The sequence below is a fragment of the Ambystoma mexicanum genome, chromosome 3p (genome assembly GCF_040938575.1).
Source record: "Ambystoma mexicanum isolate Mex_15411 chromosome 3p, UKY_AmexF1_1, whole genome shotgun sequence".
NCBI lineage: Eukaryota > Metazoa > Chordata > Amphibia > Caudata > Ambystomatidae > Ambystoma > Ambystoma mexicanum.
Window position 1 is genome coordinate 14,051,622 of NC_090925.1, and position 72,089 is coordinate 14,123,710.

Sequence of the window (72,089 nt, forward strand, 5' to 3'; positions counted from 1 at the left end):
GCTGGCCAAGGCCGGGTATTTTGAATATCAAACTGGCATCAAAAGAGTAAAGTGTCAGAACCAAACATTTTTTGAATACCTAACTGATGTAAAGCAGAATTGTAATTTTGAACACCCAACTGATGGAGGTCAGAATACTGGCCAACAAAAGCAAGCTAAAGAGAACCAATATTGCCAAAGCCAAGAGAGGGCAATTAAGCTGATTGTTTATAGAGCCTATTGTCAGAGGGAGAAAGAATCAATAGGGGGAACTGAACTAAGCAAAGAAGAGCAGCAGTGGGAGAAAGCCATTATCAGCACTTGGTTAATGCAGGAGTGGGAAAAAAGGAGTGTCAGGAAAGCTGCCCTTTTGACAGAGATGTTCAGCAGGAGAGGAGCACAACCTGCATTGCATGTGGCAATCACAAGTGTGGAACAAACAGCACCAATGTGTCTTATGTTTTCCTACAAGTTGTCAAAACTGATGTTGTGGAAAGTCAAATGACTTTTTTCTCCTTATCACAAATTGGGCGGAGTGGTAAAAATGTGGTGGTAACACTATTACCGCCGCATTACTGCTCCGCCCAACTATGAATTGGGCCGCAAGTTGGGGATCCACCTTCAGCTCTGAGCGGGGGGTAAATCTGTTGACTTTCCACCCATTTTCGGCACTATTAGCGCCGTGATTGCACCAAAAATGCCCCATTGGTTCCCTTGGACCCAATATAAATGGGGTCTTACCGCTGTACCACAACTTGGGATCCAGCGCTGATAGCGCTGAACCGAGTTGTGGTAATGCTCTTCACGTTGGGCGGCATTCCGATAGATTTACCGCCGGGATACCGCCCACTCGTGATGAGGCCCTTTATAAGTTGTGTGAAGTAGAACCGTGCCACAGAGGTACTTGTAGTAGTATTTGTAGTTTCATTAGTCCTGGCAGGCGAGTACACCAGGGCAAGGGACCTTGTAGTTGCAGGCCTGGTAGGTGAGTGGGCAGGTGAAAAGTATTAAATGCTGTTGTGTGGTTAAACCGTAGAAGAAGAAGTGACACTGTTTTTTAATTGTTTGTGTGCTGGGTATTAGAAACGACAAGATTTCTCACTCAACGTTGACTTTAAATTCAATGCACTGCACACTTTATTCTAGAATTGCTGGTGGGAAGCTCCCCCCATTTGCTCCGTGCATTAGAGCATCATGCCTAAAAGGATGGGATAAGGGTTTTAAGTGGGTGCAGAAGGTCGGGTGGTGGGAATTGGCTGGCTAAAGACCTTCTGGCTTATATAACTGATAGTTCTTAGTGAACTAAATTAGCACAAACATTTAACACCTCTACTGGGTTAAATGTTTTTCTGCCAAACACTATGTTCTGTGACAAAGTCCCCTGTTTGGTTCTATGAGGTGGATGCTCTGGTCACCACCTGGTGGGTGCTGCCATCAGCTGCGTGATGCAAGACCCAATGGCGGTGTCTGTAGTATTTCAAGATGATGACTTGACTTCTGCTCTGCAGGAATACATGGATGAGTGGAGGTGTGAGGAATCTGAGGGTGCCCTCACTTCTTTCCCCAACATATCCTCCTCCCAGGTGGCCAGGGAAAGGCTGTTGCTTTCGGATCTGGACCTTGGGGGTGGATTGCGAGGGAGGATCGCCTGGGTGGAAGAGACTTGGGGAGTGGGGATGAGGCACCCTTGGGTGAGACATGGTATCCCCCACTTCCCATTTCCAATGAGCCCAATATTCCACAGATCTTTGTAGGGTATTATCAATCCCTTCCCTATTGTCCCAGACAACCTTCTCTGAAGACACACCACTTAGGTACTGAGACGAGGAGGCCAAAATTAAAACAGAAGAAAGACTGGAGATAGAAACATGAGCGGTCTAGTTGTTGAGCCAGGAACTTTTAAACAGGCATACTTGAGAGGTATAAGGAGAGGCACAGCAAGCACGAAGGAGACTTCAAGGGCAGAAGCTGTGGTGGTGAAAAGGCACCTTCCAGAGACTCTGGGAAGTGTATGGAGCATGAACTAGTGCAGCGAGCGAGCGAGAGGTGCTTGTTGGCAGTCTGAGGAGGAGCAAAGGAAGCAGTGCAGCACCGAGCAAAGGTACTGGTGGCGTTGGAAAGGCTCCCGAACGCTCAAAGGTGCAGGACCGCTGACTGCATCTGACCAGAGTTCCACAGTAAGCAACAGGGAAGCAAGGAAGCAGTGGAGAACGCAGAACGCCAGAGGGAACCAACGCGAGCAGGCCTGGAACGGAGACAAGTCTCCGAAAAGCCACCGAAAGTGGAAATCCAACCGTACAAAAGCCGTTGAGTCCGCCTGGGTGGAAAGGGGGGCCCGGACTCAGTGGATGGGCTGTTTTGATGACAGCGATATTTGGTTTTGAATATCTGACTTGAGTATACGGAATAAGTTAATATAAGTTGTAAGCCGTGCACCTTCTTATTGCTGCTCCGTTACCCCTGGGTCTGGTGCGCATTAGAAATTCAATAAACAAACAAACAAATAAACAAACAATGGAAATCGAGAGGAAAAAAGTGATTAAAATGATGAGAAGCAAACAAGCAAGTATTGCTAAGAATTAAATAGGCTATCATTAACTAAGCAAGCAAGTAACGTCACACATTGAATAAACTATCATTGCCAAAAAATAAGAGGTGCAAAAGAACTGAAATAGTAACCAAGCCGGTATGCAAGAGAATACGTTTTCTAACAGGAGAGTGCGCTGTGAAGCTTATGATGAATTGTGCAATCTGAACTATAACAGCAATTAGGTTTCCTAGAAGGAGAATGTACTGGGAAGCTTATAATGAATTGTGCATACTCCTACGTCCCGTCCCCTTTCCTCCATACTTATAGGACATTCCTCCGTCCTGTGGGACGGGACCGGAGCACTTTGTAAAAGCATCAAAATTTTGCAAAAATGTTAGTCCTTCCTCTCTTTTAGGCGGGGTACGGCAAGCAGCCGTAACCCCACCCATCTCATCTCCGCCCCACGCTTCGCCCATCAGTCCTTTTCTCTGCTCGTTCGAGACAGGGCGCACTTAGCATCTGCGGAAGGTTTTTTCTTCCAGCTTCCTCCTCTCTGGCTCTCGCTTGCGATCGCGTGATAGTCTGTCTATCCCTTTTCAGCTAGACTTTCCGAATTGTTCTTCCTGTCAGCGACGCTTCGCTAGGGCGGATATCCATCCTCTTTGTTTAGAGTGTTTGGTTCAGACACCACCGGTGGGACTCGTGTTTTTATTGCGATTCCCTTTCGGTCCGGGCACTCCAAGGTCGGTTAGAGCAGTGGGAGGAGGTGTTTCAGTGCACTCCTCCTACGCATTTCCAATCCTTCATCGACGAGGAGAGGAAACGCCTGGTAAGTTCTTTGCTTTTTAGGGCACCCCGGCCGGGCGACTCCTTTCCGGGGTCTTCCCGGTCTGGGAGGAGCGTCAAAGGCTCTGTTACCGGGGCGAGCCCTGAGGTGCCGTCTAGGCCTAACAAGTGTATCAGAGTTTTCTCCGAGAGTCTCTGTAAGGGGCCTGTTGACACCGGATCACAATCCAAGGCTCCTCCTAGCTTTACTGAATCGTGGGGTACCGAAGCTCGGTCCGAGGCCTCCTTGATTGGAGCTTCACTCATTTGTTCATTTGTACCAGGGTGCGCCCTGAGGCGTCGGCTGGGCTGCTAGATACCGAACAGAAGTTCGAGGCCCGGCGTGAAGAGGCTTTTACCGGACGTGGGTCCGAGGTCCCTCGTTTAGAGGCTAAGGTGACCAACAGTTCTGAGAGGCCTGTTAAGGCCTTGTCGGTGAAAGGTATTCCTCATCGTTCACGCTCTTGCGGTGACCCCAGAGCTGTTGAGGGGGCAAGGAGTGAGGTCTCGAACCATAATTCCTCCTTTACCGGCAGTGCCAAGGTCCTTCCTGCGAAGGCTAGTTTGGCTATTAGCATGTCACAAAAACATCAGAGGCCACACAGTACCGGCTCGGCCGAGGTTCCTTGTGTTAAGGCTAAAATGAAGACCCCTGACCCACTTGTGGGGACCCCTGCCTCACTTCCACTCGTGTCGCAGTTCTCCTCAGGTGCCGACAAAATGGCGGCCGTTCCCGCCAAGACCACGGCGGGCATTTTGGATACAACCCTTACAACTACGCCATCGACTTTAGGTGTAGGGGGTGCTCTTTCAGGTGAACATCGGTTTACTTGTGCACATCCGTTTCGTCCAGTTTATGACTGGAACACTTGGATGCCTCTACCGCACAATGTCTCGCTGCCGGCGGCATCGGCGCCCTTGATTTATGTGTACAACAGCGGGGAAGTGCTCTCATGGTAACCCTCTCCCATGCTCCCTTGGAATTACCCTCCTCATGAGAGGCCTCCTCCTGTCATGCCTAAGGCATCGGCGGAGGACGGCAAGTTTCAAAAAACGTATGCGTTCCGACCCCATGAAGGAGTACTTTAAGGGCCTGTTTAGGGAGATATGCCCGTCTGCGCCAACGGTCCCGGCTGCGCTGCCTGTGCCTCCGCCGGTGCAGCCTTTACCGGCTGGGCCTCCCCCTACTCTTCCACCCCGCCTCCATTGTCCCCAGTGGACAAGGTGATTGTGGTGCCAGATGTGACTGAGCCTGATCCGGACTTATCGGATGATGTACAGGGCGATCAGGACAGCGAAGACCAGCCCCGCTCTACCAGAGCTTTTCACGATCAGCTGCTGGACATGATGTGTCTGTTGGATGTTCCAGTACCCGAGGTAGCCGCTCTGCAGGAGGGCGTGCTTTCAGGGGCGTTCACCTTGTCTCTTTCGGAGCGTACCGGCTTGTTCTTGCAGAAGGACGTTTTGGCCGAGGTCCGTAGAGTATGGGAGAAACCACACTCTGGACTGTTTGTCAATAAGAAAATTAACATGTGCTATAGGCTTCATTCTTCAGAAGAGGTGGCTTTAGCGTCATGTCCACCCCCCTCCTCCACGGTCGGGGCTGCGGCCACTTTGCAGTCCAGACCTGTGGCATCCTCCACTTCGACGGCTACACAGGTCCTGGGCAAAGAGGATAAACTTTTTGACTCCCTTGGGAGGAAGATTTTTGCTAACTCAGCCCTGCAATTGCAGCAGGCTAATGCAGAACTGGTGTTAGCGGGGGCGAATATGAAAATGTGGAAAGGTCTGTCGGAGTTTGAGGAATTTATCCCCGCTGAAAAGCTTGAGGACTTTAAGGTGGGTTTGTCGGATGCCAGGGTCCTGGCTCAGGATCTGCTGGAAGCGGCGACTCATCACGTCGACACTTCGGCCCGAAGCCTTATACTTGGTGTGGATACTTCTCATCAGGCTTGGCTGCACGCCACCAATTTCTCTAAGGAGGTGCAAGATAAGGTTTTGGATCTGCCGTTTGACGGCAAGGAGCTTTTTCATTCCACAACGTATGTGGAGCTGACCAAAACAAAGGATAGCACCCAGTCCGCCCAGTTCTTGTCTGTCCTGGTGAAACCACCTTTAAGGACACAGAGACCGTTGTCACAGTCCCGGCCCTCTTCTGGCTTTAGGGGGTTTCTGGACCGAAAATCCAGCAGAGTCGATACCCCTTTGGGGAATTCCCGCCGGAGGCAGCAATGGAGTCGATATTTCTCCCGCTCATCAGCCTCCTCCTCAGGTTCAGGTGGTGCTGCCACTGAGAAACCAGCAAAATGAGAGTTCTCTGTGCTCGCACGAGACCCCGGTGGGAGGACGCATTGCGTCTCATTGGGAGGCGTGGCAGACCATTACCGAAGACCGGTGGTTCTTGTTAGTCGCTCGGGCGGGCTTCCGCTTACCCTTTCCCCCTACCCCACCCATCAATGCTCCTTTCCAGCAGTCGGCATCGCCCTCCTTCAAGGCCGAGATCCAGAAGTTGCTGGATCTCAGAGCGGTGGAACCCGTTCCCCTAGGGGAGCGAGGGGAGGGCTTCTGCTCCCGACTGTTTACGGTGCCCAAACCCAACCAGGCTGGCCTGCGCACCATTCTAGACCTTTCCCAGTTCAATCTTTTCCTACCCCAAGAGAAATCCAAGATGATCACGCGTGGTCAGATAAGGTCCTCTTTACAGATGGGCGATTGGCTCAGCGTGGTGGACCTTCAGGATGCATACATGCATATTCTGATATGGAATCCACACTGGAGATACCTGTGTTTCTCTGTGGGAGAGGAGCATTTCCAGTTCCGAGTGCTTCCTTTTGGCCTCAGCTCGGCCCTGCGTGTCTTTACGAAGATGATGTCAGTAATTGCAGCTTATCTTCGTCTGCAGAGTATCCATGTGTATCCCTATTTGGACGATTGGCTGTTTCACAGCCCTTGCCCGCTGAAAGCCACGTGCAATCTTCAGTCTCTCCTCCAGCTTCTGTTCCATCTTGGGCTGTCGGTGAACTGGCGGAAATCTTCCATGACGGTCTCTCAGGACTTGATCTTCCTGGGTTTTTGCTGGAACACGTTAGACTGCACTGTCAGATATTTACGCTGTCAGAGAGCATGACGGCCTAGTGGCTACAGAGGCTTCTGGGCCTCACGGCCTCGTGTGTACTGGCTCTTCCTCTTGCTTGACTCAAGATGAGGCGGACTCAAATGGCTCTTCGGAGCTCTTGGCGTCAGACGGTGGATCCGGACTCTAAGATGGTTTTGATTCCGGCTTCCATGAGAACGGACCTGGTGTGGTGGTCGTCTCTCAGCAACCTGTCAGTAGGTACAGGGTTTCAAGACCCCGCCCGATGGTGATGGTCACGACGGATTCCTCCCTCCTAGGGTGTGGTGCAACGTTAGATCTTCTTCAGGTCTCAGACCTTTAGTCGCCCCAGGACAAGCTCCTTCACATAAATCATCTGGAGCTTCTGGCGATTTTCCTAGCGCTCAAGGCGTTCAGGCTGGTCATTGCCAACAAGGTGGTCCGTATCCGCACGGACAATGTCGTGTCAATGTATTACATCAACAAGCAGGGGGGCACCGAGTCTCCTCCTCTTGTGGATCTGACATCCAGATTTGGGAGTGGGCGGTTCGGCATGGTGTCTGGCTGGTAGCAGTACACATCCCGGGCCATCTGAATGTCACGGCGGATGCCCTCAGTCGGCGGACAATGGTCAGCTACGAGTGGGAATTGAAAGCGGAGATCCTCACACAGATATTCCAGTGTTGGGGCACTCCGGAAGTGGACCTCTTTGCAACATCGGCTACCGGTGAGTCCCGATCTGCTTCACCAGAACGATCGTCAGCTGTGGCACCCCTCCCCACAATCATTCAGCTTGGTGGCATGGTGCCTGAGTTCAGGTCTTTAGAGCATCTCAACCTGTCGGTTGATAACATGTGAATAATTCAGGCAGCCAGGAAGCCCTTGACGAGGTCTCAGTATAAGAGCAAGTCGCTTTGGTTCTGTCACTGGTGCTTAGCCTCACAGCTCGACCCCAGGGTGGCTACGATTGACACGGTGCTGTCCTTCGTGTCTCACCAAGCAGAATCGGGCGTTCATGTTCTGTCATGCAGAACTTATCTTTCGGCGGTAGGCGCATACCTGTCTACTGACCAGTGCTCCTATTCACTGTCAATTCCGGTGATTACGAGGCACTTCGTAGGCTAGATGCATCTTTATCCCCCAGTTCGCAAACCGCATCCGACGTGGGATCTGAATGTGGTCCTTACCGCGTTGTGCCATAAACCGTTCGAACCTATGCCTACGGTGGACCTTAAGCACCTTTCGTGGAAGGTGTCTTTTTTTGGTTGCTGTTACCTCAGCAAGGCGTGTGAGTGAGCTCCAGACTCTGTCGGTGAAGCATCCCTTCTTGGTTTTCCACAAGGATAAGGTGGTCCTACGGCCGAATCCCTCTTTCCTGCCAAAGGTGGTCTCTGATTTCCATCCGGTCTTCTTTCCAAACCCTGCTTCAGAAGCGGAAAGGGTTCTACATTGATTGGATGTTAGAAAGGCTCTTAAGTTCTATCTGGACGGAACATCTGAATTTAGGAGCTCTTCTCAACTTTTGGTGACCTTTGGTAACCCACAAGGTAAGCAGGCCTCTAAGGCGACTATTTTCAGATGGATCGCGGCCTGTATTACGGAGGCTTACACTTTTCAGGGTCTGCAGCCTCCTAAAGGTATTCATGCGCTCCTGGTGCGGGGCAAGGCAGCTGTGGTTGCCTTTCAGAAATATGTCCCCTGGGAGACCATCGTAAAGGAGGCTACATGGGCCTCCCAATCGGCTTTTTGTAAACATTATTGTCTAGACCTGAGCTCCAGATCTGATGCTCAGTTTGGCCAGGCTGTGCTGAAGAACCTTTTTCAATAAGGTTTTTTTTCCATCCACCCGGGGTTCCTGTGAGGAGTGCTTGGGAATCTCCCATAAGTATGGAGGAAAGGGGACGGGATGTAGGAGTATAACCAGGTTACTCACTGTAGCGACCACCTTAGTCCTAGTCCATAGTCCCCTTTCCTCCATACGACCACCCGCCGTCCCCTCTAATAAGGTTCCTCTGTTATTGCTTAAAGGTCTCTGACCTGGTGATAGAAAAGGACTGATGGGCGATGTGCGGGGCGGAGCTGAGGTGGGCGGGGTTACGGCCGCGTGCAGTACCCCGCGTAAAAGAGAGGAAGGACTAACATTTTTGCAAAATTTTGATGCTTTTACAAAGTGCTCCGGTCCCGTCCCACAGCACGGAGGAATGTCCCATAAGTATGAAGGAAAGGGAACTATGGACTAGGAGTAAGGTGGTCACTACGGGGAGTAACCTGGTTAATCTGAACTATAACCAACTATGTTTTCCTAGAAGGAAAGTGTTCTGGGCAGCTTATGTTGGTCTTGCAAGTAAAAGCTACTGAAAAAGTGAACGTTAACAAAACCAATGATAATAAAGCTTCAAGGGCAGTTAAAAGTATACTGAGTCAAGACTCATTATGAAGCTGAAACTGGCAAGAAGCTACTGGGAAAATACATTGAATTATATTACATTAAATTAGACTACATTAGAACGTTCTCAAAACCAGTGATAATAAAGCTTCAAGGGAAGGTGAAAGGATACTGAGTCAAGCCTTATTGTGAAGCTGAAACCGTGGTATGAAACCTGTGAAACAGAACCAAGTAAGGTATGTTGGTTGCGTAGCCTGTAATGGGTGGACCGTGTGGTCCGACAATTGCACTAAAACTGAATACGCCCACCTAAAGAAACGCCACATTGTGATTGAATAAAGGAAACCTGTGCGAAATGAGCTGAACTTTAGAAATTGGTAAACGCTGTGTTAATGCCCATGTTTTGGGCATGTTTGGAAATTGGGAAGTTCTGGGGAGAAGTAGCCCACTGACTAAATGAGAAAGGGATCAAGCTAAACGTTGAATCAGTGAGGGCATGCATGGTCCGGGGTTCCCTAGACCACGCCAATTGAAACATGTGAGCAAACTTAAGGACTTGGCTTACATACTCGCCAAACGCAGTATCGCCATGGGGTGGAAAGCATGAAACAGACCGAAAGTAGAGGTCTGGTGGAATGATCTCCAGAAATGGACCTAAGCCGAAACGGCAGTGTGGAATGAAGTTACCATTAGGGGAGGGGAGGAAGAAACAGAAACCTTAACAGCCTGGAAACACCTAGTGGCCACACTGATGGGGTCCGCCCAGGACAGCCCAAGCGATTATGAAACCTCTGAGAATACTGATGGGGAAGTACCCCCAGAAGGAGAATAAGCGGAGTGCGAAGTGGAGTAGGCTCGAGTTGGGGGGTGGGTAAAAGGGGAGTGATAGATACTTGACGTCTTACACATGACGCTGAAGTGATATGACAAGTACTGCTGGTTTTGTTGAATGTTGATTGCTTGTAAAAATCACTAAAAATCTTTTTTTTTTTAAACGTTATAAATTGGTAACAAATAACCAAACTGGGAGAGCTGGGGAAATATCCCAAGGAACTTAGTTATGTTGGAGCATTACCTATCCCAAGGAACTTAGTTATGTTGGAGCATTAACTATCCCGAGGAACTTACTTATGTTGGAGCATTAACTATCCCAAGGAACTTAGTTATGTTGGAACTTAGTTATGTTGGAGCATTGCCTATCCCGAGGAATTGTGTTGTTTTGAAACTTTGCAAGACTTGAAAGCTAAGGGAAGGGAACCCCTCTGGTGTAAAGTGAACATTTGAATCTTGGGGACTGTTTATTTTCTCTATATACGCTTCCCTCCATGAGATTAGTTTGTTTTACCCCTTTTCCATTTAAGAGCTGGAAGAAGCTCAGAACTATTATTTTGAACACTTCTCATTTTGATGCTGACATCCCTACACATTGTATACCGTTAGTTGTGAGGGCAAGTATAGATTGTAGACACAGACAGACATTTGCTATGGACTTCCTGACACAGACTATCATTAGTTTCCTTTAGGTAGGGAAATCCCACCTTAGCTTAGGGCAAGTTAGGCATTTTCCCAACCCTCCTTTTTAGTTAATAAAAGTTTGTACACCAACATTCTACCTTGTTGTCTGTGTCTCATTCATGATACCTTCACAGAGGCTAAAGTGCCGACTCAACCCTCACACTTCTACAAACCAAGAGTGAAGCGAGTTATAAAGGAGAAACAGGCGCATGCACTTTCTTCTCCTTTGGTGATAGCATGGGCAGAGGGAAGGCTGTACTCTCAAGAGAGGTGTACATGTGAAACAGTAGAACAGTCCAAAGTAGAGGAAAGTCCAATCAAGGTTTTAATTAAACACACCATATACAATAATAACTAAATAGAAATAACTACAAAAACAGACCCTCTGTCACAGGTTTCCCCCCTTCTCACCTGTCTGTATTGTTTGTTCGTGATCTTCGAAGATGTCTTCTTTCGCACCTTTTGGGCTTTGTACAACCCTGTGCGTGGATCCTCGGGTTCCAGCGTGCGGTTCTTGACTTGACTCCAGGAAACATTCAGATGTCCGGGAAAAAGTCCAGGAAATGGCAAGGAGCACGCTCGGATATACAAATGCGCTTGCAATCCAGGAAATGCAAGGTGAGGAAAAAGGGGAAGGATGAAAGAAGAGGAGATTCAGGGAACCAGGAATCAGCAGTAATCGCTGTACGAACTCCGGCCGCACACGTCTGACTACTGCAAGCGGTAGCGTTGAGACGCTTAGGGCCGCGGGGGTGTGTCTGCTTTGTAGAACGTAGAGCGTACAACGCAGAGACTGGCAAACAGCGTTCCACGTTCAGCGGCCATGTTGGGAGTACTGCTGAGTTCAGTCCCCCATGGGTCAGGGACCACGAAGTCCAAAAGGGACACGTACAGTGGTTCATGAGACCCTCGTAGAAAGAACACTGAGTACGCAATGTAGCAGGATGCAGTACTCTGGGTAATGAGGCAGGGGGAGAAAGGCAATATAAACCACAATATAAGTGCAAAAGGGATCAAGGTCACCTAGCCTAGTGACCTCCTAGACCCAACATGGACTGGGGGGGGGCAGTTATAAGGCAATAATAACTCTGCAGTGTGTTTTCAGTTTGATAATTCAATTTGATAATGGTGCACCAGGCTTCTCTGTGCTGTTAGGTGCTTCGATTCAGTTCGAAATGCGGCAGTCATGGTAATCGACTGGCAAGCAGATGTCGAGGTGGGACTGAACTGAAGAAGGCTGCGGTTTGAAGCAATGCAGATTGTGGAAACTACTAGGATCAATTCAATGTTCGAGTTCCGATGGAGGATGGGCTCATGAAGGGATGCACAGACGAGTCGATAACGTGCTTGAAGGATGCGGTTCGGAGAGAACATCAGGGTTGGTTTGACATTGATTCGATCATCTGCGGGATAAGCGATGAAGAGGCTTGTGGTTTGAAAGATGGTTCAAGCTTTGCAGGTGCAGCAATACTTCTCCAGCATTGGATCTTTCATGGATTCACATGCTTAGAATATTCCCCGTCGTCAGACGGGGTACCCTCGGTACATTTATAAAGCCGTTTTCCTTAGGAAAGATTTCGACACTTTTGTGTCCTATCTACGTCGTTTTGGGCTGCTTACGCATTCCCCAATAGGACGTCGCGGTATAAATGCCCCGCCCCCACGGCTCCCTTCAGATTTCAACCGTCTTCCAAAGTAGTGGGATCACCTCGCATCATCTACTATTTTTTGCTAGGTTGTTTTCGTCGTTTTTCCTAATGTCTGGAAAAGCTCTTTTTCGCCCGTGTGCTACATGCGGGTTTAAGAAGGTGTATGAAGGAGATGGCCATATGGACTGTATATATTGTCTCCACCCTCACCATTCGGCAGACAATTGTGACATCTGTAAGGGCTTCTCCTAGAAGACTCTAAAAGACCGGAGTCGGCGGTTGGTGGCTTGGTTGAGCAATGGAGCGGGTGCATACCACCCTTCGGAGGTAGGCTCCACGCGTAGCTTGGCCTCGACAACAAAATCCTTAGGGGCCCCCCGCCGTTCAGCATCGACTGAACCCCCGGTGATGAAAGCGCGTCCTGCGGAGAAAGGCTCTTCGAAAAAGCATTCCACGAAAGAAGCTTCGCTAAAAGCAGAAACCTTGTCGTCGTCCTCCTCGTCTAGGAAGGAGAGAAAGGAAAAGTCAAGATCCTCCTCAGGTGATCATCACAGATCATCCTCGAGTCGAGATACTGAGAAACACAGGTCAAGTTCAAAAAAGGCGGGAACGCCTCAAGGATCTGCGCAGATACCACCGTCGTCGACGGGAGGGCGATCGTCAACACCCTCGCTACCAGTGATGCAGTTGGCTTCTTCAGGTGTTACGCCGCAGGTGACGACGACGATGACGGCGGTGCAAAATTTTGCCTCGTCGACGGAAACTCCACAGGAGGCCTGGCGACCGGAAGTATACAACCCAGTTTTGCCGGAATCCTTGTTGCAGCAGGAGGCCTTATCCATATCCTCTGTGGACGACGAGTGTGAGCGGGTGGCTGGACCTGCAGACCTTGGGTTGCAAGGGGTTAGCAGACTGACTCTTTTGAGCGGGACAAATATCCCGATTAGAACCCCGCTGCTGAATCCTCAATCTGTTTTATCTCTGGAAGTTCTATCTACACTGCAAACCTCGTTAAAGAAGTTGGATGAGAAGTTACCTCAGGTGGCAGCTCCAATGGCACCGAACATCGACGAGCCAGGTCCTTCCCATCGACCACCTCTGACGGCGATGCCGGCCCGTGAAGCCTTCCATGTACACGCCCAGAGGAAGGAGAGCTGTTGGACTCCGAATCAGACAGAGGATTCATATCGGAGATATCGTTATCCCCCTCTAGGGACCCAACTTGGGAGTCGGAAACGGAGTTAGAAACTCCAAGAAGCCCAGCCCAACCGTCGCCTCCGGACAACATTTTTTTTTTTTTTTTTTTTAAACATCTTTATTGGGTTTTAACAATTAAAACAATTAAAACGAACAGTAGTCATAATCAATGAGGCATTTTCAATTATGCATCAAGTTTCTGTCCCTCCCCTCCCACCCTCCCCACACCCCCAAGACCACGGACATTCCATCCACTCTTAGTGCCAGCTTCTGGGCCAGGACTACACGTTTTGTCTGAGGCATTATCTGGCATCCTGGGATTAAGTAGCGGTACTGTTAGCGCTACCCAGCGCTGTAGTTCACCGCTAGAGTCCAGCCTCTGTTCATGGATTGCAGTTTCCCATGCTCCAGTCTCGGCAGTTATCCATCTCTTAAGATCCCCCCACCACTGTGCTTCGCTTAGGCCTCTGGGGCTCTTCCATCCCATGGCTATACGTCTCTTCGCTGTTATATATATCAGGTCTTTGAGTTTGTTTAGGGGCTTGTTTTTAGTGCTGCGCTTGTAACTGCCCAAAATACAGGCCGTTGGCCTATGAACTTCCAATTCGATGTCTGCGCCAGCCACTCTTTCCTTTATTTGTGCCCAGAAATCCTGTATCACAGAACAACCCCAGAACATGTGGGTCATTCCAACATTGGGTTCGTTGCATTTGGGGCACACCTGTGTTCCCGCGCCTCTGAATTTCGATATGACTTCTGGTGTGAGATAGGCTCTATTAAGGATGTACAGCTGGATAAGTTGTAAGCGGGCATTCCTGGAGATTTTCTTGTGATAGTGGGATATCTGCAACCATTCTTTATCTTCGAATTCGAGGCCTAGTTCGCCTTCCCACTTAGCTCTACTCTTGAGTTCACCTCTGGTCGCGCCTTGCATCAAGGCTTCGTAAAGTCTTGAAGTTTCATGGCCTCCCTCGGCTGTATCTAACATTGTTTCAATAGTCTCCTGTTCAATTGAGAGGTTGGTGGCCTCAGGCCATCTGTTCTTAATGGTTTGTACTACTGCTCTGTGGAGCAAAAACTGACCGGGGGGTAGCCCAGTGGCCTCGCTAAGTTCATTGAACGTTAAGATCTCTTGTTCTAGAACCATGTCCCCTAAGGTAGCCACGCTGTAGGGTTCCCACTGGGCACGCACTTCCACCTGTCCCCATGCGCGCTTGGCCATGATTGCTGCTATGGGGATTTGCGGGGAGTATGGGTCTGCCGCCCCCACTGTTTTGCAGGCCCGTTTCCAGAGCTGGATCCCAAGCTTGGCCAAGAAAGGGCAGTGCCGTGTTGCACCCTCTTCGACCCAAAGTAGGTCCCTGAGTAGTAGTCGAGGCAAGGCGGGTTGGAGGAGTCGGGTGTCTGTGGTAGCCTCATCAGCCATCCACCGCATCACATGTCTTAACTGGCTCGCAAGATAGTACCATTCAAAGTTGGGGACTTTCAGTCCTCCCCTCTCATAGGGTCTTTGAAGTGTTTCTAGCGCCACTCTATGCCTACCCCCCTGCCAGAGGAATCTCCTACAGAGTTTGTGTATGTGTCTAAAAAAGGAGGAGGGGATGTTGAAAGGGACATTGGTAAAATTGTGTAAGAGGCGGGGGAGTGCCACCATTTTGAGGAGGCCTGCACGTCCGGCCACGGAGAGTGGGAGTCTGCCCCAAAAATCCATAGATTTTTCCAAGGTGTCTTTAGCCCTAACCGTGTTGAGGATGTGTTCTGTGTATGGATTCCGATGTATAGTGATGCCAAGGTATCGGAAGGAGGACACTTGCCAATGGAGATCTAAGGGGGGCAGGGACCCAAACCCCTCGTTATATAGGGCTGCGAGAGGGTAGAGGCAAGACTTGTCCCTGTTGATCTGTATCCCCGTACATTTGTGAAATCCGTCCAAGGTTTCGAGGATGTAGGGTAGGAGATGTTCTGGGTTGTGTAGGAACAACAGCGTGTCGTCTGCATACATGGAGACGAGGTGGGTCACACCATCTATCTCGATGCCCCCATCCCCGTATTCCTGTCTAAGGTAGGCAGCCACGGGTTCGGTAGCAATAATATATAACATGGGGGAAAGGGGGCATCCCTGGCGGGTACCTCTATGGAGGGACCATTTGTCAGAATAAATCTTATTTGTGCGCACCCTAGCGGTTGGGTTAGTGTAAACCAATTGGGTCCATTTCAAAAAAACTGGTCCTATTCCCATTTTTACCATGGTGGCGTAAAGCCATTCCCACTGCACTGAATCAAAGGCTTTGGTAGCGTCAAGTGATGCGACTGCATATTTTTGGGGCCTATGTTCTGTGCTGTAAATCACGTGGTGTAACCTGCGCAGATTTTCTGTGATGGAACGCCCCGGCACGTAACCCGTTTGGTCGCAGTGAATCAGTAGGGGGATTACTCTGCGCAGTCTATTTGCTAACAGGGCAGTTAAAATCTTGCTGTCTACATTTAACATAGAGAGCGGCCTGTAAGAGCCACAGTCAGACCCGTCCTTCCCAGGCTTAAGTAGGGGGATGATAACGGCCTCTCTCATAGAATCAGGGAGGGTGCCACGTTCGTAGGCTTCATTAAACACTAGGGCCAGCAGAGGAGCCAGAGTTTCCTCGTATGCCTTGTAGAATTCCCCGGGAAGGCCGTCTGTGCCTGGGGTTTTCCCGGATGGTAGGGATCTAATGGTAACCCTCACTTCATCAGGAGTGATGGGTTCGTCTAGGGCTTCTGAGGACTGTGCGTCTAATTTTGGCAGCTCGATGGTGTGCAGGACATCCTCAATTTCAGTGCCAGTAGGGGGCGAATTATTAGAATAAAGGTTACGATAAAACTCAGAGAAAACTGCGTTGATTTCATTTTGGGCATGTGCGGTAGTTCCATCTGGTTTGAGTATGTGACAGATTGGTGTCCGGGGGATCTCCCTCTTATAAAGCCAAGCTAGAAGTTTCCCAGGTTTATCTCCCAGGGCATGGGTTCTTTCAATGTGCTTGGCGTAACTCAATTTCCCCAGGGATTCCCAGTGTGTTAGGCAGGTTTGCTTCAACTCGGTTAACCTACGCTGGTGTTCGGGGGATGAGTCGGCCCTGTTCTCCAGTTCCCCCAGCTGTCTCTCAGATTGTTCTAGAGAAGTTATGATGGATCTTTGGGCCCCCCCTATGGATGCAATCATCTCTCCCCTCATGACCACCTTATACGCTTCCCACGCCGTGCCCACGTGTTTCACGCTGTTCAAGTTTCTCAGCCAAAAGTCCTCAGTGCAATCTTTCATGCGCTCGTGGAAGACTACGTCTAGCAGGGCTTCAGCCCTAAGTCTCCAAGTTGGCAAGGGGGGCCTAGGTGGGAACACCTCCCAAGTGGCGACCAGTGGGGAGTGGTCAGACAGCACTCTGGGAAGGTAGTGTGCCTCGTTAAACATGGCTTGCTGTTCTTGGCTTACAAAAAGATAATCCAGCCTGGTGTGGACGGAGTGAGGTGGGGAGTAGAAGGAATATTCCCGTTGTACGGGGTGGAGCTCCCTCCACAAGTCTTGGAGAAGCAGCTGGTGTGCTAGCTTGGATAGTATTTTGGCCGGAGGGGATGGGCGAGTATGCTTGGAATCTGACCTATCCAATAGGGGGTTAAGGGTGCAGTTGTGGTCGCCCCCCCAGATCATAATGGCGTCCCTATAAGGGCTGAGTCGTGGATATAGGGAGTGGAAAAAAACTGTCGCATCATGATTGGGTGCATAGGTGCTAATCAAGCATAACTCCTTACCCTCAATGGTGCCATGCACGAGGGCCATCCTGCCCTCATCATCTGTTTTGGTGCCTATCAGCCTGAAGGGGATGGTCGGGTTAATCCAAATCAAAACCCCCCTTGCCTAGGAGGAGTAAGAGGATCCTATCAGGAGTCCCCGCCATACCTTTGCTAATGCGTCCAGTTTTGTCGGGGTTAGGTGCGTCTCCTGGAGCATAGCAATCCCAATCTTGCACCTTCTAAGGTGTGCGTGGATGCGGCGCTGTTTAACAAAGTTATTCATGCCTCTGACGTTCCACGTCATAATCTTTATCGCGTCAGCCATGGGAGTGAAGCTTGTTTGGTGGTCGCACCTGTGGGCATATGAGGACTTCCTAGTGTCTCGTTGCGTGCAAGGTTTCTCCGTGGTCTTGGTGTTTCCCGGCTAACTATAACTCCCCAAAACTTAACAACGAGATAAACAATGGACTTAAAACTTCCCATTAACAAAACTGGTCTAGCGGGGTTGCCCCCGTTCTGACTACCCCGTTTCCGCACCATCCGACCTTGGGTCTTTTGGTGCCCTACGGGCGGGTTAAATACCCAAACTAACTCGGTGGGGGAGAGGTGAGTCTGCTTCAAATGGTGTCACTAGGCAAGCAGTTAGTGTCCAGTGTAGCTCCAATTAATTCTATGTTGCCGCATTCAAATCGTGGTGCAATGTTCCACTGTAAGATTTCCTGGGGGATGTATGCGTGGCACATCGGGCTACAGCCGTGGTCTGCGCTGCTTAACTTCAACGTCGGGGATCTGTTCTCTATCCATCCATTCACTAGCTTCAGCAGGTGTCTCGAATAGGAGGGCTTTATTGTTATGCAGGATTTTCATCCTCGCTGGGTACAGGAGCATGTACCGCAGGCCGGCACTCTTCAGCCTAGCTTTAGTATGAATGAACTGGGCTCTACTCATTTGGACCTGGAGGGTATAATCGGGGTAAATGGCAATTCTTGCTGAGTTCCTTAGGATGCAGCCTCCCGATCTTGAAAAAGCCAGAATCGTCTCTCTGTCTCTATAATTGAGGACCTTGGCAATTATTGGCCTGGGAGGGTTGCCTGGGGGCGGCCGTTTGGTGAGGGATCGATGAGCTCTTTCAATGGTAAATCCCTGCGAAAGTTTCCCGGCTCTGATTTCTTGGAGTAGGAGGTCCTCGACATAGTTCGTGGGATCGTTCCCCTCGATGCCCTCGGGCAAGCCTATAATTCTGATATTGTTTCGGCGCGCGCGCCCTTCTGCCTCATCAGCCCTGTCCTCCAGGTTTTTAATCTTTTGCGCTAGGATGTCTGCCTCCTTTAGGAGCTGAGTCTTAGTTTCAGTGTTCTCGCGCACTTGGGTTTCCAGTGCATCAGTTCTACTGGCTATGGAGCGTACGTCCTGCCGTAGTAGGTTCAGATCTATAGCAACAGCGTCTATCTTGCTCTCCATTGTCTTTTGTAACGTTATGATGGCCTCCAGGAGCTGCGAGTTCGCTGGTTCAGGGGGGTCGGCTCCCTGTGCCTCCGTGGTGATGGTGGAGGCATTGGGCCTAGCAGCTGCATAGGTCTCCATGGTGGTTTGTTTATTTTTACTTCTCGCCCCCTTGGTGGTCATTCCCCCGGAGACAGGCGGGGCCACAAACTTACTTTCCGATTAGCCTGGTGGGGACCACGGGGGGTGCAGCCTAGGAGCGGTGCCAGCGGGGCGCGCCGCGCTCGGTCCTCCAGCTCGAGTGAGTTTTGCTCTTCTTCTGCGGTGTACCTAGGGTAGAGCCCAGGGTAGCAATGGCTTCTGCGAGCCCCCAGCCCCCAACCGTGTATCAGGTGAGTGGGGAGCGTAGGGGTGGAACCCGAAGGCGGGCAAGTCCGGGCGCCCTTCCCGCAAGGGCAGTAGAGTTCAAGGGGGCTGGGGGGGTGCTGCAATGAAGCTCAGCTGTGCTTGGATCCGCCTGAGGGGGGTCCTGGGGTCCGCTTGAGGTGGTCTCGGTGGTGCCCAGCCAAGAATGAGGGACGTTGCCCACAGTCCCGCCGCCCAATTGTGCTTCTTCCCCCTCTTGTAATGTATGTGGGGGGCGACAAAGGCTCTAATTTGCGCCCCCTGTCAATGTCCGGTGAGTTGGGAGCGCCGTGGAGGGTCCTCCAGGCCGGGAAGATTAGGTGTCCCTTCAGCGGGGTCGCAGCGTTCCAGAGGGGCCCGGTGGGCCGACAGTGAAGAGACTCTGTCGTGCCCAGGGCCACGGTGGCCGGGCACAGCCGTTAATGCCGGGCACCGCAGGAACGGAGGAGGATGATCCTGAGCAGGGAGAGCGGGGGGGGCCACCTGGGCGAGGCGCGGAGCAGCGGCGTAGTCTATGCCCCCACCCTCCAACTCCTCACCTCACTCTCGCGGGGCGCCCGGTGCTCCGGAGCAGGTGTGCCGCCGCGGCTCGTCCCCCCGATGCACCCGCTCCTCACCGCCCCGCGGGCTGCCGCGATGCAGGTCTGCGCGGGCCACCGAGTCTGGTCTGCCGCTCCTTCTTCTCAGCAGCGACCGCGAGCAGCCCTCGACCACAAGGCAGGATCCTCGCCGCGCAGAGCGCTCCGCTGCATCCGCGTTGCCGGCTTAGCTACTTGGAAGGCGGCGATCTCGCCAAGCGGGCACCGCCCGTGATCACTGGTGCGAGGCGCGGCGGTGAAGGTAATTCCGTGGTGGGCGCCATTTTCTCTGTCCCGTCATCTCTCCTCGCTCGGCGTGCTGTCGCAGAGGGGACCCGCAGGTGCTCCAAAGTTCGGCCGGAGGTGCCCCAGGCAATCTACTGCGTGCTCAGGGATTTTCAATAGTTTACAAGAGGAAAAGCTACTAGTTTACGGCAAAATCAAAGGCACATCGAAGGAGCTGCCTGAGGACACGTCTGTTCTACATGGCAGTTAGCCACGCCCCCCCGCCTCCGGACAACATTAGTTCTTCCCATGCCATGATGAGTAAGGCGTATACCGAATTCGGATTGGCCCAAGAGGAGGAGAAAAAAGACTGTTTTCTGTTCGACCATATGGGGAAGAGGAGGAGGTCGGTGTTCTCAGTCCCCATCCTTGATCATGTATGGCAAGAAGGACTACAGACGATGCGTCATCCCTTCTCGGAGCCCGCAATAAAAGGTAGCTAGAGAAGAAATTTAAGGCTCCCGAATCCACTCCCAAATGTTTGTCCTCCCAACCGACCCCAGAGTCGGTGGTATCATCGGCGGCGGCGAGAAAGGCAAGGTCTCAGCACAAATGCACGACCCCTCCAGAGAACGAGGCCAGGAGACAAGATGCCTTTGGCAAGAATGTGTTGTCGGTGGGTGCAACAACAGTGAAGGCGGCCAACTCTCTGGCTACTATGGCCAGGTATGATAGAGAGATGTGGCACCGGTTGGCACCCATACTAGAACATCTCACTGACGAACACAGAAAGGCGGCGATGTTACTCGTCCGAGAGGGAGAGGAGGCCACTAATCATTCTATAAATATTGCTGTGGACCTGGCAGAATAGGGTTTTAAGCAAGTTAACAACGGGGTGGTTCTACGGAGACAGGCGTGGCTTAAATGCACCAACTTTCAACCTGAAGTACAATATAAGGTGTTGGATATGCCTTTTGAGGGAGACCTTCTTTTCGGCGAAAAGGTGGACGAGGCTTTGAAGGGCATAAAGGAGGACTCTGACACGGCGCAATCTCTGGGTGCCCTCGAGAGTGGAAGGAATTTTCGTTCATTTCGCCCCTTTAGAGGAGCCTCAGGAAACTCCCGGTTCTCGTCATCAAGGGACCGTGCTTTCAATAGACCGACGTACTCCTCGCAGGGCTACAGGCGGGCTTCTCAGACCGCGAAAAGACGGCGAGACTACCAAACTTCTAGGAAGAGGGGAGGTTACCCCTCGCCGTCGAAAGATAAACAATCTAAAGACCAACAATGACGGGCGTCAGAACGTCCTGGGAGGAAGGGTGTTGCACTGTGTCGACGAATGGGAACACAGAACCACGGACCGGTGGGTATTGGACACTGTAAAGTTCGGTCATTCCTTACAATTCAAGAGCAGACCCCCGCACTTTCTTCCAGTGTTTTCGGCTCAACCCCACCTGAGCGTCTTAAAACAAGAGGTAGTGCTCATGCTACAAAAAGGGGCTATAGAATTGGTACCTGTGTCGCAGAGGGTTCAAGCTGTGTATTCCCGGTATTTCGTGGTGAAGAAGCCCAACGGAAAATGGTGTCCCATTCTCGACCTTCGAGACCTCAAAACGTTGAAAAATCAAAAATTCTAAATGCTCACTCTTCAGTAAGTGATCCGATCCATTCAGCAAGGGGATTTTCTGGCGTCGCTGTACCGCCAAGACGCGTACTTTCACATACCAATGCGTCGACAACACAGAAAGTTCCTACGGTTTATGGTCGGGAGGACGCATTACCACTTCACAGTGCTCCCCTTTGGACTAAAATCCCCTCCCAGGACGTTCACGAAATGCCTAACTCCGGTCGCAGCATGGTTAAGAAAACAGGGCCAGGATTTGCAGTAAACTTCAAGAAGTCCTCATTGACTCCGTCGCAAAGCTTGGTAAGACCATCCGCGGAAAGGATCCACAGACTCAATCAGCTGGCGAGGCAATGGAAGGTCAGCACAAAAGTGTTGGTAAGAAGATACATGTCGATACTGGGAGCCATGGCGTCGTGCATCCCTTTGGTGAACAACTGCCGCCTGTTCATGAGGCCAATTCAAGAATTCCTGGCAGACTGATGGACTCAGAATCAGGGACTTTGGTCGGACAAACTGACAGTCGATGACGAGCTCCTGCGAGCTCTTCGATGGTGGCAAGGCTCTCAGAACCTATGCAGGGGAGTCCCACTGCAAGAACCGGAGTTCCACATAACCATAGTGACGGACGCGTCGCTGACTGGATGGGGGGCGCATCTGGGTGCTCTTCAAACGCAAGGTCGGTGGTCGTCGGAGGAGTCGCTGCTACATATCAATGTACTGGAGTTGAGGGCAGTGTGTTGGGCCCTGAAAGCTTTTCTACGGCACATAAAAGGGTCAGTGGTGAGAGTATTGACAGACAATATGACGACAATGTTTTACTTGAGAAAACAAGGAGGTACTTGCTCCAGAACCCTTTCCACTGAGGCTCAGAAGGTATGGCAGTGGGCCCTGCAACAAAATATAACCATTGTTCTCCAGCATGGGGTCTGGCATGGATTCACATGCTCATGAATATTCCCCGTCGTCAGGCTGGGAATCCTCGGTAAAGAAAAAATCAGTATCAGTTTCGTTTCTGACCTGTCTTTCGTAGTAGTAACCAATCACTGATCTCTGCGTCATACTGACCACAGCCAATGAGTGCCCTCTACCTAAGCCCCGCCTCTGGCAGCCATCTTCAGATTTTTACCGCACGTTCAAGTGTTGGGATCCTCGTGCTATTGCTCTCGAGCGTTAGTGCTATTTTTCATGTTTTTTCTCAAAAAATTTCTCTTTTTTCGGTCAAAAGAGCCTCAAGCTCCACCGTTTCTTCATCCGATCAACGGGGACCCGTGTCGGATTCGTCTACGCCCCTCAAGGGTGAAGATTTCGTCAAGCCACGCTTTTGGAGGACTCCAGAAGTTTCTCAGGCCCATCTTGGACATGGCCCAGGAGAAGAGAAGCTCGACGCCCGGAAAGCTGTTCAGGGTCTGCCCTGGATGCCAGCTTCAGAATGTCTTTAAGGAGGACGAACACTCCCTTTGTCTTTACCTCCTACATGAGGACAAGACGCACGTGGAGAAGGACTGTGCGTTTTGCGGCAATATGTCGGAGCGGACGATGAAGGACCGCCATCAACGTCTCACCAACTGGCTGGAAGGGAAGAGCCTGTCAGACGAGAAGAAGAAGAAGAAGTCCGAGCGGTCTTCTAAGACCTTTGAGGGCGCCCCAGCGACAGGGGTCCAACAGAAGGCCAAGCACCGCGAGTCCGCTGGCACCGGGAGCGCCGAACGGTCGGGCTCTACGGGCACCAGGCAGGGCGCATCCTCCCCGGCGCCATCAACCACGAGCCAACGCTCTGGCTTGGGTAAGAGGAAGGCCGAGCACCCGGCGAAGCTCCTGGAGAGACCCCGGTCGAGCTCGAAGGCCCCATCGGAGGGGGAGCGAGGCGGTGACCCTCCCCCCAAGGAGAAGGCGGTGAGTGCACCTAAGGTGGTGAAAGCCTTAATCCATCCGGCCAAGGCCTCTATCGAGACAGTCGTGCCGGCCCTGGCTCAGCCTGTGGAGGCTACACCAGTGGTGGCGTCCTCGGGGCCCAGAGTCTCCCTGCCAACGCGGAGGGAGTCCTCTTTCATGCCCATCGACAGGACCCCCGTGGAACCTCCGATGGAGAAGAAAAAGGGGGGCAGGAGGTTGTCGTGGATTCGGCCTCAACCTCGGAGGAGGAGCTGATCGAAGTCTTAAGCCACGGCGTTGGCGTGGAAGAAGACCAGCCCGTCGGGAGGGACCCCGACGTGGGAGACGACGAGAACGTCGAAGGTGCCGACGGGGCTCCTGACTGCCCGTCGGACTCCCCTCAACCAGTGCCGCAAGACAACTCGGCGGCCATTTTGTTGGCTATACAGTCCTTATGCTCGGAGATAAGGACGAGATTGCCGTTACCACCAACGGAGGAACCGCTCCCGACGGGGGACCCGGAGCCAGGCCCTTCTGGGAGCCCTCCCCCTAAGAGAAGAAGGATTCATCCTCCACCTCCTTTTCAGCCATCGCGCCCTGTTCAGCCCTCCTCCCCGTCCACGACATGTGGGGATGATACGGGGACTGACACGGCCGCGACGGGTACAGACGACGAGGTTTACGACGAGGATCTCCCGTCGTCACCTCCCACCCGGGCTTCCCCGCCCGACGAGATTGGATCGTTTCACTCCATGATCGCCAGGGCATCCGAGCTTTTCCAGCTCTGCCCGGAAGAGAAGAAGAAGGAAGGTTTCCTTTATCAACGGCGCGAGGCCAAGAGGGAGACGGTCCTCGCTGTACCTCTACTGGACGATATTAGGGATGAGGGCCTCGCCCTCCTCAAGAACCCATCCACGACGCCGGCTAGAAGGGATCGGTTCGAGAAGAAGTACCGGGTCGTCTCCGCGGCGGCCAGGAAGAAAGTGGGGGGGCGCGGCCTCTACGTCGACCTCCCCGCCGGACGGCGAGGGAAAGAAATTAGACACGATGGGTCCAGAGTCATCTCGTCGGCAGCGACGACGATTAAGGCGGCCAACGCCTTGGCTATCGTAGCCCGCTACGACAGGGAGCTGTGGTACAAACTGGCCCCCCTGCTGGACTTCCTACCAGACGACAAGAGGGTGGAAGCCCTAGAGATCTTGCAGGAAGGAGAGGTGGCGTCGGACCACGCCATTACGATTGCGACGGACATCGCTGACACTGGATTTCGCCAGTTGGGCAACGGCGTGTGCCTTAGGCGGCGTGGATGGCTCAGGGCTACTGACTTCCGTCAGGAAGTGCAGACCAGAGTCTTGGACATGCCGTTCGACGGAAACAACCTGTTTGGGAAAACAGTGGACGATTCCCTTCAAGGCGGACACGGAGACGGCCCAGGCTCTTGGGGTTCTCCAGCAACGGCGGCCGCCCTTTTGGAGCGGCGGAGGCAAACAGGGTGCCTCCAAAGGTTCCGGCGGTGGATTTTCTACCTACCGTCAAGCGGCCCGTTCGTCGTCACAGGAAGCTTACAGGGGACGAGGCAAGTCAGGCTGACCCCACCGTCGTCGCCAAGGAGGACAAGGCGGCAAAGCCTTGTCGAAGCAGGACTGAACCGGCCGTGGGGTTGGGCCCCCACCGAAGCACCCTGGTGGGAGGCCGGCTGGCAAGCTTTGTCAGCGTGTGGGAGTCCATCTCCACCGACCGTTGGGTGCTGGACGCCCTAGCTCAGGGTCACGCGCTCGAGTTTCTAAAGAGGTGCCCGCGCGTCCCCCCTGTGGCCAGGAAAGAACATCACGTCCCTCAACTTCTCTTGGAGGTAAAGGTGATGCTCAAAAAGGGCGCCATCGAGCTCGTCCCAAAGAGGCTTCGGGGCTCCGGAGTTTACTCAAGATACTTCCTCGTGAAGAAGAAGACGGGAGGATGGCGTCCCATTCTGGACCTACGAAGACTGAACAAATTCATCAAGGCACAGAAGTTCCGGATGGTCACCCTCCAACACGTCCTGGGTCAACTGGAGGAGGGCGATTTCCTGTCGTTATTGGATTTGGAGGATGCCTACTTCCATATTCCCATCCTAAAGGGACACCGAAAGTTTCTCAGGTTCGTGGTCCAAGGGCGTCACTACCAGTTCAGAGCCCTTCCCTTCGGCTTAAGGTCGGCACCCAGGGTGTTCACCAAGTGCCTCGCACCGGTGGCGGCGCAGCTGCGCCGAGAGGGGATCCACGTCTCCCCCTACCTGGACGACTGGCTCATCCGAGCAAAGACGAAGGAGCTCGCCGTGGAGCACACCTGGGATTCTCCATAAACTACGCCAAGTCCCACCTGGTGCCCGCGCAAGACGCACTGTTTCTGGGAGCGAAGCTCGACACAGTGTCGCTTCTGGCCTCTCCGTCTGAGGAAAGGACGAGGGCCATCTTGGGCAAGGTGCAGCGGATGCTGGTTGCGGACACGGCCAGGGGGAGGTCCTTCAAGTCCCTCCTCGGAATGATGTCTTCTTGCATTTATCTCATCCGCCTGTGCAGGCTCCGGATGCGCCCGTTGCAGGAGTTCCTGGACGCGCGCTGGATCCAGACGACGGGCAGCTTCGAGGAGAGGATCACACTCGACGAGAGTTTCCGACGAGCGATCCGGTGGTGGGGCACCCGCGCGCATCTGACGGCGGGCATGGACGTCCAGACCCCCGGCCACCAGGAGACAGTGACCACGGATGCCTCCCTGGAAGGGTGGGGAGCGCACACTGAAAATCTGCACACGAGAGGCCTTTGGCTTCCGACGGAGAAGTCCCTCCATATCAACGTCGTGGAGCTCTGTGCAGTGTTTTGGGCCCTCAGGTCCTTTCTTCCGTCCCTCAAGGGCAAGGTGGTGAGGATCTTCACCGACAACACCACCACCATGTTCTACATCAGGAAGCAGGGCGGAACCAGGTCCCCAGCCCTGTCCAAGGAGGCGCAGGATCTGTGGCATTGGGCCGTCGGCCAAGGGATGTTTCTGGTGCCGTTTCATCTGGCAGGGATACCATCGCCGACTCGCTCAGCAGAGAGCTGCGCTCGTGCCACGAGTGGGAACTACGACAGGATCTAGTGGACCGCCTCTTCCGACGGTGGGGCACACCCCAGATCGAGCTGTTCGCGACGGCGACAAACTCCAAGTGCCGGAGGTTCGCCAGCTGGTTTCCCCAGCCGAGGAGCATAGGCGATGCTTTCTCGTTCCCCTGGGACGGCCTGTTTCTATACGCGTTCCCTCCATTGCCATTGCTGATCCGGCTCATCAACCAGCTCAAGAGGTCACGGTGCAGGATGATCCTCGTCGCACCTGCGTGGCCGAGGCAGATATGGTTCCCGGACCTTCTGGACTTGTCAGCGTCCCTGTCAATCAAGCTGCCAGTGGACGCGGATCTTCTCTCCAGGGAAGGAGGTGCCATCCTCCATCACGACCCGAAGTCGCTGAACTTGCAGGCTTGGCTCCTGCAGCGTTAGAGTTTGGAGGATACGACATACCGGCCGACTGCAGAGAGGTTCTTGCAAAGGCCAGGGCGTCCTCAACTCTTAAATGCTATGGACACAAATGGAAGAGGTTCTCTGTCTGGTGCCACGCACAGAAGATTAACCCTCTACGGATTACGGCTCCCCAGGTACTGCCGTACCTTCTGACGCTGGCCAAGGCTGGACTGGCGCACGCGTCCATCAAGATTCATCTTGCTGCGATCTCCCGATACACCAGAACCACGGGGCGGACGTCTTTGTGGTCTCATCGTCTGGTGAAAGAATTCATGAAGGGACTGTTCAGATCGTTCCCGCCGGTGAAGGCTCCGGCCCCGGCGTGGGAGCTCAACGTGGTGCTGACCAAGCTCATGGGACCTCCGTTCGAGCCTCTGCACTCGGCTCCGTTGAAGTTCTTGTCGTGGAAAACAGCGTTTCTTGTGGCCATCACCTCCGCACGAAGAGTGGGAGAGATCCAGGCCCTTTCCTGCAAGCCCCCGTACTTGACTTTTCACGACACGAGGGTAGTGCTCAGGACGCACCCCTCCTTCATGCCCAAGGTGCCGTCGGAATTCCACCTCAACGAACCCTTGGTGTTGCCTGTTTTCTTCCTGTCGCCTTCGTCGCTTTGCACTCGCTGGATGTGCCTAGAGCGCTGAAGTTTTACGTGGACCGCACAAAGTGTTTTCGGAAGACGTCACAACTTTTTGTGAACTTTGGACCTGTCAATCAGGGGAAGGCTCTCTCAAATGCCTCCATTTCCAGATGGCTCTCCGGCTGTATCATGTACTGTCATCGCTTGGCAAACCGACCGCTGCCTGGCCGTCCGAGAGCCCATTCCACCAGAGCGATCGCAGCTACCACAGCGTTCCTATCTGGTGTGCCCTTGCTGGACATCTGCAGGGCTGCTACGTGGAGGTCGACGCACACCTTCACGAAATTCTACTGCGTCGATCGGGATTCCAGGGAGGAGTCCAGGGTCAGCCAAGCAGTGCTGCGCAATCTGTTCGCCTAAGGTGAGCCTGGTGAGGAGGTAAGAATTGCTTAATGTTGAGTTTGATGTAATGCTTAATGTTGAGCCTTTGCCACCTCCCGTGGTTGTGCATGTGTGTACTGCTATGTATTCTTTATTCATGAGCATGTGAATCCATGCCAGACCCCATGCCGGAGAAGAAACAAGTTACTTACCTGTAACTGTTGTTCTCCAGCATGGGTCTGGCATGGATTCACATGCGAACCCTCCCGCCTACCCCTCTGCGGCTCTTCACTTGGTCATACTGCCACTTCACGTGCTACCAAATCTGAAGATGGCTGCCAGAGGCGGGGCTTAGGTAGAGGGCAGTCATTGTCTGTGGTCAGTATGACGCAGAGATCAGTGATTGGTTACTACTACGAAAGACAGATCAGAAACGAAACTGATACTGATTTTTTCTTTACCGAGGATTCCCAGCCTGACGACGGGGAATATTCATGAGCATGTGAATCCATGCCAGACCCATGCTGGAGAACAACAGTTACAGGTAAGTAACTTGTTCCTAGCCCTGCATCTTCCCGGAGTAAAGAACGGACAAGCGGATTCCCTCAGCAGGGACATGGACCAGATACACGAATGGGAGCTGGACGATCTTTAGGTGTCGAAGATTTTCAGGAAGTGGGGGCAGCCTTCTCTAGATCTCTTTGCAACAAAGGAGAACAAAAAATGCGAAGAGTACGCCAGCAGGTGGCCGCAAATCGATTCGCTGGGGGAAGCGTTTTCCTTCCCGTGGACGGACAAGTTTCTGTACGCCTTTCCTCCGTTTCCTCTCATACGGAGGACCCTGCAGTGGATTCACAGATACAGATGTTGAGTGATCTTGGTGGCTCCTTTTTGGCCGAGACAGGCGTGGTTCCCCGACCTGCTACAGCTTTCAATAGCGAGGCTGATAACGTTTCAGAAAGTCCCGAACCTCCTGTCTCGGGACAAGGGAACAGTGTGGCACCACGAGCCGGACAGGCTCAACCTCACAGCTTGGCTCCTGACTTCTCAGAGTTTGGTACCCTGTGTATTTCATCGGATTGCCGTCGAATCCTGCAAGCCGCGCAAGCTCCGTCCACAAACACTTCGTATGCATGCAAGTGGAGGAGATTCTGCATATGATGTCAAAATCAGCCGGGATTGTAGCCCCTGAATATAACTCTGGAACAGCTTTTAGCATATCTGCTGCATTTGGCTGAGAGTGGGTTATCCTTTTCATCGATAAAAGTACACCTAGAAGCCATTTCAAGGTTCACGTGGAGAAGACAGTCGTCGCCGTTGTTTAGTTATAGGCTGATAAAGCACTTCATGAAAGGTTTGTTCCGTACATTTCCACCGATTAACCGCTTTCCTTCGACATGGAGTCTTAACTTGGTGTTGGTGGGGCTAATGAAAGCCCCCTTTGAACCGATGGCTTCCTCGTCTATGAAATTCTTATCGTGGAAGTTGGCTTTTCTGGTAGCTATCACTTCAGCACAACGGCTCTCGGAGATACAAGCATTGGTCATAGATCCGCCGTACTTGAGGTTCTTTAAGTACAAAGTGGTGCTGGCGACCAACCCTCATTTTATTCCAAAAGTTCCTACTATTTATCATAAGCATTCGTCAATTGTTCTACCTACCTTTTTCGCGACTCCTTCATCGGTTGCGGAAAAAGCCCTCCATACTTTGGACGTGAAAAGAGCTCTAAAGTTTTGTCTTCATCGGACTCAACAATTCAGGGCTACGCAACAACTGTTTGTGGCTTATGGTCCGTTGACGAGAGGAAAGGCAATCTCAAAACAAGGACTAGCTCGATGAGTCTCGTCGACGATTGCTTTTTGTCACTCCAAGGCGGGGTAACCGCTAGAAGGACGTCCAAGAGCTCATTCCACGAGATCAACTTCGTCTTCGGTGGCATTGTGGGCCGGAATCCCTCTGGCAGACATTTGTCAGGCGGCGTCCTGGTCGGTGCCGCATACATTTACCCTCCATTATTGTCTCGAACGGCAGTATGCAGACGATGTGCAGATGGGACGGGCAGTCCTACGGCATCTATTTCAGTGAGGTAAGCCCTGTTCAGGGTAATGACCTTATTATATACATATATATATGTATATATATATATCTTAATGTGTATTGTGGTTGTTGTTGTTTTTTAAGCCAACCTGTAACCGCTGCATTTGAAAAAAAAAAATATGTGTGCTTAGGATGGTATGGGATTGCATTCACACCTCCATATCAGGATTACTGCTATACAATCTATTCTAAGCATATGAATCCATGAAAGATCCAATGCTGGAGAAGGGAATAATTTCTTACCTATAACTCCATTTCTCCAGCATTGGTATCTTTCATAGATTCACATGCGCCCGCCGGCCTCCCCGGAATGCAATATATGTGTATATATACACCCCCATTCTACTTTGGAGGGGTTAAAATCTGAAGGGAGCCGCGGTGGCGGGGCATTTATACCGCTACGTCCTATTGGGGCATGCGTAAGCAGCCCAAAACGACGTAGATAGGACACAAAAGTGTCGAAATTTTTCCTAGGGAAAAAGGCTTTATAAATGTACCGAGGGTTCCCAGTCTGACGACAGGGAATATTCTGAGCATGTGAATCCATGAAAGATACCAATGCTGGAGAAATGGAGTTACAGTTAAGAAACTATTCCCTTCTTTGCTGGATCCGAGGCAGGGATGTTCTTCAGCTGGCACTGGAGGGGGAAGGGTGGCGCACCAAATGCTGTGTATTAAATGCACATGCCATAAAGTACTATGCGGGCCGGACATGGAACTGTTTATTTTCTCTATACACTCTTCCCTCCATGAGATTAGTGTGTTTTATCCAGTGAGAAATTAACAATAAATAAATTTTACGAGATATCTTTCATATCTAATCTATGTTTCACCCACTTTCGCTTAGTGGCAGCTCCCTACTCATCTTTGAGCTACAGAACTTTTTCTTTTATGATGCAACATTTGGACAACTAATGTCCTCACTTACAAATCACTTCCTCAGGTCTCCCATTTTTAACACCTACAAATACTAGAGTTTTAAAATTAGTAAATCATTATCTTTGAAATTTTTGTAAATTATGGTTTATAATGGCATGAAATGTAGCCCCTCAATATAATTACCTCTTTAGTGCCTAACATAAAGATGTCATGTCAAGCACTAGTTTAAATGAGAATCAACACTTTAATAGAGCATTTCACTGGTTCTTTTAGTAGCAACAAATTAAAATGTGTTCCCACTGGGTCTGAAAATGTTAAATCATCTGGTTTTAGATACTGTTTTTTCAAATGGCTTCTGAGAAACATGTGAATTATAACACTCGAGAGTGAATTGTGAAGCATTCTCATGGATTGACGTCATTGCTTTTAGGTGAATCTGACATCTCAATAAGAATCATAGGTGATGAGCATCTGAATTTAGAGGCGCAGCACATCAGCACTCCAGCCGAAAATACTGACCATCTGGCTGCAGGTAGGACACAATACTGGGTGCATTTCTTTAATGTATGATTTATATTGCAACTCTTGAGTCAAAGGGAAGAAGAATAGATGCTTAAAGGGCCCCTAAACCAGAAGTTGGCCATCTATAGCTACAGCTTGCAGAACTCACCACAGCTCAATTCTCTTGTACCTGACAGAGCACTAGGCCTCCATTGAGAAGTGGGAGGGGTTTGGTAAGGGAGTAGGAAAGGTGGCTCAAAGTTGTACATACCAATTCCGCCAAACAGTTAAAACATGACCTGATCAAGCCAAAAACATTACAAAACAGCAAGATTTATTACTCTTGAGTGCTAAATAAAATTCTAGTCTTATGACAAACCACCCATTTCCTGTAATAAACAAAGCGAGACAGAGAATTGAAAAAGTGAGAAATCCATGTGAGAGTTGGAAATGTATGAAAAAAGTTCAAAATAAATTAAAACATGAAACATTTCCAAATATTACCTTGGCCACTTGACTGCATTATAGCACTCAAACATTTCCAGAAGTGTGACAGAGTGTGACCCTTTCATGGTTTTCAGGGACCCCTACTAATCTGAGGCAGAGTATAAGCCAGTGCGAACCCTGACCTGAAGTTGGGGAAAAGGGAGTTGGAGGAGGCCATTTCAATGGATTGCTTTTCTCCAGCAGATTCCTCATCTGATAGATATCCTTATCCAGCTCTGCTACTCGGAAACTTTTCGACAGGGGGCGTAGTGGACCTCGACTTAGCCGTTGATCTGTCTTGTTTGGTGCTCAATCGTCGGCTACGGACGTGACGCCAGGTGTCATATACACCATGTCACTACACCCCATACCTCAGTTCCTTTTTTCTGCCTGATCGACACAGTGCAGTAAGGAACACGACTCGAGTGTGCGACTCTGTTTTTGACTAAAATTGTCACATTTTTTTAAATCTCGACCGTGACATGTCCGCTCCCCGGATTTTGGGCATTAGGAGGTGCAATTCCAAAATGTCGATGACTGACCCTGATGTCATTTCTGTCTGGGTAAGGATCACGACACAGAGGGATGTGCGTCGTGCTCCAAAGTGCATGCGAAATCGATACGCGAGCGGGCGGCTAAACTCAAAATCCGCAGCACAGACGATCTTCCGGTCCTCCGAGGCCAAGACTGAAGGACCCACCCCTGAAAAGGAAAAGCATTGGCAGAAGACCAAAAATCAGTCACACTCAAGGAGCCACTCTTCCTTGTCTTCATCGCATAAGAAAAAGAGGTGCCACCGTCATCGCCATGAGTCTGTCTTTTCGTCGGAGAAAGGTTAGCCCTCAGCTGGGCCAACCGCTCGAGAGGAGTGGGACGATTTCAAAAGCCAAATGCTGGCTATGTTAAGGCGCAGGCAGCTGCAGGTGTGGGTTATGCCCCCGAACAGCGAGCCAAAGCAGTGCTCAACACTCCCGACCCCATGCACACCCATTTGTCAATGGCGTCGGCTTCGGAGAAGCCTTCGGGCTTCTTGAGAGCGCCAAGATGCTGAGGTTCCTGACGTCACAGTGGTGCCCAAGCTCCGGTCGACACCGGCAGCCATACCATCGACATTAAAAGAGAAATCTTCGACACTGACTATTGGCAACGGATCCTTTGCCCCTCTCTCCAGGATCGGATTCTTCAAATCAATGGTGTCTATTTTCGGCACCGACCAGGGAGACATCAACCCCATATATACAGGGTCAGGAGATATCGATTTTTTTGACAAGGAAGTGGACCTTTTTGCACTGTCACAGGGGCTCCACGATGCCGGCGGTCTGGACACATCTCCAGATGTAGAATGTCAGCAGGTTCAGCCCTACACTCACACTCATGCTAAATTCAGGGTCCTAGTGGAAGGCATGGTAGACACTCTAGGTCTGAAATCCGCATCAGTGCCTACTCAGGGCTATGAGCTGACAGACATATTGGAGGAAGTGCAGGCCGGCGAGAAGAGACTCATAATTTCTGGCTTCTCACCCTTCTCCGGAAGGGCTTGTTGTGCAGGTGGCCACAATCTCCACCAGACCTGCAAACCTCTACTTCTAATCTTTCCCCTGACAGAAAAGGCAAAAGGCTGGACACTATGACCAAGAAGGTGTTTACCTCGGGCAGCATGGCCTTGAAAGTCACCAATGTAGCTTGGTGGTTTCTCGAAATACACATTCGGCTTGTGGAAAGCTGTGGAGCAGGCTGCTCAATACATTCACCAAGGAGAAATGCGGAATGGATTTTCGCGGCTGGTGGAAGATGGGAAGGTGGTGCCCAAGTAGCTATTGCAAATGGACCTGGACATGGCCGACTGCGTTGAACATTCGATGAGGTCGGCGGTAGTCTTAAGGAGACAAGCATATCTCAGGTCTTCTGGATTCTCTCTGAATGTCCAGAACAGGCTACTGAACATGCCTTTCGAGGGAGAGTTCCTCTTTGGCCAGAAGGTGGATGGTGCAGCCGGCCAAACCTGTCTTTCCTCTAGAGGTAGACAGGGGCAGAAGTGTTTATCACGTCCCAGAGAAGGGGCAGAGTGCCTTCTAGAGGTCAGCAAACAGCAACAGAGGCGGCTCCACCCACTAAGCCGCTTTGATTTCCCCTCCCACGACTTACCGGTTGGTGGACGGTTGGCAGAGCATTGGCCCCAATGGCAGGAGATTACCCGGGCCCTGGAGCTCGTTCGGTGGGGTTACTGCCTACCCTTCTTAGGAAAACCACCAGACAGAGCCCCACCTCCTCCAAACCAACCGGGACAGAAGCTCCAGGAAGAACTGCAAGCCCTGTTGTTGAAGGGTGCCATGGAAGAGGTACCTTTCGAGCAGAGAGGATTGGGATGGAATTCCCGTATTTCCTGGTTCCCAAGAAGGGAGGAGGACTCTGTCCATTTCTGGATCTTATGGCTTTGAACAAGTTCCTGAGGAAAGACAAATTCAGAATGGTGACGTTGAGAGAAATTCTCCACGCTCTCGAACTTCAGGACTCGCTGGTGTCAATAGATCTGCAGGACGCTTATTTCCATGTGCTGATACATCGAAAGCACAGGAAGTTCCTGAGGTTCCTGATCGGGGACAAGCACTATCAGTTCAAGTTGCTTCCCTTTGGGTTGACTTCCGCTCCAATTATCTTCACCAAGCTCATGGCGGTAGTCGCAGCTCACCTCAGCAGATCCTGGAGTCCATATATTCCTGTACCTGGATGACTGGCTGATCCGAGGGGAATCAGCGGGGCAGGTCTTGTCTCATTTAGAGATTTAGAGGACACCTGTCTGCTACTGCACAAGCTGGGCTTCTCCCTGAACTTGAAGAAGTCCCATGTGACACCAGTCCAAAGGCTCCAGTTCATCAGAGCAGTCCTAGACACCCAGGTAGAGAAGGCCTTCCCTCCCAAGGAGAGAGTCAACAGCATCGCACAGATGGTGGATTTGTTATGGAACTACGCCGCCTTACCGGCAGCTTCCTTCCTCCGCCTCTTAGTCCTAGAGGAGGTCTTCTCTCTCTGGGGTTCCCCCGCAGTAGACCTGTTTGCCACAGAGTCCAACAAGACGTGCAGACAGTTTTGTTTGAGGGAATTCACAGCGAACAGCGCACTAGGGGACGCGTTTCTGGTGGATTGGACCTTCCCTCTCCACTACGCCTTCCCTCTGATTCTCGACATCCTGTGGGTTCTTAGGAGGTTGAAGAGGTTTAGTGTGACCATGATCTTGATCGCCCTGGACTGGACTGGGCGAGGAGAACTTGGTACCCTGACCTCTTGGATCTGGCCATCTGTCCACCTCACCAGTTGCCTCAGTGCCTGGATCTCCTGACCCAGTCATAAGGTTGGGTACGTCACCCGTACTCGGAGTTCTTCAACCTACATGCGTGACACTTGAGTGGATGAAGTATGATGCCTGGGACCTCTCTGAGGAAGTACTTGAGGTGTTGCTGGCTGCATGCATGCAGGTGGGGACAATTTGAGGCGTGGTGCAGGGACCACAAGATTGATCCCATCTCTTGCCCCACCACTACAGAGATGGAGTTCCTTCTGTCATTCACCTCAGCAGGCCTTCAGGTTACCACAGTCAAAGGATATTTGGCGGCCTTGTCTGTGTTCAAGAGGTCCCTGGATCAAGGCTCCTTTTTTACAATCCCGATTAGGGCCCAAATCCTGAAAGGCCTTGTGAATAAGTTTCCGCCATCTCCCTTTGTTTTCCCAGACTGTGGTTTAAATCTGATTTTGGCATTTTTGATGGCGGCTCCCTTTAGGCCCATGCATTCTTGTTCTTTATGGCTGCTATCATTGAAGACAGCCTTTCTGGTTGTGATTACATCAGCCAAGAGAGTTAGCAAGCTTCAGGCCCTGTGTTGCAAGCCCCCATTTCTATGATTGTTTCGGGAAAAGGTTTCCCTTAAAGTAATGCCTGGCTTTCTTCCGAAAGTGGTATCTGAGTTCCACCTTTCTCGATCCATAGACCTGCCTGTCTTCTATCCTCCGAGACACCTCTCTAAGGAGGAGGGGCGGTTTCATCGCTTAGACCCCAAAAGAGCCTTGAGCTTTTATATTGCTAGGACATCTTGAGTTCCGGAAATCTGAACAGCTGATCGTGGCCCATTCATTGTCTCGCAGGGGTCTAGCTGTAACGAAGCAGACTCTTTCTCGACTGATTATTCTTTGCATCACGGAATGCTACCAGTCTGCAGGCAGGGAGCTTGCTTCCGGCATCAGGGCACACTCGACAAGAGCGGTCTCACATTCTACGGCCTTGCTGAGGGGGTCCCCATTGTTGTGCGGCCACATGCTCGTCCATGCATACGTTCACCAAGTACTACTTTCTAGATGTTGTCCGCGTGGCTGATGCACATTTTGGTAGGGCAGTTCTGTAAAATCTGCTACTGTAGCACTTTCTGCCTCTGTGGTCCTAACGGCTTGGGGATTATATCAGATGAGGAATCTGCAAGAGAAAAGCAATCTAATGAAGGAGAAATTACTTACCGTAATGTTCTTTCTATGGGTTCTTCTCCCGCATATTCCTCATCGCCCCTCCCATCCATCCCTGCTCAGAAAGTATTTACGGCTTGGCGCATCTGTCTAAGCAAAGGGACACCTGGTGATGGCCCTGAGGGGACTGCTTCTACCTGACTAGTGGCTTGCCTTTCAAAAAAAAGATGAAAAAAAACCTGTTTTTCATTTCTCTCTAGTTCTTGGGAGCTTGTTTCCAAGTTGTTTCTCATCCCCTGGGGATGTTTCCCATTTTCAGGTTTTTTAACAGGCTAGTTGACCTTGTCTATCATCGTTTTCCTATGCCGCGTTCAAGCGCGGGGAAAAAAGGGGTAACTGAGGTACGGGGCGTAGTGACATGATGTACAACACCTGGTGCCACTTCCGGAGCTGACAGTTGAGCACGGAGCAAGACGGATAGACAGCCGAGTCGCGGTCCACTACACCACCTGTCAAAAGGTTTCCGAGCAGCAGAGCTGGATGAGGATATCTATCAGATGAGGAATCTGCGGGAGAATACATAGAAAGAACATTATGCTAAGTGATTTCTCCTTCTTTGACCACCCCCTAATCCCAATGTGCTTTGTCTGCTAACAATGGTACCATCTCATTTGCATAATAGCTCCAAACCAGTCTTCTAGCCAGTGTTCTTGTTTGTTTCCTTCAGAACTGCATCTCCAAAAAAGCACCTGAGCGCCACCAAGAAAACCCAGCCCAAAATCAGGGGAATGGAATTCAGAACAGAAATTGAATTGAATGGGATTTTTCTTGCCAAACAGTGAAGTAACACCCAACACATCAACCCCAGATGTAGCCCAGGTAAACGGTGTGGAAACAAAAAATAAACTGCAAGTGGGCAGGGTCTGCAGGAGAGCAGTAGACACCCAAAAATCCTCCCCACACCGAATTGGCAGCAGACCTCACCAGCGCAGGAAGAAAAACCAGGAGGAAAACAAGCAGCCTGAGCACCAGGCTCCTACAATGCACATAGAGACTGTAATGGGGGCAGGCTGAGAGAGTTTTATAAAGCTCAAATCTGGGTAACTCAGGCTTTGGGGAAATATTGGACACAGATTGGTCCACAGAGTCATGTGAGCGCTGGAACCAATGTAAGGGGCTGGTGGGTAGAGTTTGAACAGGCGGACAACAGCATAAAAAGAGAGTGAAGGATAGACAGGGTGACGTCAGGAGACATGGAAGTGACCTAGAGAGAAGGTAGAGGAGTAGAGTGCTGAAGCCTTGGTGGTGGAGATGGTGCAGATTACAGGTGAGGTATTGGTTGTAAGGAGAGTGGTACCATTTTGGTAAGATTGAAGCAGTGAGTGAGGCTGAGAGTGAGGGATGGTGTAAGCTAGAAGCAGGTCAGTGAGGGTATTAAGTAGAGTGAAAGGAAGTGGGTGTTGAGAGAGAGTGAGATTAGGAGAGAGGGATGAGGAAGGCACAATATCACTGGAAGGGTGAGCATGGTTCAATACCGCTGAATAGTAGAATGGGGAGGGGTGAGAGTAAAGGAGCGGAGAGGGATTAGAGGAAAGAAGCAAGAAGGGGCGGGAGTGAGTGTGTGAAAGTGTGACAGGGACAGGAGAGAGGACGGAAGGTGAGAAGCAGAGGAAGAGGGGGCAAAAAGTAGTGAACAAGGACGTGTAAGATCAGGGACAGGAGAGAGAGGACGGACGGTGAGAAGCAGAGAAAGAGGGTCCGGGAGCAATAAGTAGTGAATAAGGACCTGTAAGATCAGGGACAGGAGAGAGGACGGAAGGTGAGAGGCAGAGGAAGAGGGAGCAAAACGTAGTGAACAAGGACCTGTAAAATCAGGGACAGGAGAGAGGACGGAAGGTGAGAAGCAGAAAAAGAGGGAGCAAAACGTAGTGAACAAGGACCTGTAAGATCAGGGACAGGAGAGAGGACGGAAGGTGAGAAGCAGAGAAAGAGGGAGCAAAACAAGGACGTGTAAGATCAGGGACAGGAGAGCAAAGAGCAGGGTGTCTGTTGATGGCACAAATCAGAACCTTGACGTTCCTATCGAGAAGATTTGGGGGATACCTTTTAGAGTTGGAATGTCCTGGGGGAAAAAGATAGATAAGGCTCCAGCCTTAGGGTTGGGACGCCTGTGTTAGGGAGGAGGGAGCCCACTGGAGACGTGAGGGGGTAGTCATTAGTGAACCTGAATCCAAATCAATCCATTGAAAACCTGATTATTTTATTATCTGTTTAATGAAAATCCTTGAACCATCCGTGAGCCCCTGGGAGTTTCCAAAGCCATCCGTAACAGAGGGCACTGCTTTCGTGTGGAAGTTGAAGTCAGAGTTGGATAAACTCAGTGTGCTGAAGACTGATACAGTTGAGTGGATGCATTCACGGGAAAGAGTTCAATAGGTGCATATAGTTTAGTTATGGCCTGATGACCGGGAGGAGTTTAGAAGGTACTTATGGCCTGATTCACAAAACTATTTTTCCTCACAAGTGAATACTGCACTGACAGAACCCCATAGTCGTGTGATAAAAAAAAAGATGCACGGTACTCCTAAAAGGGCTCTCATGTGTACATCATGACGGTGTACTTTCAGTTTGCCCTCCTCCCTTCCCCCCGCGCAATTACAGGGTCTTGTTTTATTGAGCACAAGAAATAAGTGGAAAGGCCCAGTCTCTCTCCTGTGTCTCTTCTTAACAGATTCAGAGCAATGTGGGATGCACGAGGAAGGCTGCAGAAGTAGGACTCTGACACAGAGGGGTTTTGGTGATTATTAGAACATTTTATTCAATTGCAAAAAGGATAAGAAAACCCAATCTCGCCCTAACTCTTAAGAGTGGTTTTCCTGCCTCAGATTCTCAGGAATGTCATCAATTGGCTGACCTTGATCTGGAATGGAGGCGTCCAATGGTTTTCCCCTTTTCGCTTTAGAGGGCTGTCTTCTATGGAAGAGAAATGACCTGTCCCTGCCGGAGGCCACAATGTCTGCCTTACTGTAATCAAGCCTGGACGGAATGGACCCTTGAAGGAACAACCTTCTGAAGTAAACGCCAAGTTTTGGCAGAAACCCCCCCAAGCAGAAAAGTATTCGCAAGCAGAGAAGGACTTTTGTTAATCTTGATTGTAGATGCAATTAGAAATATCCGGGTTTAAGTAAGTAAGTGATTTGAATGTACCTGGACGTATCCAATGCGGTAAACAGAGGATTGAAAAAACAGCAGGCAGTAGAAAAAGGTTCTGGGGAGAACAGAAATAAAGGGAAAAAAGGAAGGAAAAAGTGGTCTGTACTTAATATGGCAGTGAAGTTAAGCATGGGACAATGAAGACTAACACAGAAGAGAGCCGAGTCCAAGAAGCGGGACAATGAGACAGAGAGCAATGCACGGTGAAAAAAGTACTGGCAAGAAAAACGTAGAGAGGAAAATAGTGGGATTGCGGCAAGGGTACAAGTAACAAGAAATAAGTGATACAAGGAAGGGAATCACTGAAGGGAGAAAAAGCGTCTTACCCAAGTAATAAGCAGCGTTGCAGCGCGGGTCCCTGCGCATCCGCAAGATACTAATTGGACGCATGGGACGCCATCTTGGATGAAAAACTAGACCAATGCTGTCAGATGGTCAAATGATGTCTCAGCAGATTCGCGCAGCCATGTTTCCATCGGTGCCAGATAGACCAACGCTGTGCTGTGACACAAATGAAATAACTGGTGTCAGAATGTCCAAACAAAAGTTCCAATGTCAGAGAATTCTAACTCTGTCCCTCACATTCTAAGTTTAAACTAAAATGAAAAGAGTGTCTTTCTAACCCAAAGGGGGTTGCTCCCTTCCCCTGGGCAAAAGACAGTTCTGAAATGTTCTAATCCTGAAGTGTTCAGGTTCTTTGCAATTGTTGAGGAAACTTCTGTTCCTCTGGTGTCACTTCTCAAGCTTCCTTTTCTGTCCCTGGGTCCTTGACCTGGTTGGCAGACCTGGTTCCTTTTCACCAGGCACAAGAGGTTTCTTGAAAAGTTCAAAATAATTGTTGGGGAAAACTGTTCTCTTTTTGGGCCTTTCTCAGGCTTCCTTTTATTTCTCTTGTTCACTGACCCTGGTTGGCAGACCTGGTTCCTCCCACCAGATACTGTGACAAAGAAGAATAACGTGGGATGCACTCCCCAAGCAGTGGTCGATTCCTGACCCTAGTTGGCAGACCTGTTTTACTCCCACCAGATACTGTGATGAAGAAGAATAGCGTGGGATGCACTCCCCAATCAGTGGTTGGTTCCTGACCCTAGTTAGCAGACCTGTTTTACTCCCACCCGGTACTACAAAGAAGAATAGCTTGGGATGCCCTCCCAGTGCTGTGAGGGGTCTTTGACCCTGCTTGGCAGATCTGGTTCCTCCCACCAGGTACTGCGACAAAGAAGAATAGCTTGGGATGCCCTCCCAATGCTGTGATGGGTCATTGACTCTGGTTGGCAGAGCTGGTTTCCTCCCACCAGGTACTGCGATGAAGAAGAATAGCTTACAATGCACTCCCCAAGCTCTTGTGTCACATACAGACTTGGCGTACTCGCTGCTAAGTACTGTATTCATTGTAGGTCACTCTCACAGTTAATTTTATATATGTGCAGGTCTCAGACTTGCACAGCGGGATTCCATCGGTGTCCCGCTAAATGTGGTTCACCATTCTTCCAAATAGTATTCTCTTTATGTGGGTGCAGGTCCCAGACTTGCACTGCAGGTTTCCAGCAGTATCCCGCCAAACGTGGTTCAAGGTTCTGACAAGTAATATTTCTTTACATGATAGGGGTCCCACCCCCATTCATGTGGCTGCTTCCTTCGGTTGGTCAGCGGCTCCACCGTGCTTGCTTCCTCCTTGTGGGCCTGGGACCGCTCCTCCACAGCTGCCGGCCTTTGGGGATGCTAAGAGCGTCTTCCCTGCTGTTAGCTGCTCTGTCCCTGCACACTGGACCAGCTTGACAGCGACCTCTTTCTTGCTCGGCTCCCCGGTCTGCCTTTCTTCTTCCTGAAGCGAACTCCGTCTTGCGGTTTCTCCAATGCAGACTTAGCACCTGTTCAAGTCCTTCTTTGTTTTTAATGTGGCTTCTTCCAGTCGGCTGTTGAGAACTGTTAGGATTCTCTAAAATGGCTAATTTCCCTCAGCAGCTTTGCTGGATTTGTAGGATTTATTTTCTTCACTTGGTAAGAGTGTGAGCCTTTTATCCCACTCTTACATGTGTTTTGCTGTGTGTGTTTTACCTTTTTGTGTGATCTTGGGCTATGGAGCCTCACCTACTCCATCATCTTCAGTGCAGTGACACAGGGTTGTCTTTCAGACTTCCCACTGACTCCATTTTTCTGGGACTGACTACTGTCTCTCAGAAACATGTAAAGTTACCATTAACTTTATGTAGTCTCTTTAAACCACAGACCCAGGACACCCCATCTTCCATGGAGTATTGGAAAGGGTTAATCCGTATCCCTTTTTGTCTGTTTCTCTTGGAGCACTGTTTTGCTCCCTTTCCATTAAGACTTGGCTGGTGGCAGTGGTAACTACCCTATTTTTCCTACCGCGGTTATCTTAAATAACCATGGTATTGTTTTAGGCTATCTTGGTGGCCTCGAACTTAAACCCGCTTGACCATATTGATTTTTATATTGTTCCGGCTGGGTTTAGTCGCCTTTTCTTTTTGAAAAAGACTTTCTCGTGTTCGTCTCTACGCGCCAAACCAGGTTTGGTTCCTTTGTTCACCGTCTTTTCGCAGGCTCCTGCACAGAAGCCCTCCTTTAGGCTCCTGAAAGTCTGGGTAGGCAGGATGTGAGGGAGGGGTCTTGGGACCCCTGCCATGGGTTCCTTTGGAAACCCAAGTCGCACTCCTGTTTGATTGGCTAGGTGACTGTCCGGCCAGGACAGCCACCCTGCTGTATGATGGACAGCCAGGCTGTGTGAATGGGGGAAAACTGCATAAAAAGCAGGTCTCTGGGTCTTGAAGAGCAGAGTCGCCACTGGAACGAAAGAACTGACGAGGAGCTGACAGAAGAGGACCCCTACAACGACTCAACCACCCGGTGAAGCCCTGCTGCAGGTCTGAATCGTCAGAATCCATCGACAGAGAAGATCCTCCAGGAATCTCCTTCCCTTGAGCTGGTGGGACCAACCATTTTTCCCAAACTACAAGCCAGGACTCCCTCCTCTGGTTCGAATTCGCTGTACAGAGCTACAGTGGGCCGGATAGCCAGGAAGGTCGGACCCTGCTTGGGTTTTAAGGAGCGCACCTTTCATTTGTTGCTTTGCTCTGCTGCTGGTTTCTTCCCTGGATAGTGCAGGACCCTCCAGTCTTCCTACTTCGTGTCAGTCCGACAGTCGCTTCAGGAACCGTGAGCCTATAGGAACTATCAGGAAAGTCCGCCTCAGCTACAGCCTCTTCTCAGTTTAAGGTATTGTTCAAAATCCGGTTGTTTGTTTCGTTCAGCCGCGGTGAAAGTGTGTGAAATCTTTCTCCAATTCGAGGGCTTGTCCTTCTCTACTCTTTGAACTAATTTTTCTGCCGACCAACTTCGTCCGGAACTCTTGGCAAAGACTAAACCGCAAACTCCCCTGAACCGTGTGATCTTGAGCAAAAGACTTTTGTCCCATTGACTTTGGCCCTAAGCCTGTTTGATTTTGATCCTATCACTGGAGTTCCTCTTTCTAGTTTGCCCTGCTTACTTACCTGCTGGTACTGCTCCATTTCTGCCTAACTTTGTCTTTCCCTTCCTTTTTAATTAACAGAGTGCCATTTTGCTCCCACCTCATTTTGTGAGCTTAACTTGTCTGGAAACTATTGGGAGTGGTGTGGTGTATTAAGAGTGTGATTTTGTTACTGCTTTATGTTAGTGAAATGTTATACAACTAAAAAGTAAATAAATGTTTATTGTTTTACTTGGAAACCTTGAGTCAGTGTTTGTTTGAATCATAGTAACTGCTGTCCTTTGTGTATCTATTGATACTGCTCACTTGCTCTTGAGATAAGTCTGGCTGCTCAGCCATTGCTACCACTTTACTCTGTAGTACGGGCTTGTACCAAAGGTGAATTTATGCTGCCACTTGTAGTCCTAATTGTGTGTAGCGTTCCCAAAGGGTACTGCATATAATTCTGCCTAACAAGAACAACTAGAATGGGCAATATGGTTCTGGTTGGTACTCAGTTTCGCTTCACGCCTTCTCCTCGTGCCAGTACTGATCGAGTTCTGGTCATGTAACTCACTAGAGATACTCCTCATCTCAGTACTCTCTAGTTCTGTTTCACAGAGATATTTGTTATTTATTTTTATTTATTTATTGAACATTTGTATGGCGCCTATACACCATAAAGTGTTTCCAGGCGGCACAAGACAAAAGAGGGGTTGGTGAGAACAGGGGAGAAAAAAAAACAATACTGGTCCTACTAGGCCTTGTGACAATCGGATTGTGCAAGTGCAGGAACAAGAAGTGCACGGATGGGGAGGAGGGAAGGGGGGTTAGGGAAAGAAGGACGAAATGCCAGAGTATGGGGTCCCATGGGCTGACCAAGTGCTAGGAGGAGCCCAGGAGGGCAAGTGCCATAGAAACCGGGGGTAGGGGTAAGCTAAGTGCGAGGACGGGGGTGGATCAGAATCAGTCGGCTGATCAGCAAATGTTGCCCGGGAGTAAGTGGAAGGGAAGGACTGGTTAAGGGGGGCCTGGTCGCAGGAAGACTCATAGGGGACAGAGGCAGGTGGAGATCAGCAAGGGAGGGGGGAGAGGGAAGGAGGAGGAGAAAAGGAAGGTCTTGAGAAGCTTCTGGAATTTAAGGAGATCTGGCTCAAGACGGCGAGGGGCAGGGAGGGCATTCCAGAGGGATGCTCCTGCCGAGGAAAGAGATCTACCTCCCACTCTCTGCTTAGAGAAACTTCTGATCTGCAGAGAGTTTGAGTTGGAGGAGCAGAGGACTCTAGTAGGGAGGTATTTAGGGAGGGACAGGTGGAGATAGCATGGTCTCAGGCCCCAGAAAGCCTTGTGAATGATGCAGAGAGTTTGAGTTAGAGGAGCAGAGGACTCTAGCAGGGAGGTATTTAGGGAGGGACAGGTGGAGATAGCATGGTCTCAGGCCCCAGAAAGCCTTGTGAATGATGCAGAGAGTTTGAGTTAGAGGAGCAGAGGACTCTAGGAGGGAGGCATTTAGGGAGGGACAGGTGGAGGTAGCATGATCTCAGGCCCCAGAAAGCCTTGTGAATGATGCAGAGAGTTTGAGTTAGAGGAGCAGAGGACTCTAGCAGGGAGGTATTTAGGGAGGGACAGGTGGAGATAGCATGGTCTCAGGCCCCAGAAAGCCTTGTGAATGATGCAGAGAGTTTGAGTTAGAGGAGCAGAGGACTCTAGCATGGAGGTATTTAGGGAGGGACAGGTGGAGATAGCATGGTCTCAGGCCCCAGAAAGCCTTGTGAATGATGCAGAGAGTTTGAGTTAAAGGAGCAGAGGACTCTAGCAGGGAGGTATTTAGGGAGGGGCAGGTGGAGATAGCATGGTCTCAGGCCCCAGAAAGCCTTGTGAATGGTGCAGAGAGTTTGAGTTAGAGGAGCAAAGGACTCTAGCAGTGAGGTATTTAGGGAGGGACAGGTGGAGATAGCATGGTCTCAGACCCCAGAAAGCCTTGTGAATGATGCAGAGAGTTTGAGTTAGAGGAGCAGAGGACTCTAGCAGGGAGGTATTTAGGGAGGGACAGGTGGAGATAGCATGGTCTCAGGCCCCAGAAAGCCTTGTGAATGATGCAGAGAGTTTGAGTTAGAGGAGCAGAGGACTCTAGCAGGGAGGTATTTAGGGAGGGACAGGTGGAGATAGCATGGTCTCAGGCCCCAGAAAGCCTTGTGAATGATGCAGAGAGTTTGAGTTAGAGGAGCAGAGGACTCTAGCAGGGAGGTATTTAGGGAGGGACAGGTGGAGATAGCATGGTCTGAGGCCCCAGAAAGCCTTGTGAATGAGGCAGAGAGTTTGAGTTAGAGGAGCAGAGGACTCTAGCAGGGAGGTATTTAGGGAGGGACAGGTGGAGATAGCATGGTCTCAGGCCCTGGAAAGCCTCGTGAATGATGCAGAGATTCATGAACTTGATCCTGGCAGCCGCTTGGAGCCAGTGTAGGGTTTTTAGGGCTGGAGATGTGCAGTCACTGGGCTTGAGGCCAAGGATAAGTCTTGCAGTCCTGTTCTGGAGTAATTGAAGAGGGCAGAGGGAGGAAAGAGGCAGATTAAGGAAGAGGCTGTTACAGTAGTCCAGCCTGGAGAGAGCCAGAGCTCTCGAGACATTCGGTTTCTGGGGGAAGGTGAGAAAAGGCAGAATGCCCCTGAAGGGTGAAGCTGAAAGTGGGCCTTTTTGGCAATGTCAGCAATGTGAGGAGAGAAGGAGAGAGAGGAGTCAAAGATGACACCACCCAAGGGTAAGAAGGGGGCCCAATGAGGGTGGCTAGAGTAAGAGGGAAGGATGAGGCAGGAGACCCAATGAGAAGGGTACGACGTCCTTTCATCGCCAGGCATTTCAAAGCCTGTAATTTAAATGTGTACAAAATAACGTGAAATGTTATCAATTTTTTGGGGAGGAGGGGTGGGTGGTAAAGGGTCTAGTTAAGAATAGGTGCAGAAGGGGAACCTCCCACCCAAAAAAAAATAAACATTTGATTAACTTTTTCGTTATTTCATACACGTTTAAATTGCAGGCTTTGAAATGCCTGAGGATGAAAGGACATAGAACCATGAGAGGGATCTCAGTCTTACTGGCATTAAGGCAGAGATTGCTAGTAGCACACCATGCCTGAATAGCAGTCATGCACTCGGGAATGAGGGAAGAAGATGAGGAGGTAGAAGAGGGGAGCTGTGCGTCATCAGCATAACACTGGAAATGAGGGGAGAAAGTGGAGATGAAGTGGGCCAGGGTGGCAAGGTAATCAAAAGCCACAGCGAGAGGATAGTTCCCTGACGGGCACCGCAATTAGAGCGTGAGGTAGAGGAGAAAAAAGGGTACAGTTGTTTTGTTATTGATTTAGCTGAAATTAATCAACCTTTCAATATCATTATACATAAAAATACAGTGATAGACAACACAAAAGTAAACCAACTTGTGATACCTTTAAAACCTAAAAAACATAATATGTCATGATGCATAACACTGAGACCATAGCAGATCAAAAGTGAATAACAATTAAGTCTTCAGCTCTCGTAATGCAAGAAATGTATTATTATGATGTTGACACGATGACAATTAAATCCAAGTAATAAAACTTACTAACTAAAAGTTAATATCATAAAAAGAAACCACTAACATAGGTATTGTTGGTATAAGTGCACATTGGGTACGTATCCCAGGGTTGCGTTAAAGAGAACACAGAATGCATCACGGTTGAGAATCAATATGTTACCAATTGAGAATAGGAAATTCATGCAGTGAAGCCTGTCTCATGCCCTGTTCACCAACCCAGCCAAGTTGGTGAAAGTTGTTTCTTTAAGAAAAGAAAAAGCCTTTGATAGATAAACAAGGTTACATCTTGCATAGATAAACATGCATGCTCACATACTAACATTGACACTAATCTCTACTATAATGCAGTAGCATTATACAAAGCCAGAACTGTCAAAAGGTTTACAATGGCAATTCGAATACTCATAGAGGGGGTGGACAAGATCGCCATCCACCTGATATCAGGATTCAGATCACCGATACATTTAACGTGCCTAGTAAAAAACGTCTGTCTGTCCGAAGAGAGAGCTGGACAATGGATGATTATGTCTTTCTTTACATATATGGACCCCCAGAACTGGCAAACATTTTCATCCGGCATGATGATTTTATGTTCCGCCAATAAGTCTCGGGTCGGCCAAAGGTTCAGCCGCAGTCGCAAAATAGAGGATCTGATGAATGTAGACGGCGATCTATAGAGATAAAGGCCACTTGGTTGGGCCGATTCGAGAGGAAGGAGGTCAACCAATCCAGTGTCTAATCTGTGATGCCCAAAGTATCATAGAGCCAATTTATGAGGGTGGAATGATTCACTGTGTCAAAGGTAGGAGATAGATCGAGGAGAATGAGAACGTAAGGGGAGTTAGAGTAAGAGGGAAGGATGAGGCAGGAGACCCAATGAGAAGGGTTCGACGTCCTTTCATCGCCAGGCATTTCAAAGCCTGTAATTAGAGAGCAGATCATCACAGATGTTCAGTAGAGCAATTTCTGTGCCTCTGGCTGATCTCAAGCCAGATTGATGGTCGTGGAGACAACCAGTAGATTCAGTGTGACGGATCATTGGGGAGATGAGCAACTTCTCCAAGAGTTTGCCCAAGAAAGGGGTAGTGGAGATAGGGCGATAGTTGCCTGGGCAGGAAGGGTTCACAGATGGCTTTTTTGGGAGGGGATGCTCATGGGAGTGCTTGAGGGGTGAAGGGAAGGAGCCAATGGCAAAAGAGCAGGAGGGAGCGAGAGAGGCAATGGTGTCCTTGATAGTTCTGGAGGAGCAAGGAAGCACCTGTTCGGAGGAGAGTTTCATAGAGCAAACTATTTTGGTGACCACATCAGGTGCTATGGGTAAGAAGGAGGAGAAAAGTGTGGAAGGACAGCAGAGGCCAAGGGAGGCCTGTGTGCAGGCAGAGCAGGGAGGGAGGGTAGTAGAGGAAAGAGAGGACGGGATGTCCTGAGATGTGGTTGTGAAATGGGTGGCCAGTGGAGTGCAGAGGGCCTGGGAAGGAAGAGGAGAAGTGGAGACTGCAGTAGGATTGGCAAGTACTTTGCAGATTTTGTAGAGTTCAGCCGTGTTGTTTGTGACCCCAGAGATGCAGGCTTGGATATGGGCCCATTTCTTGGAGCAGATGGAGTCTGTATTGTCTCAGGAGCAGCCGACAGGCCAGTTTGTCAGAGGACGTGCTAGAAGCCAACCACTTCCGTTCCCGCGACTTTGCACTTGCCTTTGAGCGAGGCTAGGTCAGAATCATACCAGTTATTGCACTTGGAGGCAGGCTTCATGCAGATCCTCATGGAAAGGGCAAGGATGTTGATTGTGATGGAGATGGAGAGGTGACGGTTAGCAAGAGCTAAATCAGTGTGAGAGTCATTAGTATGGGGGGGTGAAGGAGGCGGCAAAGCAGTTACTGGAGGTAAAAATCACAGGCAATATTTTGGTTAGGCAGACAGAATCGAGAAACACTCATAGACAAGAGTTCAAAAGTCAAAGGGCCGGAGCCAGGGTCAAGTGACACCGGGGCCTGTTGCCGAAGATCACACAGTCAGATAGTTCACGATTCAACGTAGCCAAGAGTACTTCGATATTGTCAATGTTCGGAAGCAAAAGTTATAAGAAGGAGGGAAGACAAGGGCAAGCCTTGGAAATGAAGAAAAGGGGTTCACCCAGTTTCCTCAAGCAGAACACAGTACCTTATTCCAATGATGCAGCTGGTGCCCTGGCAGTTGTTCCTGTTGGTTTCCCGCTGACCCAAGATTCCTGGAGCTTCGTTGTGAAGGAGGACGTCTGAAGGGGGTCTGCACCACACAGGGATGAAGCCGGCAGCAGCGACAACGAATAAAAGGTGCGCGCCTTAAAAACACAGGAGAGGCTCTTCAAATGGCTATCCGGACCACTACAGCTGTGTGCAGCAATTTCGACCAAGGAAGAGGATCCTCTGGCTGTGGAAGACGAGCTGGTTATCCCCACAAGGCTCAAGGGAAGAAGACTCCGGACTGGATCTCCTCTTAGTCGTTGAAGGGCAGATAGCTCAGGACTGCAGCAGGGCTTCACCGGGACGGTGTTGTTGCAGCAGCCGTCGTTCTCTCTGTTTCTCTTCGGCTCCTTGTAGTTCCAGTGGCAACTGTCTCACTTCTAACCCAAGAGACCTGCCTTTTATGCGGAAAAACCCCCATTCACACAGCCTGGCTGTCAATCACCCAGCAGGGCGGTTGTCCAGCCCGGACAACTACCCTGGCCAATCATGACAAAGTGTGACTTGGGTTTCCAGGGATACCCTGTGCAGGGGGTGACTACATCCCTCCCTCACATTCAGCCCACCTAGACACCCAGGTGCCTTGAAGAGGGCTTCTAGGTAGAAGCCCGCCAAAAGACAGTGAACAAAGAAGGCAAACCTAGTTTGCAGCGCAAAGTAAAACACAAGAAGGAGTGTAACAAAAAAAAATGGCAAATAAACCGCACCGGAGCCAAACGAAAAAGGATTTGGTCAAGCGTATTTAAGGTTGAGGCTAACACAATAGCCTTCAATGTTACCACGGTTATATAAGATAACCGCGGTAGAAATTTAGGGTAGATACCACTGCCACCAGCCATGTCTAAATGTTAAAAGAGCGAAACAGTGCTCTACGATGTACCGATGAAAAGAGTTAAGAGTTAACCCTTCCAGTACTCCATGTAAGATGGGGTGTACTGGATCTGTGGTTAGTTTTGACTAAGTAAAGTTAATGGTAACTTTACCCTTTTCTGGGGGACAGTAGTTACCACAGAAATGGAGTCGGTGGGAAGTCTAAACGACAACCCTGTGCCACTTCACAGAAGGTGCGGTGTGACACACACAAAGAAGGGGGCTACTGAAGTGGTGTACTCCAGAGCCCACAATCCCAAAAACAGGTAAAAACACATAGCAAAATACAAGTAATAGTGGTGAAAAGCTCACACTCTTACCAAGTGGAAAAGAAACAACTCCAGAGATCCAGCAAAGCTGCTGAGGGACTCACTAGCTAAGGGAAATTAGCCATGAAATGAGAATTCTCGCTAACATCAGGTTCTTCCAACAGATACTGTGTGTACAAGTCCCACATTCGCCTATCCCCCCACCGGCCGCCCTGCATGTTTCCCCATCTAGTTTCCATATCATTGCAATAGAGGATGTCTCTGGACCATTGGTCAACCATGGGTTGCCACCCACCTCCCCACATCATTGCAACTTTTCGCTTGGCCAGTATCAACAACAAGCCCACCAGTTTCCTGGCACCTCTGGGTATCAAGTTGGTATAGCCCAGTAGGCCAAGGAACGGGTCAGGCTTCATCTCCAGATCGGTAATACTGCCCAACACTTTGAAAACCTGTTCCCAGAACTGTCTGATTACACCACATTCCCATTCCACGTGAAGGAAGTCTGCCCAATCATACCTGCACCTATTGCATTTCCCAGAGGCCCGTGGGTAGAATCCCTTCAGTTGAGCCAGAGTGTAGTAATATTGGTGTAGATACTTGAAATTAATCAATTTGAACTGTGTGCAAACAGCCACTTTCCGTGTCATCCGCAGCAGTATTCCTATGTTGCTTCCGATATTTCTTCCCCCAAAGTCTGTTCCCAGGTTGCCTTGGGGATAAGGGTGTGTGTAGACCTATTAGTGAGCGCCTCGACGTAGAGTGTGGATACAATCAGATGTCCCAAGGTCCCCTGAAGCACACCATCAAGTGTCTTTGTGGTCTGGGGTTGCACAGGGAAGGATGGGAACAGACGTTGCAGGGCTATTCACATTCTGTAGTACTGAAAGATATCTAGCGCTGATAGTTCCCCTTTCTTTTTAAGCTTCTCCACCGTTATGAACGTACCTTCGGGAAACAACTGGCCAATTTTTTAATCCCAATCTTTTCATTAGTGCCACGTATCTCGTCTCGCTGGACAGAGGAATCTATGTGATGTGTGTGGTGGGAAGTTTGGGTGAGTAGAGTACGTCCCCCCTGCCTTTCTGTTCCAGCAAGGTCCACGCCTTACATGTTAGATGCACCATATGTTCGGGTCGGCGTGGCCGACTAGTGGCCGTAAGGATTATGGATCTCAGCAGCGCCGGGGCCGCCAACGCTCTTTCCACCTCCACATGCCCTCAATCTCTGCCCACCTCATACCAGTAAAGCAGGAATCCGGCCTGCGCCACCCAGTAATACAATTTGTATTCCGGTAGCCCCAGGCCACCCTTGCGTACAGGAGCTGTGAGCTTATCCCAGGATATCTTTGCTTGTTTGTCTGCCCATATATATCGTGTTATAGCCGTTCTGAGTTCTCTGTAGTAGCCCTTAGGTACCGCCACTGGTGCATTCAGGAATATGGTCATCTTTTTTTTTTGATAACTCTGTTTATTTGGATTTAAACAGCAAACAACAACATAGATATAAACATAGGCATTTATCAGAAAAACACGGCAGTATTGTCAGTGGCAAAGGCGACACAGGACAAAGAAGCGTTGATACATTCGCGAAACAGGTAATAGCTGGCATTACTGGTTAAGTCTCCTGTCTTAGAGTCAAGGGGGGTGAAGGGGAGGGGGAAAGAGGGAAGTAGGGAGGGGATGAATCTCAGTGAGCATCGAGCCATTTGCCCCATATCTTTTCAAATTTACGGGGCAACCCCTCGCATTGTAGATTTGGTGTTCCAGAGCTGTGCATCTGTTTAGTTCATTGCTCCAGCGGTTCAGGTTTAGTGGGTCTGCTGAGCCCCAGTTTGCGGCAATAAGCCTTTTCCCTGCACCCAGCGCCACCGCCAGGAAAACTTTTTCGTACTTCGTCAGGTCCACTTCTCCCCAGATGCCCAGGAGTGTCATTTTGGGGTCTTCGGGAATTGGCGTCTCTAGGATAGCGGAGATTGTATTAATGCATTCCCCCCAGAAGACTTTTAATACTTGACAGTCCCAGATCATGTGATAGAAGGTGGCCGCCTCTCGCTTGCATTGAATGCATGTCTCGTCTTCGGTCCCTCCCCATCTGGCCATGGCTGTATGTGAGTAGTATGAGCGGTGGAGTATTCTGAGTTGTATTAGTCTGAGTTTGGCTTCAATCCCAATCTCTCGGCGGGACATTAGTACGTCTATCCAGGCCTCTCGTTCCAGATCACCCAGGTCTCTTTCCCACCTTTCCTTCAGCCTATCGAGTTGTTTAGCCCCGAAGGAGTTAAGGGCCTGGTAGAGGGTGGAGGTGACTCGTTGTGGGAGAACGTTGGTCTCTATGGGCGAGCAGGGGGGTATGGTTGTTATGTCTGGGAACTGGGTGCGTAAGGCGTGAGCTAGTTGTGCGTGCCGAAACCAGTCCATAGGTACCAAGCCAAATTTGTCTTGCAGGGTATCAAAGCTTAAGAGGTGACCCTCTTGGATCACGTTTGCTAGTGTGGTTATCCCTCTTGTTCCCCAGTGTTCAAAAGAGCACATTTTCACTATTTCTGGGAGATCTGCGCTGTGCTATATGGGTTGTTCCAGTGTTGGTGTTGCCTTCCAGCCAACCAGTTTGTGTGCATCCCTCCAGGCGTGACGGATATGGCGTGTCATTCTTGGTAGTGTCGGGAATTGGTTGTTGGTGGCATATAAGACCTGTAGTGGCGACACCGGGAGCATGGTCTCTATTTCAATGCGGATGTGTGGTAGTGTGGGGTCTGCGTGTAGCCAATCATTTGCCACCCCGATCTTTGGAGTGTATTGAGGGCCATTCTGGGTTGTTTCCCTCCCCATAGCAGTGTGCAGAGATTCCTATCAATGAGTGTGAAGGTTTTATGGGGGGTGGGAAGCGGGGCATTTTGGAGAATGTATAGGAGTCTTGGGAGTGTCATTTTAAATAGCGCTGCCCTGCCCATTAGTGATAGGGGGAGTGATTGCCAGTGAGTATGGTCATCTTAACCACTGATATCCTTTCATAAAGGTTGAGTGGGAGGTTGTACCACCGGGACATGGCCGATTTGGCCGACTCCAATGTTCTGATATAATTACAACGATATACTCTTTCCTCATCCCTAGCGATAGTCACCCCTAGGTAGTTCGTCTGGTGTAAGTCCCACTGGAAGCCCCAACTATCTTGGAATTGTCCCACCGCTCCCGTCAGAGGGAATATGACAGATTTACTGGCGTTCACCTTCAGGCCCGACACCTCACCTTATTGTTGAACCTCACGCATGAGAGGATCCAGGTTAATATTGGGGCCCCATATAAACAGGACCATATTGTCCGCGTACAACGATATCACCACCCTATGATTGTACAGCCTGACCCCCCTATGCATGTGTAGCTCCCGAATCCTCACCGCTAGTGGCTCTTATGCCAAAGTGAACAAGAGGGGGAACAGCTGTTCTTGAATCCTGCCACAGGGCCTAGAGTAAACCCATATTTACGTCAAGGTGTATTTAGCCCCCTTAAAATGTGAGTATCCACTAGCCCAGACGACCTCTATCCTGGCTACCAGACACATAGCAAGTGTATCCTAAACCTAAAAGCTATAGCTCTAGCAGCATCACACCATGAGCATCAAAACCCACTGCCTCTGGTCCATCATATATCTACTGCTCACTACCTACCTAACACCTGACAATAGCCTCCACCTAACTCCCAAACTTAACCTCCGCATTCACAACGATCCCCTCCACCATGGAACGACCATACCCCAACCCAACTAGCGGACCTCTAAGCATTCCATACAGCATACCCACTAGGAATTCCAGACTTAGAGCGAGACTCACGGTACTTCATGAGCCTCTAACAAGATCCCTCCCTGCCACTAACAAAAGAACCAATAGCCAAAAAGTATACATCGCCAACTGCAATATACAGAAACCACAAACCTCTCTCACCAAAGCTAAACAAACTAAACCTACGATAGCGCCTCCCCCTCTCAAAGGCAGACTAATAAATGCCAGATCCTTGACTGCGCATGCCACTGACATCTGTGATCTCATACTGACCAATAAACTGGACTTCCTTGCCATGCACGATGCAGCATGACCTCTATTGTCTCTAGCAATCCCAGATGGTTATACCATTCTGAGACAAGCTAGGAGTAACACGCGAGGTGGCGGCATTGCCATCATTGCCAAAATCTACCTAGACTTGAGGACCACATCCACTCTCGCCCCCAACTCTTGTGAAGTGCTCGCAATCAAACTTCCTCTCCACAATTCCCAGACATTGACTGTCTACCGCATCTACAGACCGCCTGGCCCTGTGGGACCATTCGAGGCAGATATTAGTAGTCTACTAAACAATAATCTCAAAATATCTACACAACTGCTCATTCTGGGGGATTTTAATCTGGGTTATAATGACCCATTAGACAAATACACCGCACTGTGGCCAACACCCTCACTGAACTAGGTTTAACTCAAAACATTCTAGAACCTACCCATAGCAAAGGGAGAATCCTTGACTGGTTAGCGGATTACAGCTGTATCGCCACCATTACTTCCATCTCCCCGCAAGTTTGGACAGACCACTACCTTGTGACCTTTGAACTATCCACCACCAGAGCACTCCCGCCAGTCTCTAATATGGCCCCACCATGTGCAACTAGGAACAAAAAGAGTATCACAAAGGACAAAGTGATTCCTGCTATCCTACCCACTCTAAATCGACTTGAGGAATTCCTAGTGGAAGAGTACAACAAAATCATGCTAACCACTTTAGACAGCATTGCCCCTTTAAAACTTAGACCAAGTAAACCTAAATACCACCTCAATAAATGGTTCACTCCTGAACTGAAGGATCTACGACAGCTTAAGAGGAGTTGCGAATCCATTTGGAGGCTAACCCCATCAGAAGACAAAAACAAAAATGTACAGAAATCTCGCGCTACACGAAAGAAATCCTCCTGGCCAAACTCAATTCATATAATAAGCGCATCTCTATGGCTAACTCGAATATGAGGGAACTGTTCTCCATCCTTAAGGAATTAGAGTCGCCTACTCCCATTCCAGATGCGTGCACAAAAGACAAAATGTGATGTACAGAGATACAACAAGCACTAGCCAACAAAGTAGCCATGCTCCAAAAGAAAATAGCTACTAAGAAAGCATCACTTAATCAATCACCCCAAGCCAATACTAACCAAATTCAAAACCCAGCTATTCAATTCAGATCTGCTAAAACGTCCATCTTGGAGGTTGAGAAAGTCATCCTATTCCTTAAGCCCTCCAACTTGTCAAGGTGACTTGTGCCCTGCACAACTCATAAAAGACGCAGCTAGAGAACTTTCCCCGTTCATATCGAAACTCGTCAATGCCTCATTCGCATCAGGCCGACCAACTTGAAACAATCATGGGTACTGCCACTGCTGAAAAAACAAACCCTAGACCCCCTTATCCCTACCAACTACCAACCTATAACGATAGTCCCATTCCTGTTAAAAATCCTTGATAAGATTGCATACATCCAAATCCCAAAATTCTTGGAACAACACAAGCTTTTGGGAGTACGGCAATCGGGCCTCCGCCTGCAACATGGCACCGAGACTGCCCTCATCGATTTGAAGGCTCAAATAGATGAGCTACAGGACAAAGGTCAAACAGCCCTCCTCCTACTATTGGATCTTTCAGCCGCATTCGACCTCGTTGATCAGAAGGTCCTCTGCAGCCACCTCAATTCCGCTGCACACTTCTCCAAAAAAGCTATAACATGGGTTGAATCCTTCCTCAATGACAGGACCATGAGGGTGTTTTCCCCCTGAGACGCGGCAGACCCGATCCACATTTTGTGCAGCGTTCCCCAGGGCTCCTGCGTATCCCCCACCCTATACAACATATTTACCAAGCCCCTTTTTGATGATTTGGACCTTCTTTGTATCACCTACACTAATTATGCAGATGTTACCCAGATTCTCCTCCCACTTTCAAGGGATTACAACAAGGATGTGGCCTTGGTATATAGGGTGTATGTCATCATCCAAGCATGGATGGCAACACATGGTCTATGCCTGAATGATGATAAAACGGAATTAATCATTCTGGGCACACATTCCAATCTCAGAAAACTAGGCCAGGACTACTCTTATTTCGAGATTGATGGGAACACTATCAAAGTAGCCATAGGGGTGAAAGCACTTGGCTTCTATTTGGATGCCACCCTCTCCTTCAACAAATAGGTGAACTCATTAGCATCAGCCACAGCCTACACATGTAAGCTCATCAGAGCTGGTAAACACTTTATCTCAGATGACAATTGCATTATCTTAGCTAGAGCCCTTATTTTATCTAGGCTCGATTATTGCAATGCTTTATATATTGGTGCTAATAAATCTATCCCACATAGAATCCAAATTTGCAAAATAATGCCTTGAGAGCAGCTCTCGGTATACCTAAAAGATCACATATTTCAAAGCTAAGGCGAAATAACAACTGATTGTTGACCCAAGACAAAATCTTATTAATAGTTGCACCCCGCACGCATAAAGCTTTGAATAATGCTGCACCTCGATATCTTACGGATAGATTTGTAGAGAGAAGCTCCTCTAGACCCTCAAGAATCTCTAATGTCAATAGCCTTATCATTCCAAAGCTTCCCCGTCCGAGCGGCTCAAGTATGGAACTCCTTGTCCCATCCATTACGCATCGAGCAATCCTACCATAAATTTAGATCCAGCTATATCAACCAGCTGAAGTCGTCTAACAACCAGCCAGTGCTTCTCAGTTCCTCTCACCACCTGTATATACTCCCCACCTTTATCTGAATATTTCCACTCCTGTCTATCTGTGCTGTTGCTACTGCCTGTATATTCTATCTGTATATTATTATGTATATTCTATCTGTATATTATTATTATGTATATTCTATCTGTATATTATAATCTGTATTATTGCTACTACCTGTATATTATTATCTGAAACCATGTAACCTAAGCTTTGCATATTCAGTACTGCTGCGCCCTATTACCCTCGGGTCTGGTGCGCATTATAAACGAATAAAACAAACAAACAGCAGACAACCCCGACGGATTCCCCTCCCAAGAATCATCAGATCAGTCACCTCCCATTCACCCTCACTCTCGCCACCGGATCTTTATACATTAGGGATATCAGGGATATGAACGGCTCTCCCAGGTCCATGCGGCGTAAAACCGAGAATAAGAATGGCCACTCAACCGAATCAAACGCCTTAGTGGCGTCCAGCAGAGCCGCCACCACCGGTTATTCCTTGGGGAGTGCCGCAATGAAGCCGAACGTTCTTCTTAGGCCATAGGATGTCGATCTACCCGAGATGCAGCCATCATCAGCATCAGTGGCAACAACCTGGTCGCCAGGACCTTGGCTAATATCTTGTTATCAAGATTAATAAGCAATATAGGCCGATATGACAGGCATTCATTACTGGGTTTCCCGAGCTTCAGTAGTGCCACCACTATCGCCTCTCGGAGAGAGTCAGGGAGCCGCCCGCCTCTACGGCTTGCTGGTAAACTCTCAGCAGGTAAGGGGCCAATTTCTCGGCATAGTGTTCATAAAATAAGTCCGTATAGCCATCTGGCCCGGGGGATTTGCCCGACGGTAAGGCCCTGATGGCATCTATAACCTCTGATAGTGTCACCGGGGGATTCAACCACTCTCTCTGCTTGTCTGTGCACCAGTGAAGCCCTATCTGGTCCAAATACTAGTCAATGCCCGCTTGGGAAGCGTGGGATTGAGAGGAATACAGGTCTGTATAGAATCTATGGAACTCACAGGTTATTTTCTCATCCTCAAACTGGTCAACCCCATTGGTATCGGTAATAACGGCTATCCTGTTCCCCCGACTATCGAGCCTGGTGGCCCTGGCTAGAGAGCGACCCAGCGCCTGGCCCTCTCCATATTGTCGCAGCGCTACTCTTTCCCACAGGAATTTTATTTCCCTCTGCGCCAGGGAATGGAACTCCTGAATATGCTGCATCAAGACCCCCTGTTGGGTAGGTGTAGGGGTAGCTTCCTACAAGACACAAATGGTTGCCTCTTTAGCAGTAAGCTCTTTCCTGATCTGCCTTATAATCCCAGATTTCCTCGCTATGCACTCCCCACGGATCACGCACTTAAATCCTTCCCATAGTGTTCCCACCGAGTCCACCGACCCCTCGCTGTTCTCGAAATAGGAGTCAATGGCTGCTGTCAGCCCTTCACGGAAGACCGTGTCCTTGAGCCCCTCACTTTTAAACCTCCACGGCCAGCTACCCTGTGCGTGATCCGACAATGCCCGGGCCAGAATGTGTGGTGGTCCGGCCCAAGATCGTTTGAGATGTGAGAAAGAGATCTAGCCTTGATGCCAAATTAGGGGGGCAGAGTGATGAGTGTATTGGTGTGTCTCTGGGTGTCTAATTCTCCAGACATCCCCACTTCCCAGACCGTGAGCATTCCACAGAGTTTGTTGGAGCCTTTCGTATTCGGGCGCAGATTCCCCCCTTGTGCTGTCTCTAGCTGGGTCCATTACTACGTTAAATTCCCCCGCCCAGATTATTTCCCCTTAGGGTATGTCTCCCAGTTGCCGTTCAATCCATTCTAGGAACTCGGTAGTGTCTCGATTAGGGCCGTAATAGCTAATCATGTGTATAATCGCCCTTGGATAACCCTTTGAACCACTAGTGCTCTGCCTTCCTTATCTTTTAGGACCTTGGTCAATCGGAAACCCACAGATCTGTGTATCAGGATGTCCACACCCGTTGCGTATGAAAAATACCTGTGGCATCCCCAGTTTTTCCCAAACTTGGACTCCGACCCAGCCGTCAGGTTTGTCGCCTGGAGGAAGGCGACATCCACCTGGTGGTGCCTCATGTATTGCAGAACTTTCCGGTTTTTAGAGGGACAGTTAAGCCCCAGTACATTCCAGATTATAAACCTAAGTGTTGCCATTAGAAATCTTTTTTTAAAAACTTTATTTTTGGGTTTTACAACTTCGAACACATACATTTGCACCAACCGGGTGCAATCATAACGGTTACAACTTGCCATCTGCTTTGCTCACGATACCCCCCCTCCACTACTCTCCATGGCGGTTATTAGTTCAATGCCGGTTCCCAGCATCTTGGCCTGTTGTTTGCGACACCCTTGGTTGAATTTCACCTTCCCCTACTGAACATGGAGCTTGAGTTTGGGAGTCTGAGATCTCGGCGGTATTTAGCAAGTATGATGTGTAGGGGCCCCAGATGTCGGGGGGGACGTGCGTGTAGCGGTAATGTCTGTATAAATTCGGTGTCCATATCCTGACAATATAGGATGTCTTTTTTCCATGCGGAAAACAGCGGGGGAAGGGCCCCGGCCCCATGACATGGCTACCCTCCTGCGTGCCAGTATCAGTAGAAGGGCTGCTAGTTTCTTCACTTCAGGTTGTAGGTTTTTGGTCAGACCCAGGAGTGCCACCAGTGGGGAAGAGGGCAACTCCTCACCCACCACTTCCGCTGTGGTTTGTAGAACAGAAGACCAAAAGCGATGTATCCCGGGGCAATCCCACGCTAAATGCATGAAATCTGTGACAGCGGCGCCGCACCTCAAACATTGTGGTGACAGTTCTGGGTGGTGTCTGTGGCTTTTTGCTGGAGTGTGGTAGGTCTGGTGTATGAAATTGAAGTGAATTTGTTTATAGCGTGTGTTTAATGCGACTTTCTGGGTCTGACGAAGGATGTATGTCCAATCCTCATCGGGTATTGTTGCCTGAATGGCTGCTTCCCACCTTGACTTTGTTCGGGGGTCAGTACTGACTATGTCTGTTAGTAGGGTTTTATACAATAATGATACTAGTCTCCTTTCGCCTGAATTACGTTATGTAGTAGGTCCCACGTTGCAGGTTGTTTGGAAAACGATGGGAACATGCTTTGTAACGTGTATCGTAGTCTAAAGGATAGGAACGTGTCTAGTGAGGTGGTACCTCCACTTTCCTTGGCCATTTGTGGTGTCAGGAACATGCCCTCAGGGAAGAGGTCACCAAGGGATTGGATGTTGACCTTGTCGAGCCATTTGAGAAATACATTTTCAGCTGTTAGGGGATCCCTGGGATAAATTTGGCTGGTAGCAGGGGGGAGAATCTTATGCTCACATCGTATTTCTGTGCAATCTTTTTCCAGATTGCATAGGTAGATAGTACACTGTTCAGCGTGTTAGGTGGGACTGGGATGTGGCTGATGATAACAGCTCGCAGTAGGTTAGGGGATGCGAGGGCTCGTTCTACCTGAACATGTGGTTGAATGAAGTGTATTGTGTACCAATGGCTTAGAAATTGTGCCTGGGCCACCCAGTAGTATTTCTCCATATCTGGAAGTTCGAGGCCGCCGCTTGATGTATGTAAAGTTAATGTTGTGTAAGCTACTCGCGCTGGTTTCCCTGCCCATAGTAGTGTCAATATGAGGCTTTTAAGTTTTTGGAAAAATGATCTTGGGAGGAGTATTGGAATGTTCGTGAATAAATAAAGGAGTTTGGGAAGTATAACCATTTTAGTCAATGAGGCTCTACCCCAGAGTGTTAATGGGAGTGACTTCCACCTCTGGACCCGTTCTTGTAGGGAGGTAAGTGTTGCCACATAGGTAGCACGGATCAAGAAGGACTAGAGGCAATCGCACCTGGACAGCAAGAATTTCAAAAAAATATTACACTTAGAAGATGGAAAAGGAATGACATTATTTTTTCATGGATTAAGAAATAATTTACTTGTTAAAAATCGAAATCAACACAAAATCTCTAAAATTTGAAACTCTCCTCATGAACCACGCATATTGGGCGTGGAGAAACACGTGTTGAGAGGCAATATGGTTTAACAATTGAAGGAGAAAATCACATGTTTGACAATAAACAAAGATATGAACCAACAACTAAAGATATTATTTTGCATGATTTGAATGACAAGAAAGGGAATACCGGAAGCGCACTCCTAAAAAGTGTGGTGTTAAAAAGAATTGTTTGGTAAATATTGCAGCAGCCGCAATACGCACTTCTAAGTGCAGCATCTAGGTAACAGAGACACTTATCAGGTTTGCACAAAAAGGAATCGCCAATAATAGGAAACAAAAGCCGCAAAGGATTGCAAAAAATATAAAAAGTGTTGCCACATAGTTGTCTTTGAATATGTCGTTATAACTGAGGGACATATAAATCCCCAAGTAGCGGACCCTTGAACTTTCCCACTTGAAACCATGATCATCTGCGAACTCGGTGGTATTCGGAGTTAATGGAAACACCACTGATTTTGAATGGTTGGTTTTAAGGACGGAGACCTGGCTAAATCTGATCACTTCACGCATTATTGGGTTAAGATTATTTTGGGTGTCGCTGACAAATAACATAACATCGTCAGCATATAGGGAGACCACTATTTTGTGGGGACCTAGTGTGAGGCCTCTGTGTAATTGGAATTCTCTCAGTCTGGAGGCCAGGGGCTCCATCACCAAGGCAAAGATAAGGGCTGAGAGGGGGCAGCCCTGTCTGGTTCCACGTTCCAACCTGATGCTGGGGGATCTAGTGTTGCCAAGACTGATATAGGATGTCGGGTTATTATAGAGTAGTGAGACCAGTTTAAGGAAGAAATTCCCTAGCCCCATTTGTTTAAGTGTTGCAAAAAGAAAGGGCCATTCGACTGAGTCGAAGGCCTTCTCGGCGTCTAAAAGCACCGCTATTGCTTGCTGTGCCGGGTCAAGTGCCTCAATGACGCCGAAGAGCCTTCTGATGCCGTATGTTGTGTTACGTCCTGGGATGAATCCGGCTTGATCACCCAACACAAGCGCTGGCATTATAGGAAGCAAACGAGTTGCTAGGATTTTGGCTAGAATCTTGTTGTCCAAGTTAATCAGGGAGATTGGTCTGTAGGATGTACAATCTTCAGGGGGTTTTCCCTCTTTGTGTAGAAGTATCACAGTGGCTTCTCGTACAGTAGGTGGTAGAATTCCCCACTCTGTGGCTTCTTCGTAGACCTGAAGTAGTAGAGGGGCTATGGTGTTTGCGTGAGCTTTATAAAACTCTCCAGTGAGCCTGTCTGGGCCGGGCGCCTGGGTGTTCGGGAGATGCTTAATTGCTTCATGGATTTCTGTCAGCGTTATTGGAGCGTTCAGTGGTTCACGTAAATCATTGGCCACCCAGTACAGTTCGGTATCTCTAAGAAAGTTTTGGAGCATCCCAGGGTCGGTGCTGCCCTTGGAGCTGTATAGGTCTTGATAAAAGTTACAAAACACCTCGACAATGCCTCCTTCCGTGTAGACCCGGGTACCATTGGTGTCCTTGATGTATTCCACCCGAGTGGGTTCTTGTCGATTGTTAGTAGCCGGGCCAGCAGCGCACCCGGTTTCTGGCCTTCACCATATTGTCGGATCTGATGCCTGTGTCCAAGGAATTTCCGCTCCCGTTCAGCTTTCTCTTTGAATTTCAGTAATTCTTCCTTCAGATCCGCTTGGGTCCGTGGATCGCTTGAGGTGTCACTTTTGATTTGAAGCTCCTTTAGGCGTTTTTCACTCTCTGCCAGCTCCCGGCGTATCAACTTTAGGATTCCGTTTTCCTTTGCCATACATACTCCACGAACAAAGCACTTTAGTGTTTCCCATAGGGTGCCGGCGGAGTTCACTGAGAATTGAATTGGTTGGCCTCCAGGAAGGACGCAATTTCCTGCTGTTGTTCAGTTGCGAACACTGAGTCGGCTAGTGAGCCTGGCTTGAATCTCCAGTTGAGCCTTGATGATGGCGCATCCGACGTCATGAGATCTAGTGTTACCATCGAATGATCCGAGAAGAAGCGCGGTGGATTTGGCTGGGTCCCCAGTTGAATGAGCTGAAGGCTGATGCCAGAATATAGTCTATGCGGGAGCTGGTATTGTGGACCGCTGAGTGGAATGTATATTCTCTGGTGTCTTGGTTGGCCTGTCTCCACGTATCCACAAGGAGCAGAATTCCTACAAAAAAAAATAACAATCTACAAGCCAACGAAACCGCTCAGGTCAACCAACGAAATCCAACTGGAACAAAAACCTTACATCAAGAAGAAACTCGGCGCACCGCTTTCTACCACTTAGCCGTGAATATCTGGAACAACATCCCAAAAGTAATAAGGAACACCAAAGATCACCTTAAATTCAGAAAATTACTAAAAACCTGCCTCTTCAACACCAGATACTAAAACCGAAACAATAATAAGACAAACGACACATCAAAAAAGGACATTGACAAACCCCTAGAACCGACAGAAGTACCCTGAGCACCAGTAGGGCTGACACTGGACACAGGGGTCCACCCGTGAGACCCAGGGAAACGGAGGCAACAACTCCAGCCAACCCTTACCATCCCCCACCGCCCGTACGGCCACAACTAGGTACCACGGGGCTGTTGAACGGACAAGATACCACCAATCACCACACAATCGGAAGTATGGACACTAGCAGCTGCGCTAGTCATGTGGAGGGGGTGAGGAGCATGCAAGGTTATTAAGGGAGCGGGCGGAGGGGACAGCTAAATCCTCAAACGGCCTCGAATGCAAAAACGGGCACGTACCTCCTGAGGCTCAGGGTGTACAAGCATCCCGTCGTGTAAGATTACACAAGCCCAACCGGTTCAGTCCAGGATAGAGATACAAACTAACCAATACCACTAACAATTTCTTTCTCTGCATACACCTCTCAAACTCCAAACCAAACACAACCACAAACCTCTAGCGCAGCAAACCGCACGAACTTCACTACACTGCAACAACAAAACAAAAACACACATAGACTCGCACATCAGCACACGATGACTACCGGCCGCATACACCCCAGGCCCAGCCGATGGAACCACCGGGCTGAGGCTGCCAACAGCACATCACTGCAATCTTGCACTTTTACAGCCTCCACCCACTAACCCACCCCTCCCTCCCTCTTTCAGAGCCGCCAGAGCGCCAGGGGACCACTCCGGTGGTGATAGTGCGCAGTACTAATGACCTTTAACATTAACATCTATCAGGTCGAAAGTGTGGCATATTTCTTTGACTTGGAGACTCGCTTTGGACGGTCTGCTTGTTGTGTTATGGGACTTATCGATTCTGGGATCTAGCGGAGTGTTGAGGTCTGCTCCCCAGATGAACGTTGCGGTGTCTGTCCTTCCGAGTTGTTTCATGATCCAATCAAAGTAGCTTGGCCCATCGGTATTAGGAGCATATGAGTTTACAAGAACAATTTCTTTCCCTGCTAGGAAGCCTCTCACCAACACCGCTCTCCCCTGAGTGTCCTTCTTAGATTCAATCAGACTGAAATTGGCTCTCTTGTCTATTAAGATGGCGACCCCCCTGGCATAGGATGAATATGATGAGAAGTACCTATGGCACCCCCATGACCGGGCCCATTGTAGCTCTGCGGGCGGAAGAAGGTGAGTCTCCTGTAACATGGTTATGCTGACTTTGTGTCTTCTGAGGTATTGGAAGATTTTCCTGGTTTTGGTTGGTTGATTGCCACCTCGGATGTTCCATGTGGCAACTTTAATCGGTGTCACTGGATGACAGGTGGGTAGAAGGGGCTGTGTCTGACGTGCTCAGTAGGATACGTCCGGAGATCGGGTTTTCCCAGTGTCCTAGAGGCATTTTGCGATACTGGGGTGAGGCATGAGCATGTGGTTGTGGTGGTTCTCGGTTGAGCAGATGATGGCGGCTTCCTGTTACTACCCTCCCTCCCTTGCGTGGGCAACCCCCAACTGGCCCGCGATGACCCTCCCCTAGTAAACAATTGAATCAACATGGCTGTGCTTGAGGCGCCAATAGCCTTCCAAGAGGCAACTGGGCTCCCTGAGTTACCTCGAAAAGGAGCTGTGGCCTTGGTATACTAGTGATTGTAGCGATTGGGCAATCGCGTTGATTGTTGCATTAAGTGTCATGTAGTTTATGGTGGGTCCCTTCTCACCCGATCTCTTCGTTGTGGTCTCGCGTTGTTGGGGCCGGGTCCACAGCTGGCTCGGTCTAGGTACTCATTGGCTTCTTCCAGTGTGTTGAAGAACTGAGACCTCCCTTCATGTTGGATGCGGAGTTTGGCGGGAAAGAGCATGGAGTATTGAAATTGGTTGTCCTGTAATCAGCGTTTGACGGCTGTGAATGTTCTTCTTTGCGCCTGGACTGCTTGGGAGAAGTCGGGGAAGAATTGGATCTGGTCTCCATCATATTGGAGGTTACCTTTTTCTCTCGCCGGCTTGAGGATTGCGTCCTGGGCCTTGTAATTTAGGAGCTTTGCTATAATCGGACGAGGTTTTGTGCCTGGGACTGGTCTGGCGTTGGGTACCCTGTGTGCTCTTTCGACAACAAACAGTTGGGATAAGATCTCATCGCCAAATAAATGTTTGCAAATCTTTTCTACATGATCTTCTATTTTGCCGTGAAGCTGCTGTTCTCTTACCCCCACCAGTCTGATGTTATTTCTCCTTGAACGACCCTCCAAATCTTCGTTCTTGGCAGACACTGCTTTCAACTGTGATTCCAGTTTAGATACCCTGGAGGTTAGGGACGCTGCCCCGTCGTCGATATCCGATATGCGTTGCTCTGCTGTGTCCAGCCTGTCTGCGTGTTTGTCAAGCCGATGTTGGAGCTGATCGACCTTTGAGGACAGTGTGTCTAGCTTGCAACCCAGCCCTCCGATTCCAGCTTTTAGCTCGAGTAGGATCTCCCTGATATCGAAATTTAGTGTCCCTTCTTCAGCTTGGGGGGCCTCTTGTATGGGCGATGGTGGTCTGCTGTTGGTGTTGGGTGTTTTGGCTGAGGAGCTGGCCTCAAAGTTCAGTTTTCTTTGGGCCTTATCTATTTTCCCCATGGCTGACCTGTTGGCGGTCGTTACTGGGTTGTCGGCAGTGTTGCAGGAGTGCTTGCGCCAGACCTCCGGTGCTCTGTGGCTTGTGTCAGCGCTGTGTTCAGATTGTTTTGGGCGCCTCCGATGGGAGTATGGGTTATGCGGGTCTCTTTCCCTTGGTGGCTTGTGGATCTGTCTGGAGTGTCTTTAGCACTTAGACGTTGCAGTGCGGCGTGTGCTCACCATTATTTAGGGGGCCTGAAGTGTTCAAGAGTTATGGCCGCTGCCGTGCACTGGTTGGTGTCCTGAGCTCTTGTTTGATAAAGCGAATACGCAGGTGGACTTGTGCCAGTCTGTCCGGGACAGGAGCCAACTCTCGCGCTTGTGTTGGGGTTAATAGGTTCGAGGGCCAGTGCTTTTTACTGTCGTGCCTCGTTTGTGCAGATCACTATGTTGTTGGCGCCGTGGCCGGTTGAGTAGTGAGGATAGTCGTACCGTTGCTGCAGAGTCAGTGGAGCGGCGTTATGTTGCCCCTGCCGCGTGGTGTGGATCCGCCGAGGATGTATGGACCAATGTCAATGGACCAGGGTATGGGTAATGGTGGTATGTGCTGCAGGTCGCTTTGCTCCCGGGATTGGCCGCATCAAGTTCGGCTGCGGTGGATGCTGCCTCATGGGTCTGGGGCGCACCGTAGGGTTGGGGCGGGCGCGTCTTGTTTTTCCGCCGCGGGGCACACGCGGCAGCTGTGGGCCGTGACCGAAGGTTCTGTCGCCGGTTCGGCCGTGCTAACTTCTCCCAGGGGGTGAGGGGGGTGGTCGCGGCTGCAGACGGCCACCGGCGCCCGGGGCGCGGTTGTACTGTCGGGCTGTGACGGCCCATGGGCGCTCCTACCTCAGATTCTCCGGGAGCGGGTTCTGGGGCCGCCACGCCGATGCTCTGCCTTGTTGGAAGCCATTGGATAGGCTCCTCCGCCGGGACCTGGATCAGCCTCGTCTGCCAGGCGTCTGGATCACCCGTGTAGTCAGGGCAATGTTGGGCCGCCTTCGGCGATCAATGCCGCTCCTCTCTGTTGCGTGCGCTCGGGCCACCGTCAGCCGAGACACATTGGGTCTGGAGCTACGTTTTTGGTACTTCTGTGACCAGGGGAGTTTCTCACAAGTTCTGGGCAACAACCGGTGGGCGGAAACAGCGTCACAGCTTAGGATTTCAGCAGGATTTATAGGGAGCCACACAGAGCTCTCTAGGAAGCCGCCACCTTGGTCGGCTCTCTAGCGCCCTCTCTCCCATAAGAAATCTGTGCCATCTGCTCCCGCCATGGTGGGCCCCACAACCCCAGCACGGCGAACTCGAGTATAATGGTGTGTATTGGCCTTCCAACCTTGTAGTCGTGAGCTGTGTTGACTGTACCAGTGGGTCCCCCTCCCCCTACCGACAACCCCAACTCATCAGTGATGTTAACTCTCCCTCCCCCCGTTCCAACCTCAGAACATCCAACCCTCCCCGCTGAATACCCTAACTTTCCAACGCACTGTACCCCGGAAAACCATAGGTAATGCTTCCGCTCGTGAGGTGGCTAGAGGTCGGACCCTCATATACACCCCAGGATGGAATGGTTCCCAAGGTTCAAAATAATAGGTGGCATGCTACCTTTGTTCAGCGCAACCCTCTTTAGCAGCCATTCATTAGTTGTTTGCTCATCGGCGCAGAGACCTTGGCAATGTTTCAAGAAAGGAGGAGGCCTCTGGTGAATGAAAGAAGTGGACTCTCCCCTCATGTTCAGCCCTTAGTTTAGCAGGGAACATATTAGCATATTTCAGGCCTTTGTCCCTCATCCTCTTCTTAACAGCGACAAATGTCCTCCTGGAAGCCTGTACTTTGTCTGAAAAGTCTGGGAACAACCGTATTGTGTCCCCCTTGTAGATGACCGAACCCTTCTCCAGGGCCTTATGTGGAGCCGTGTCTCTATCCCGGAAATTCAACCGGCGGGCAATCAACGTTCGGGGCGGGGTTGCCCCGGGGATCGGTTTCCTGCCGCTGGGGATCCTGTGCGCCCTCTCAAAAAGGCAGAGCGCAGAGAACCCCTCCGAGCCCAATGCCTCTCGTAGAATCTCCTCTAACAGGATCTCCACATTCCTCTGATCAGTGGATTCTGATAATCCCACAATCCTGATATTATTACGCCTTGATCTGGATTCCTGGTCATCTTGCTTCTCCGAGAGTCCTTTGAGGGCCCTCTTCACATCGTTCATATCTCTGGAGGTGGTGTCATGATGCCTACCGCCGGAGCATCAGGCCAGGCCCAGCACCCCCGGAAGCAGGCATCATGCCCTCGGGTAAAAGCCCAGCGGCCCCTTATAGGGACTCTTTGGACTCAGTCCTGGCGCCTTTGGCGCCAGGCTCATGTTGGACATCAGTCCTGGCGCCATAGGCGCCAGGCTCATAAAGGGAGGTGTTTTGTGCACTTACCTGATGCAGACCATGCCGCACGCTTCAGGCCTCCCTGAGACCTGAAAGGGACTATTTTTTCATAGGGACTATTTTTTCACTCGGGCGTGGCCAGGGTAGGATACATACCTAGTTGGGGAAGGATACATACCTAGGACTTCTTTGGTGGCTATTTAAGCCACGCCCAGACAGCAGCTCATGCTTCGCGTTGTTCTGCTTCCTGCAGCTTAACGCTCACCGTGTCTGCTCCTGCTCCTGGACTACAGCCACGCCCGTCTTGAACCTGGAAGACCTGCAAGGAAGGAAGAGAAGAGAAAGGTGAAAACCAAGGATTATTTCAAGCTTCTTACCTGCATCCGGAATCTTCTCGCCAGCATCCCTGAAGGAAGACTTCAATTTAAAAGCATCGCGTTGCTTGCTGCAGCGCCACGCTTCACTCACCTGTCCTGTCCTCGAGACATCTCCCGGCTCCATCGCGGCTGTCAGCATCGGACGCCACATCTCTGCACCTAGGGGAGAGAGGGAGAAACAAAAGGTGAGCAGAAGGACACACAGAAGGAAAGCATGATTAACAGCCATAATACTTAGCGGCTTTTCTTCCACATTTCGGGTCGGCGCCGCCCCGTTGGCAGGTACCGTACCCCGGCCCCTATGGGGAAAGGACTAGAGACATTTCAGAGGAATGATAAGGACATCTAGAGGGATCGCCCTCATTACTACTCACCTCGGCAGGTTAACCCCTCGACGCATCGCCTTCATTCTGCACCTGAAATAAAGGACAGATCACAGGTGAGAAAGACAGCATAAAGGGGGCCTCACTTGAACTTTGAACTTTCATACTTACGCCGCATCGCTCAGGAAAGTCAAGTGGATTTTGCCAGCGCCATTCTGAAAACCAGTGAAGTAACTGGACGAACGCGCACCCCTGCACCAGAAGCAGGATGGAGAGTTCAACCTTCCAAACCATAAGGTGAGCTTAAACCGGGTTTGGAGGAATAGAGAGGAACGGAGGGGAGAAGGGGGGAGTTAGCACACCATTCTGCAGACTGTTAATCCCCTTTCTCATCTGCAGAAGGATATTCCTACAGGCCAAGGAAGCACGATTTGGAGGTCCTGTCCAATCGGTGTTCCGGGTCCTGCGCATCACGCTAGAAGAGGCCGCAGTAATCCAGACTAGATCAGCGCCCCCGTGGGAACCAGGTGGGCGTTACAGAAGGCAAAGCATCCCTACAAATTCCCACCCAGGCGCTATGGAAACTTCTGAGACTGACCAACTGGCCCAACTACTGGGGGAATTACGGGCCGAGGTACACGCCGCTCGTCAAGAGACTAATGCCCTCAGAAGAGAAGTGATTGTAACAAGGGAAAGGACTGATGATCTGGCTAGACAGCTTTTGCAAGGTCAAGCTGGACAAACTCCTTTACCCGGTTCCGGGGGGAACCCCACTCCTGTGGTTTCCAGTAACCTTGTGCTGATTAATCTACCTGCAAAAATGCCGCTGGCCCCACCCGAACGCTTTGCTGGGGACCCCAAACGATTTGCCGTATTCATGAATCAGTGTCGTTTGCACTTCCTATGCAGACCTGTGGCCTTCCCTAATGATCAGACCAAGGTAGCCTTTGTGTTGTCATATCTCAGCGGCTGTGCTGCCGATTGGTCAGTCCCACTGGTAACTCAAGATGACCCGATTCTTCGTGATTTTCAAGGATTTCAAACAAGCATGGAAAGGTTATTTGCTCGACATTCCCAGGGACAGGCTCTGGATGACGAACTTCTATCTCTGCGACAGGGCAATCAAGACCTTCTATCCTACATTGCAACCTTCAATAGACTAATTGTGGAAACTGGTTGGCCAGAGGATAAAAGAATCACGTTATTCTATCGAGGTCTACGCGGAGAACTTAAAGATTTCCTGGCACAAGTTGTAAATCCGCCCCAAGAATGCACTGAATATATAGACTTAGTGGTCCAGTTGGATCACAGGCTGCAAAACAGAAAAGCAGATCGGTCCAAGTTTGAAACCCGGGTGTGGGCCAAAACCCACGCTAACCCCAAGTGTGCTGATGCCTCGGAGCCTATGCAAATCGGAGGAGTTAAAGGACCCCTAACTCAAAAAGAACGGGAAAGAAGACGACAGATGCAATTATGCCTTTATTGTGGGTCCTCAGGACACTTTCTACGAGATTGCCCGGTTAAGCCGCCCAAGAAGGTGGTAGGAGCCGCTGATAAAATCCATGGAAACTCTGTATCGGGAAACGACCACGCCCGGCAAACGTAGGGGTCCGCTTGCCGAGCTTGAAAACTAACTCTCAGACCTCGCATTTCATTATGCCAATGGTCCTCATAGATCCGGAACAGCCAAAACGGTTGCATGCTATAAAGGCATACATCGATAGCGGGGCTATAGGAAACTATGTGGATCGAGAATTGGTCTCTAGGATAAACCTCCCTCTGCGTCCTAAAACCAGCAAAGATGTCATCACCACTGTAGATGGAACCAAAATTGCCTCTGGACCGGTAACACATTCCACAGCTGAGGTGACACTTGTAGGTCCGGATGGCCATCGGGAGGCAGTTGTGTTTGATGTGATCAAGGCTCCACAGTTTCAGCTTATTCTCGGAGTCCCTTGGTTAGAGACACATAATCCTCGAATTGATTGGCGAGCGAAGAGAATAACCTTCCCGGATTGTGCAAAAACCTGATACCCAGAAAATCCAAAGATTAATCTAGCATCAGTAACCTCTGTCCCCGTGCAACTACCTCCAGAGTACCAAGACTTTCAGGACGTCTTCCAATAGGAACAGGCCAACACCTTACCTCCCCACAGATCGTACGATTGCCAAATCGATCTGGTGCCCGGTGCACAACCCCCTTGTAGCAGGATTTATGCCCTTACTGAACCTGAGAATCTGCATTTGAGACAATATTTAGATCAATACCTCGCCAATGGTTTCATTCGCCCGTCAAAGTCCCCGGCATCTTCAGCTTTGTTCTTCGTGCCTAAAAAAGAGGGCGACCTTAGGACTTGTATTGATTCCCGCGCATTGAACCAGATAACTGTTAAAAATCGTTACCCTCTGCCTCTGATCCCTGAACTCCTTGACCAGGTGAAGGACGCTTGCGTATACACCAAGTTAGATCTCCGGGGGGCTTATCATCTGGTACGAGTAAAAGAAGGCGACGAATGGAAAACGGCCTTCCGTACAAAATATGGACTATTCGAATACCAGGTGATGCCTTTCAGGTTGTGCAACGCGCCTGCTGCCTTCCAATTCTTCATGAATGATGTCCTTCGGGAACTCATCGATGTCTGTGTTATCGTGTACATCGATGACATTCTTGTGTACTCCTCTTCGGAATCTGATCACAGAAAACATGTCAGGGCCGTCCTAGAGAAACTGCGCCAGCACAAACTGTTTGCCAAGCTGGAAAAATGTGTTTTTCATACCACCGAGGTTGAGTTTCTTGGATTCATCCTGACACCTAAAGGGGTCAGAATGGATTCACGGAAAGTGGATGCCATCCTCAAATGGCCATCACCTAGTTCAGTGAAAGGTGTCCAAAGCATGCTTGGTTTTGCCAACTTTTATCGCAGGTTTATCCTGGAGTTTTCACGTGTGGTGCAACCCATCACTGCACTCTTGCGAAAAAATAAACGTTTTGAATGGACCGAGGAAGCCGAACAGGCCTTTCAGGAGTTGGAAGCTAAGTTCACGTCCGCACCTATTTTGAAGCACCCGCGTCCTGATCTCCCATATATAGTCGAAACCGACGCGTCCAGCTTAGCCATGGGAGCTGTCCTGTCTCAGAGAGACCCTGAAACCAACCAACTGCACCCCGTAGCATTTTGGTCCAGAAAGTTCTCACCACCGGAGATAAATTATGCGATTACCGATAAGGAACTATTAGCCATTAAGTCCGCCTTTAAGGCTTGGCGGCATTATCTCCTCGGCGCCCGGCATACCATCACCGTGATCACTGATCACCGAAATTTACAATATTTAAAAACTGCCAAGGCCCAATCGTCTCGACAGCTCTGATGGGCTTTGTTCTTTGCTGCGTTCGATTTTGTAATCACCTACTGCCCCGGTTCTAAGAACGGTAAGGCGGACGCTCTATCCCGAATTGGAATGGAAGAAATAGACACAAACTCAGAACCTGTGCCGATAATTCCCGAACAAAGAATTTTGGGAATAACCACTTTACAAACCCTTGAAGACATTCAAGCACGA